Source organism: Miscanthus floridulus, unplaced genomic scaffold, assembly GCF_019320115.1.
Source record: "Miscanthus floridulus cultivar M001 unplaced genomic scaffold, ASM1932011v1 fs_196_1, whole genome shotgun sequence".
NCBI lineage: Eukaryota > Viridiplantae > Streptophyta > Magnoliopsida > Poales > Poaceae > Miscanthus > Miscanthus floridulus.
Window position 1 is genome coordinate 3,105 of NW_027096362.1, and position 71,819 is coordinate 74,923.

The 71,819-nt window shown below is 45.2% G+C and overlaps 3 protein-coding genes, 1 long non-coding RNA gene and 1 other non-coding gene across 5 annotated transcripts; 2 read left to right on the forward strand and 3 right to left on the reverse strand.

The window, feature by feature from the left end:
- Positions 1–12,560: 12,560 nt before the first annotated feature.
- Positions 12,561–12,699, reverse strand: LOC136530764 (small nucleolar RNA Z247). Its single transcript, XR_010777865.1, has one exon. It is a non-coding gene; the product is annotated as a small nucleolar RNA Z247 (small nucleolar RNA).
- Positions 12,700–17,723: 5,024 nt separating this feature from the next.
- LOC136530760 (uncharacterized) lies at positions 17,724–24,271 on the reverse strand. Its single transcript, XR_010777864.1, has 3 exons — positions 24,133–24,271; positions 23,734–24,008; positions 17,724–18,027 (listed from the first exon to the last, which is right to left on the reverse strand). It is a non-coding gene; the product is annotated as an uncharacterized lncRNA (long non-coding RNA).
- On the forward strand, positions 18,814–25,205 carry LOC136530758 (ABC transporter B family member 4-like). The gene is made up of 10 exons (XM_066523485.1): positions 18,814–19,422; positions 19,521–19,918; positions 19,988–20,226; positions 21,133–21,658; positions 21,785–22,058; positions 22,140–23,002; positions 23,101–23,367; positions 23,753–24,016; positions 24,142–24,435; positions 24,539–25,205. The coding sequence occupies exons 1-10, from the start codon at positions 19,050–19,052 to the stop codon at positions 24,890–24,892; spliced, it is 3,852 nt and encodes a 1,283-aa protein (XP_066379582.1). The 5' UTR covers positions 18,814–19,049; the 3' UTR covers positions 24,893–25,205.
- A 735-nt stretch (positions 25,206–25,940) lies between these two features.
- Positions 25,941–27,826, forward strand: LOC136530759 (diacylglycerol O-acyltransferase 3-like). The gene is made up of 2 exons (XM_066523486.1): positions 25,941–26,256; positions 26,676–27,826. Exons 1-2 carry the CDS (start codon positions 26,002–26,004, stop codon positions 27,648–27,650), a joined length of 1,230 nt encoding a protein of 409 aa, XP_066379583.1. The 5' UTR covers positions 25,941–26,001; the 3' UTR covers positions 27,651–27,826.
- A 1,698-nt stretch (positions 27,827–29,524) lies between these two features.
- LOC136530762 (protein AE7-like) lies at positions 29,525–55,834 on the reverse strand. The gene is made up of 5 exons (XM_066523487.1): positions 55,709–55,834; positions 54,373–54,479; positions 54,187–54,286; positions 29,705–29,750; positions 29,525–29,619 (listed from the first exon to the last, which is right to left on the reverse strand). The coding sequence occupies exons 1-5, from the start codon at positions 55,832–55,834 to the stop codon at positions 29,525–29,527; spliced, it is 474 nt and encodes a 157-aa protein (XP_066379584.1).
- Positions 55,835–71,819: the final 15,985 nt, after the last annotated feature.

Consider the following 71,819-nt stretch of genomic DNA (forward strand, 5'->3'; position numbering starts at 1 on the left):
CCCGGCTGTGTCATCGCCGTGCGCCGCTATGGCATCGGTTGCACACGTGGCCAGCCTAGCTCGGGCCGTCTCCGGCCGTACTGTCAATGCGAAGGTATCCGTGGGTAGTCCCTTGAGCTCTCTAGCTTAGTTGCTTGCTCTGTCTTCGTTGTCACTCACGGGGAATGCACCCACCATTGTAGGGAAGGGACCACCGCCGGGGAGGGGGCTCGGCACGGTTCCCCTGTTCACTGTGAAGCCTCTAGATGCTGCGCCTTGTCCCCAAGGTAATCATCGGCCCCTTAGTTAGGCCTTAGTGGCTCGGGTGATGCCGGTGTGGCCGCCCGGTGCCCGCGCCATCGCGCTAGTGCGCGCACGGGTGCCAGGGGATGTCGTCGCGGTAAAGAAGGAGAAAGGGGAGGGTGCAGCTGTAAAAGCGTAGACTAGCAAAATAGTGCCTTAGAGCTCACTATAAATGCGTAGTAGTTTGGGGGTGTCCTTGCATATTTGCGTCGCGCGCGGGCCTCTCCCGTCGTGGGCCGTTGGCCGGCTGGGCCACACGCGAGCGTGGGCCACACTACGCTGGTGCGCACATCGCGCCGTTGCGGGCCGAGCCAGTGCGAGTTGGGCTGAGGGGTAGGTTTCGGTTTTCTCAATTTCTAGAAGAATAGAAAAGTTTATTTATTTTAGTTATGAGTCAAACTTCGATAAATCGTAGTAAATTGTGTAGTTATCCAAAAATAGTGAGACTAATTTTGTTAGGTTCACAAAAATACCATCTACTTGATAGTGCAGTTGGATAGCAGTTAGCTATGACGAGTATTAGGTCATAAATTCAGAACTAGAGAGCTAATATTAGGTAGGTTAATACTTGTAGGAATATTTGTGGATAATTGATGATAGATATAGCCACAAACATTTTACAGTAGGTCCACTGGGTTGTCATGTACTTGCTGTAAATTTTGTAGTCTTAGAATGGGTTGTTAAATAAAATAGCTATACTCTTATTTTATTGTATCTAGATTAAATCGGCATTAGGAGTAAGAATAACCATAGTTGTTATAATAATAATGAATGTCATACCTCAAACTTATCGGTAACAATAGATGACTTATCACTGTGGTCGGTATCATTAGCTTAGGAGTTAAATCAATGTACTTTTACTTTAAGAATTTATGTTGCCGTATTATTAAACATTGCATCATCATTTCATGTAGATCACGAACTGGTAGAACTTCGTGCCCGTTGGCGAGCCAGAGTACGACGAGGTGATCGAGGAGTACAAGGAGGAGATCCTCATATAGGAGAAAGCCTAGGAACCGGTTGGTGCTGACCCAGCTGACCCGGCACCTGCCCAAGGCAAGCCCCGGAGCATAAACCCATATTTTTATGATCACTAAATATATATATATATGATGTGCATTTAAGTTACAGGAATTTTATGGAAACTACTTGCATAAATATATCTACCCATGAGTCCTACTAGTACAGGTCGAGTAGCTGCTATACTCAGGATATCGATAGCGTAAGTAACCTGCCGTTACTCGTAAATAGGTGATAAAATATGATCACTTATGATAAAATGATGGAAAGGAAAATGGTGACCGGGTAGGGATATGGTTTGGGTACTAGTGGGTGTAAGGGGTTGTGTCCTACGGCCAACGGGCATGACTTGGTTACACTTTTTCCCTGTCCGTGTCGATTAAGGACTGGTCGTGTGCAATGGACGCTAGGCAAGTCACAGATCTATTGTCCCGAGCGCATACTTGGATATAGGGGCAGGAAAGACTTGTTGCTCCCTTGTCATGGATCTGGCCTCTTTCCGGATTGACTGATTGGAGGCGGGGATGGTGGAGGTCCTTGCACCACAACGAGTCCAGGGACTCCGGAGTGGGGACTTGGAGTCCAAGTTTGGACGGGGACCTAGACACCCGGGACAGGAGAGTGATGGGTTAGTCCTGCTTGTGCCTAGGGTACAAGCGAGTCATGTGTTTCGGGGCACCTAGCTGGGCACATTGGTTCGTGAATCGCCGTCGAGTCGGTACGACTTGTCTTAACTCTAGCATCGTAGTAAGAACTGAAAGTTAAAAGAAGAAGACATGAAATTGATTACTCAACTCTTGCTTGAAAGTAGAACAGGTGCTTACATAGACTGGCTAGGTGATAATTTAATACGGCATATAATAAGACTTAAATAAGGACTCACTATTAGCGTTGCTTTCTGCTAAAGAAAACCAGCAAACCATAAAGCCTATCATATTCCTTGGAGTCAGGAAATTATTCCCACTAGTCGGATAAGTCTTGCGAGTACATTGTGTACTCAGGGTTTATTTACCCCTGTTGCAGGTGATGCTTGAAGAGTACCTTTGTGTGGAGGATCCTTCCGGTGAGCTCAGACGGAATCCTGGCCCTTATCGCTAGTTGTTATTTTAAAAAAATTCATTGTTTATTATTCCGCACTCTGGTATTTGGTATTGTAATAATGTAATTTTTAAGAAACTCAGATGTATGAAGTGAACTGGTATTATAACTCATTCTTATTATTGGATCCTTGGAAAAAATGTGGATCTTTCGGGTTCTCCCTCGGAGTGTGCCCGACGGACACCGTTCGTTGTAGCCTGCTTTCGGGGTGCTTAGTGTCTGATGGAAGACGAGCGCCTCCGTAAGTATGCTATTTCGGACGGTTCTGCCACACTTTTCTATCAAGGTTAACTGAAAATCTTGTGTTCATCATTATATGAAAACATGCTTTGAATGTAACTTCATTTATATTTACCATAGCCTTAGCGTGGAACCAGAAACTAAGAAAAAAGGCAAGCGTAGCGCTTCTGAATCTGCAGGATCAACAGGGTATGATTCTTATTTGTACAAATTTTTTGCTCAAATTTTCGATTACTAATATCTGAATGTGTAGGAGGAGCCAAAGCATTGAGCCTGCAGCTAAGAAAAAGTCCAAACAAGGCACGACTGAATATGCAGGATCAGCAAGGTACTACTACTAATTTCTATTGGTTTCCTGGCATAGCAGCTTTCTTTTCTCCACGGAGGTAGTAGGTAGAATGAATGCATGCAATTCAGGCTTACAATTTCAAAAACATTAATGGTCAGGTAGGTTTGATGCAGTGACATATGTCCAAGTTCTAGGCCCTGCAAAAGTCGATTGGCCACCTTACTGCTTGCCATATACATGATTTATTTAGCGATTAATTGCCGAGCCATATACATGATTTAGCGATTAATTGCCATGCTGGCTTGGTGCTTGTGGCATGACAATTTAGTGAACTACAGGCTACAGCATGCTAGAGATACATACCCCTTTGAAAACATCTGTAGCACATAGCAAGACTCACTTCAACAAGTCAATTGGCTAAGTAAGGATATGGCTGAAAAAGCACATATAGATGAATTATTACCTAATAAAATGCAAAACAAGTTGATCAAGTACACAGTAGAACCTAACAAGCCCAGCTGCCACTCCCAAGCCAACTTTTCTCCAGAAAGCGAAATGCAGTGAGCAGGCAAAAATGACAAACAACATGTTCTTGCTGATTTTCTAAGATGTCAATTTTGTACACAATGAGAACATGTTTCTTATCAAATGCATGGAAATTCACATAAAAAATGGCTTACGAGCATATTTGATTTTGTCATAGTTTTTAGAGATTAATCAATAAGCTGTTAGTTATATACAATATATCTCTCCAAGTTTAACTAAAATGAATGCTCCATTATATGCATTTTTTACAGGTCCAAAAAAGGCTCAAATCAACCTAAACCATCTACCGAGCTTACAAGTGGCGCAACACCAACATCTAAAACTGTGAAGGCCAAGGCTAAAACAAAGAGGAAGAGGAAGAATATAGCTAAAGACATTGTCATAAAGCCACTGATACTTGATTGCCCTGCGATGGGCACAAGAAGCAAATATGTAATCCTACTAGCCCTTGCAATGAGCACAAGAAGTAAAAGGTGGCTCAGTTTGTGACTTTCATGTGCCTGCAATGTCGCTTTTAATATGAACTTGATGTATGCATCAAACGATGTGTCGAACTAGTGCACTGTGAAACTGATGTGTGAAAATGATTGTATGTGTTGAACACTATGTTGAACTATGTGCTCTGTGTCCCTTTTGAATTTTTAGGATGATGAACTTGTTTAAATTGTGTGCTATGATCAAGTTGACATCATTTAGTATATTTTGATGGGGATCCCATTTTGATGTGATGCATTTATAACAGTAAGTATCGTCACTCTGATTATTTCAGAGCACAGCACTTACTGCAGTAGTCAGGGAATTTGCCAAGTTTTTGGTTTGTTCATGTGTATAAGCAATTCCAGCAGTTTTCAGCTAGTTGCAAAGTAGTTCTAATGTTTTCTATCCATATCCTGTTTCTACGCTGAGAAGGCTTTCCTCAAGCAACCTAAGGTTTTCCTCAGGTGAGTCCATGCTTTCTATTCTCCATGAGCGATATGCATTTTGTGATAGTAGATTTCTTCTTAATTTTATAGCTCAAAGAAATATGGCAAGGGTAAGAAGCTAGGCAAAGGAGGGCAACCGATTCTGGAAGAGCATTGGCCTTGGCCTTCAAGACTCCCAGGGAAGCAATTGACAGGTATAAATGGTTTTAGGGGCAGTTTGGTCATTTTATGTGCCACTTAACTGTGTCAAGAGGCAGGAGATGACGGTAAGGTCCATATTAGAAAACAAACTTCAAGTGAGGCTAAATAGGTAATAAATTTTATTTCATGGCTAAAAAAAGAAAGACAATTTTAAACTAGGGCCAAATAAAAAATTTCTCAAGTTATTATGGGAGAAACTCAAGGTCATTGGCGAGCATTGAAGAGGGAGATAAAAACTCAATGCAAGTACGGGTTAGTGTCAAGCTATCCAATCAATGCAACGACACGTTCGTTGCTGCGCTAGGGCTATATAATTGGCCGCTCCATCTGTTTCGGCTTTTGGCCCAAATGTCAATTTGTCTCCTAGCTTTGCGATCAAAGTGCTCAATCTAGCTTGCTTCTTGTTATCAATAAAATAAAAAATCAATCTTGCTTCCTTCACATTTTGTTTTCTGGGTTGCTTTTGTTTTTAAATTTCTTGATTGACTTCAGTGAAATGATGTGTTCGCTTCTCGGTTATGTGAAGAGTGAAGACCTCACAAAAGTTATTTGTGTAATGGAGTAGAAGTGTAAAAGTTTACGGACACAATTTCTGTCCCAAATTAAAAAGGAATACAACCGATCTGATGTTCGTGGTCATTAGATGTGTGTGACACTACACAACACACCAGCATTCCACTAGTACAGCACGTGGAATAAGAAAGAACCAAAGAGACGGTTAGATAGAGAGGTGATGAGCATTTGCACCCCGCCGGCGACACTACTACAAAAACAATATAATTCTCTTGGTTGAGTTTGGTAGATAGAGAGCTGATGAGCATTTGCATTTCATCGATTCGGGTTCCATTCCGTTTTTACATGGATATAATCCATGCATCGAGGCGACCTGTTTGGGACGACTGTCACTGTCCTCGATCTGACGCCGGCGTACATGGTTACATCATCGTCCCGGCCCATCGTCGATGGCGACGGCGGTGTGAAGAAGCCTGCATGCATGTACATGTATATATACATGCATGTGTGGTGTGTGGGACATGTATATATGTACATGTATATATACATGCATGCATGTATACATTATATCCGATATATATCCAGAGGTCGATCTCGGTGCAGCGATAGATCTGACAAGGCCGAGACGTATTATATACATGCATGTGTGGTGTGTGGACAATGACGGCAACAAATTCAGAGATTAGTCTTTAGTCTAGCAGCGGCCCGCAGGATGCATACTCTGCTACGTATGCGTGCAAGCAAAGCTCACTTTGTGCATCGTCTATATATCATATATATAGCTATCCCAACACTTCGGGACGGGACTCTTGAGTTGAGGTTCAGTCAGCTAAAAAGGTTAGCAAGCAACCACCGAATGAGACTGGCCTGCTTCCAGCGGTTTCTTCCTACAAATGATTGTCAAATGAGTTATCCTTATAAATAGATTTATAGGCACAACCGGTATTATCAGTCGTCCCTACAAATGACTCGATTTATAGAGACGGCTCTATATTCAGCCGCGCCTACAAATCGATTTGTAGGGACGGATTTGTAGGGCGGCTCAATATTGAACAGCCCCAACAAATAGACACTGAGTATTAAAAAGTTGTAGATCTCAAAAAGTTATAGATCTCAATATTGAACAGCCCCTAAATTTTTTGATTTGAAATCATCTTGTCAAGGAAAAATACGTTTGAATTTTCAAAAATTTAAAATTTTAATTTTTTTAAACGACCTCGGATAGATAAACAGTAAAATGAAAGTTGTAGATCTTACTAAAAAGTTATGAACTTTGTAGTTGATAACTTTCTCATTTGAAATCATCTTGTCACGCAAAAACTACATTCGAATTTTCTCAAATTTTGAAATTCAAATTTTATAAGTGACCTCGGATGGAGAAACTACCAAATGAAAGTTGTAGATCCCAAAAGTTATAAAACTTTATAGTTGACAACTTTTTTATTTGAATTAGTTTAGGACCTCAAATAATCAATTTATGCTCAGTTTTGTTATAATATTGGGGAACCAAAATAGATTGTAGACACAAGTGAAAGCTCTAGTTTGGTTTTGATTAATTGATGAAACCTTAAGTGCTAACCTAGTTTATCAAGATGATCATGAGATAGGTAGCACTACTTCAAGTGATGAAGCAATGACGAAGATCATGACGATGGTGATGGCATGATGATGATCAAATGCTTAAACTTGGAAAAGAAGAAAGAGAAAACAAAAGGTTAAAGGCAAAGGTAAAATTATAGGAGCCATTTTGTTTCGATGATCAAGACACTTAGCGAGTGTGATCACATTTAGGATAGATATCCGTACTATTAAGAGGAGTGAAACTCGTATCGAAATGCGGTTATCAAAGTGCCACTAGATGCTCTAATTCATTGCATATGCATTTAGGATCTAGTGGAGTGCGAACACCCTTAAAAATATTTGTAAAAATATGCTAACACATGTGCACAAGGTGATACAATTGGTGGTTGGCACACATGAGCAAGGGTGAAGAAGTTTGAAGTGAAATGGAGTTGGTCGCAAAGATGCTGGCGTCGGTCAACTGACCGGACGCTGGATCACCTAGCGACCAGATGCTGTAGGGCTACGTCCCGGTCGTGTTGTCGGATAGCACCGTGACTAGGGTTAAGCACCGGACGCTGGTCTGTATCCGGTCAAGCATGACCGGACGCGTCCGGTCGGCAAAAGATGGTTTTGGGAGCTTACTGGAAACAACCAGACACTGGGGTCTGAGTGTCCCGGTCACTTGTGCTGGAGCGTCCGGTCAGTTAATAGCCGTTGAGATCTGGCAGCTCAGGTTTAACTCAGAATGACACATGGCTTACATCAGGCGACTGGACGCTGGATTCAGCAATCCGGTCCACTGGAACCGGAGCGTCCGGTCACCCTGATCAGTACCCAGTGAAGGGGTACAACGGCTCTTTTTTATGGGGGCTTCTATTAAGCCCCATGGCCAGTTCTAGCCCACTCTCTTGCATATTTTCATTGACATAGCAACCTTGTGAGCTTAGCCAAAGCCCCTCCCACTCATCTCTATCATTGATTCATCATCATTGTGAGATTGGGAGAGAATCCAAGTGCATTGCTTAAGTGATTGCATCTAGTAGCACTTGGTATTCGTGTTGCGCTGCGGATTTTGCTTGTTACTCTTGGTGGTTGCCACCACCTAGATGACTTGGTGCAGTGGTGGAGGATCGGCATGAGTTGGTGATTGTTTGTGGCCGTCTTCGGTGATTGTGAGGGGAGTTATACCTTCCCCGACGGAGCGCCGAAAAGGTAACTCTAGTTAAATTGCTTGTGTCATTGAGTTACCTCACTTGTGGGTAGGTTTCTTGCGGTGTCCTATCATGTGGATGAGGTTTGTGAAACACCTCTTAACCACCGAACACCAAGTGTTGGTCGACACAACGGGGACGTAGCGTGTTGGCAAGCACGTGAACCTCGGGAGAAAATCGGTTGTCTCTTGCCCATTTGGTATTCTCCCGGTGATTGGTATATATTCACCTTGTGATTGGTTCATCCCTCTACATGTCAGTATAATCACCCTACTCACTCTCTTGCTTTCTTGCAAACTAGTTGTAGAGCAAGCTCTTTAGTGTAATTAGATTTGAGAGCTTGCTTTGCTATTTAAGTTTGCTTAGTGGAGTTCTTTAGAGTAGAAAGATTGAGAGCTCTTAGTGAGTAGTATCATAGAAAATTATTGTGTCTAGCTATCATTACAATTAGAATTGTTGGATAGGTAGCTTGCAACCCTTGTAAAGCTAGAGCAAGTTTTGCATTTCGCTTTTGTCATACTAATCAAATTGCTCTAGTTGATTTGTAGATTTTTTAAATAGGCTATTCACCCCCCCCCCCTCTAGGCCATATTAAGACCTTTCAACAAGTGATCGTGAGGTGCAGTGGTAGAGGAGTTTGTGCATGAGCAAGAGATTGCGGGTTCAAATCCCGGCCGGCTCAATATGGTCATCCCTACAAACCGATTTGTAGGGACTGAAAGAATATCAAAGGCCTTGAAGCGTGCACTTTGTCTCATGCCGCCTGCATGTTAATATAGGCTAGGAATAGCCCCTAGCGTGGCTTACGGAGAGAGAACGACGCATGCTAGGAAGGATCGCGAATCATCACGTCCTAGCGCAAATAACGGCGACGGCTCCTTCCAGGTTGCTATTGTGATCACAGATTACACGGTTCCTATCTTTGGCTATCCTAACTATGGCAACAACCTGAGGTCCACCATATACTTTACAAGTATAACAGATTTGTCTAATACTCCCCCTCAATCACAACTTCCCTAAGTCGAGATGGTACTTGAAATTTTCCAGCTTGCGTACACTTAGTGCCTTAGTAATCCATCTGCCACTTGATCCTCTGAAGGAACGAAGTCAATCTGCAGGAGCTTGTTATTTACCCTTTCTCTGACAAAATGAAAGTCACTTGAATATGCTTCGTTCTGGCATGGAACACAGGATTGGATGCAAGATACTTGGCGCCCATGTTATCACACCACAGTCGTGCAACAGGTGGACTTGCCACCTTCAATTCCTTTAGTAACGTTTGGATCCACATAACCTCAACAGTTGCATTTGCCAAAGCTTTATATTCAGATTCAGTGCTTGACCTTGATATTGTAGCTTGCTTCTTGGCATGCCATGACACAAGATTATTTTCGAATAAAACTGGAAATCCACCAGTTGATCTTCTATCATCAGGACAACCAGCCCAATCAGAAAAGGACCTTGATCTATTAATTCTTAGACCAAGTTTTGACACAAGATTTTAGATACCTTAATATCCTTTTTACTGCCGCCTAGTGAACAGTTGTTGGTGCATGAAGAAACTGACAAACCTTATTTACAGAGAAGGAAATATCTGGTCTTGTCAATGTAAGATACTGAAGGGCGCCCACTATACTTCTGTATCTCATCATATCTTCAGGACCTAGCGGAACTCCTTCATAGATCGAAAGCTTCTCACTAGTGGACAAGTGTGTACTTACAGGTTTGCAATCAGCCATATTTACTCTTCTCAATAAATCATTCACATATTTTTCTTGTGTAAGAATAATTCCATTCGAGGTTTCACTTACTTCAATACCAAAGAAAATAGTGTAAGTTGCCCAAGTCCTTTAAAGGAAATTCACTGTGAAGATCCTGAAGAAGAACTGTTACTGCTTCCGGTCTTGAACTTACCACAATTATGTCATCAACATAAATCAGCATAAACATAATGACATCTCCTTTAATGTAGTAGAATAGAGATGTATCTGTCTTAGAACCTTTAAAACCAAGATCACAAAGTTTCTTACTGAGCCATGAGAACCCAGCTCTTGGTGCCTGTTTCAATCCATACAGCACCTTGTCTAGCTTGCATACATAGTCTCGTCGAGTTGGATCTTCATACCTAGGAGGTTGTTTCATATACACCTCCTCTTCAAGTAGTCCATGCAAGAAAGCATTATGTACATCCAGTTGCCTGAGAGGTCCACCCCCTAGATACAGCAATAGAAAGACAACTCGAATGGTAGCAGCTTTAACAACAGGACTGAAAGTATCCTCATAATCAATGCCATATCTTTGCTTAAACCCCTTTGCAACAAGACAAGCTTTATACCTATCCAGCTGCCATCTTGTTTACGCTTAATTTTATATACCCATTTGCAGTCAATAATATTCTGCCCTTTCTGAGGAGGAACTAGGTGCCAAGTATTATTTTTCATGATAGCATTATATTCAGTATCCATTGCCTGTTTCTAGTTGCTATCTTCTAGAGCTTCCACTATGTTGCAAGGTTTCACCAGTAGAGGAGAGAGAGAAGAGAATATTTGACTGTACCATCAGTATAAAACCTTCTCCTTGCGAATGCCGCTTTGCAAAACAGGTCCTGGGACGCTGGATTCACTGAACTTCTCCCCCTACCGAGGGAGCCAATAGAAGCTCCGGACTCCCTGCGGCACATGATCCGAAGCGGATCCGGTCGGCACCTGCGCCGGGTCCCGTGCAGCAGATGAGCCCCGCGCGATGTCGTCCGCACGCGTGATGTAGGCGGTTGGCTGGGCCCAGAGTTCCGGGCGGATCCGCCTAACCCGCTTGACGCTGTGGAAGCGCCTGCCACGTCCGTTGCAGGTGCGGGAGGATCAGCCTCGAGGAGGGCACCCGAGGATGCTGCGCCATGTGCACCTTCATGTGTTGGCATGTCTTCCTGCATTTCTTCATCAACTGCACAGATATTGCTAGCAGGATTATTTGGAAAACCAGTCGCATGATCAGTCAAATTACTAGCCCCTGTATTAGTCATGAGAGGATTAAGCAAAAAAGATGGCAGGAGATTAATGTCTTCCTGAAAACGACGGCCGGCGTTAGGGCCAAGATTCTAGAAAGGAAAAAGGGACTCATCGAATGTGACGTCACGAGAGAGATATATACTTTGCCAGAATCTGGGTCAAGACACTTGAAACCCTTGTGAAAAGGACTATATCGGAGGAAGGTGCACTGTTTTGATCGAAACTGGAGTTTGTGATTATTATTTGGTCGTAGGTTGGGCCTCTAAAAGTACGAAAAAGTGAATAATCTGGCTGTTTTTGAAATAGGTGATTTAGAGGCGTGTCATAAGAGAGCACCTTGCTGGGGATGTGGTTAATTAAATATGTGGCTGAGATGAAAGCATCCCCCAGAATTTTAGTGGCATAAAGGCGTGTGCAAGGAGAGCGAGCCCAACCTCGACGATGTGGCGATGCTTACGCTCAGCTGCGCCATTCTGCTGATGCGTGTGAGGGCAGGAAATATGGTGTGTGATGCTGACTTGAGCAAAGAAAGGATGGAGTTTCTGATACTCGCCCCTCCAGTCTATCTGCATAGTGATGATTTTTCGGTTAAAGAGGTGCTCAACAAGGGATTGAAATTCTCGAAACTTTGAAAAAACTTCAGATTTAAACTTAAGGAGATATATCCAGGTGAACTTACTATAATCATCAATGAAACTCACATAATATTTGTGTCCACCAACAGAATTTAGCGTTGGGCCCCACACATCAGAGTAAACAAGTTCTAAAGGATGCTGTGAAACAGTACTAGAATTAGGAAAAGGCAACTGATGACTTTTAGCCTTCTGACATGCATCACACACCGAATGTTTATTTGAATCCAACAAAACAGGAAGATTAAATTGTCTAATGACTTTCTCCACGATCGGAGTAGCCGGATGACCTAAACGATGATGCCATCTATCAAAGGAGACTTTCACAGCACTATAGGCTTGCTTTATTTGGCGCCCAGCACGAAGAGGATAGAGCCCATGATCACACCGTCCTCTAAGCAGAAGTTTCTTCGTTGCCTGATCCTTAATAAAAAAGAAATCAGGGTGAAATTCTATAAAAGCTAAATTGTCAGAGGTGAGGCGATGAACAGAGACAAGATTTTTGTTGGCTTTAGGAACATAGAGGACATTTGTTAGATGAAGATCACGACTAGGGGTTGTAACAATAGAATGACCAATGCGACTAATTTCCATACCTGCCCCACTCGCCGTGTGGATCTGATCATGGCCCTTGTACCTATCATGAACTGACAGTTTCTCCAGGTTGCTAGTAATGATGTCTGTGGCGCCGGAGTCCATGTACTAGTTGGTGTCTACTCCATAGGATGTAGTTGCACCTACATATTTTTCATCTGGTACAAACTATTCATCAAATCTGTACCAACAAATGTCAGCCTCGTGGCCCTTCTTTTTGCAAACCTGACACCTTGGCCTGCTGTCCGGCCCACGTGTGTTGTTGTTGGCGCCATTAGGGGTGCCATGTTGTTGACGAGGTGGCCCGCTGGAGCGCCCACGCCCGTGACCAGAAGACCCGCCGCGCGAGCGCCCTCCACCACCGTGTCCTCGCGATGTGCCGCGCCCCCTGCTGGCCGAATTGATGGAGGAACGCTCGTCGGGTTGTAGCAGATCCATTCGCTGCTCGAATGCGAGCAGTTGGGAGTACGCCTCTCCCACGCTGAGTGGTTCGATCCTGACGGTGAGGGACATGACGGTCGGGTTGTAGTCGTAGTCGAGCCCGACGAGGATGTAGGAGACCAGTTCATCGTTGTCGATGGTCTTCCCAGTAGATGTGATCTCATCAGCGAGAGACCGCATCTTGCCGACATATTCAGCCATGGAGAGGTTGCCCTTCTTCATCGTGGCGAGCGCAATTCTGGTGTTGACGACGCGCGCTCGAGTCATCGAGGAGAACATCCCCTCGACGGCTCTCCATGTTTCAGCAGCAGTCTTGCAAGCGGTTAGCTGAGACTGAATAGAACTTGACATATTTGAAATTAAATACCCTAGGACATGTTGATCCGTAGCAACCCACTCTTCATAGGCGGGATTGGAGACCTCCACTTCTTTGCCATCCTTTGTCTCCTTGATCATGGTTGTGGGGGCCTTTGTTGCACCTATGAGGAAACCCTCCAGGCGCGCGCCCCTCACGGCTGCGAGAACTTGCATGCACCATAGCGCGAAGTTGGTCTTCGTCAACTTCTCGGAGACCCCTTGGCCGGCCAGGGGATTGATGGCGACGGTGGAATAGGATGTTGACATGGCGGGGGTTTGATTGGATTGGATCTAAGTGTAGGCTTTGATACCATGAAAGATTATCAGAGGGCTTGAAGCGTGCACTTTGTCTCGTGCCGCCTACATGTTAATATAGGCCAGGAATAACCCCTGGCGTGGCTTACAGAGAGGGAACGACGCATGCTAGGAAGGATCGCGAATCATCACGTCCTAGCGCAAATAACGGCGACGACTCCTTCTAGGTTGTTGTCGTGATCACAGATTACAAGGTTTCTATCTTTGGCTATCCTAACTATGGCAACAACCTGAGGCCCACCATATACTTTACAAGTATAACAGATTTGTCTAATAAGGACAGCTGATAACACCAATCGCCTCTACAAATCGAGACGGCCGAGGAACCTCCTCTATAAGTGCATGATTTATAGAGACGTTTGGGTAGGGAGGGCTATGCAAACCGCTCACAACGAGAATATAATTCTGCTGGTTGAGTTTGGTAGACAGAGAGCTGATGAGCATTTGCATTTCATCGATCGGGTTCCATTCCGTTTTTACATGGATATAATCCATGCATCGAGGCGACCTGCTTGGACGACTGTCACTGTCCTCGATCTGACGCCGGCGTACATGGTACATCATCGTCCCGGCCCATCGTCGATGGCGACGGCGGTGAAGAAGCCTGCATGCATGTACATGTATATATTTAATATTATATCCGATATATATCCAGAGGTCGATCTCGGTGCAGCGATAGAGCTGACAAGGCAGACGTATTATATACATGCATGTGTGGTGTGTGGACAATGACGGCAACAAATTCAGAGATTAATCTTTAGTCTAGCAGCGGCCTGCAGGATGCATACTCTGCTACGTATGCGTGCAAGCAAAGCTCACTTTGTGCATCGTATATATATCAGATATATATAGCTATCCCAACACTTTGGGACGGACTCTTGAGTTGAGGTTCAGTCAGCTAAAAAGTTAGCAAGCAACCACCGAGTGAAACTGGCCTGCTTTCAGCTTGTTTCTAAGGCTCCGTTCGCTTGGAGAAATCTGGATAAATCTGGAAAAATTTGTGAGAGAAAAACACGGTTCTAGATAAAAAAAGAAGTAGATCAAAACGGGTTTAAGAGCACACGAACGGGGGCTCTTGCACACCACCAGTAGCACTAGTCTACTAACTCTCGTCAGAAAGCGCCTAAAACCCTCTCTGAACTGAAAGCATCATCAGGAAACAGGCCATGCACTCCGACGACGACCTACATACCCACGCATGTAGCCAATTCAAAGCTAGCTAGCTCTCTCAATCAGCTATATATGACACTAGAGACAAGGCAAGTGGAGCAAGTAAGTTCCTAGCAATATATGGACGATGATGGTGCAGTGCAGTGGTTATATGCTACTTACTACGAGAAGCTAGCTAGAATCTAGATATAGCTGCAACAAATGTGCAGTGGTTATATGCTACTTACTACGAGAAGCTAGCTAGAATCTAGATATAGCTGCAACAAATGGTGACCGACGGCGACGACGACACAGCATTATGTTGCTGGAGAGCGCCGGTGAACGGTGATGACCGGTAAATAAGGCCTTATTTAGTTGGTCTCCTAAAAGTTCACTCTCTATTCCATCGAATGTTTAAATATATATATAGAGTATTAAATATAGATTAAAAAATAATTTTACATAGTTTGTGACTAATTTACGAGACGAATCTTTTAAGCCTAATTAGCCCATGATTTGACAACATGATGTTACAGTACATATATGCTAATAACAGATTGATTAAGCTTAATAAATTTATCTCATAAATTTCCAACAGATTCTATAATTTATTTTTTTATTAGTATCAGACCCCATACAACAACCCCAACATCTCCTGATTTAAACAAGCGTTGCTGGCGAAATTTTATACTGCTTTCCGAACCAGCTGACAGCACGTCTCAAAGGCGCCGAAAGCTACACTGCATGCGCAGATAGTTCCGAGTCCCGATGTACCCACTATCGTCTCTTTGAAGACCGTACCTAGTACGTACACGTAAACTGGTGTGTTCTTAACGCTGATACTACCTCCGGTCACAAATGCCCAAAACTCTTCTGAGCTGGCTGACTTCCGCTCCGGCCAACCGCCGGCGAGTCGAGGGCACGCGTGCGGCGACCGCGCGACACCAGCCAGTAGCCGACCCGACCGCCTTTACATTCTCAAAAATCCATCTCAATATACAGTACTGTACCTGTAGTCCTGTACTACTCCATAGCTTTGATTTGATCCCAAGATCTCGTTTAAATCTAGGACATAAAGTTTTGAGGTGTTACATTAGATGCCACGGGGGGTGTCGTATAGGGTGTAGCCTATTTGCTTGTTGGTTTCAGCTAGAACTTATCAGCCAATCAATAGTATTTTCCTCTCACAATAAACCAGCACCAGCCGGCCTTATCAGCTCAGAAATCAACCAGCGAATAGGCCGGCTAATAAAAAATCCGTCATTAATCCGTGAGACGAATTTATTAAGCCTAATTAATTCATCATTAGCACATGTGCTGCTTAGCACTGCATTGTTAAATCATAAACTAATTAGGCTTAAAAGATTCGTCTCGTAAATTAGTTATAAACTATGTATTTAGTTATTTTTTAAATATGTATTTAATATTCTAGGTATGCGTCTAAATATTCGATAGTATAGGAACTAATGGGGTGTTTGGTTACCTCTCCTAAATTTTAGTCGTTGTTTTATCGGATGTTTAGACATATGCATAAAATATTAAATATAGACTAATTACGAAACTAATTACATAGTTTGCGACTAATTTACGAGACAAATCTTTTGAGCCTAATTAGTTCATGATTTGACAATGTTTGCTACAGTAAACATGTGCTAATGACGAATTAGTTAGGTTTAAAAAATTCGTCTCGTAAAGTACTGACGAATGATGTAATTGATTTTTTTATTAGTATCCAAACACCCCATACAACATCCTTTAGATATGCCTTCTAAATTTTTAGTAGCAGGATACAAACACCTCTAAACCAGGGGTTTGTTTAGTTGACGAATTTTTTTGGAAAATAGTATCGTAACACTTTCATTGTTATTTGGTAATTAGTGTCCAATCATAGTTTAATTAGGCTTAAAAGATTCGTCTCGTGAATTTCGTCTAAACTGTGTAATTAGTTTTATTTTTTATTTATATTTAATACTTCATGCATGCGTTCAAAGATTCGATGTGAAAGAGATCCTTGAAAAATTTTGTAAAATTTTGAAAACTAAACGGGCATCTGGCCTTACGAAAATACAGTAGTTGAGGACAGGCATGGGAGCACGGCACTGCCAATTTGGCATGGTCCAGTCCAGTCCCCGTTGCAGCTGGCCCCAGTTATTGCAACGTGGACAGGCCGCCCGGATTGCAGGAATTGTTAGCTGACCGTCCCACAGATGCATTCATCCACGTCTGTCCTGCATCCAAGGGAGCTAGCACCACCAGCTCTCATTCAATGCGCTACTGTTTCAGTGAAAGACGGCAGCTGTAGCGCTCAAGCTGTGTGCGCATCGAACACTGTAGCACTGAAGAGAATGAAAGCTCATTGAGTTTAGGAATTAGTATTTGACACTGTAGCATTTTTGTTTGTATTTGATAATTATTGTCTAATTATGGTCTAACTAGGCTTAAAAGATTCGTCTCGTAATTTACAATCAGACTATGTAATCAGTTATTTTTTTATCTACATTTAATACTCCATACATATATCAAAGATTTGATATGATAAAGAGAGAGTGAAAAAACGTACAATCTAAACAAGGCCTCCCTAAACAAGCAGCATCTGAACTGAAAGCAGACCTACAAGCTGGAGTGCCCATCTATCTATCTATCGGTCAGCCTATTCGCTGGTTAGTTTGTGGGCTGGTTTAGATTAGCTGGTGCTGATTTATTATGAGAGAAAAATACTATTGACTGACTGGTTTGGATTAGCTGAAACCAACAAACGAATAAGATGAGTATGTATATATACCACTAAAGCAAACACAAAGCGTGCGTCTTTCCTGCTACCATCCAAGCGTACGTAGCAAAAGATGTAGCTAGCGTCGGAGAGTTGTATTTCTATTCGTCTACTAAAGTTGCTAGCAAAAGGATTGATGCAGACTTTGTCGAGTAACATCTGGAAAAAGGATCACCATGGCCGGCCTGCGTCTCACGTCGAAGGAGAAAAGGAAAAAAGTTTCAGAGTGCAGCATTGCAACTATATATGCATGCAAACACTAGATGAGATTGTTTAACGATTAGTATAGCCGCTATAAAAAAATGCTTCTCCTTTCGGCCCCGTTCGCTGGTCTTCAAATCCAACTTGTTCGGGGTTTTTTTAATTGAAATAGTATTTTTTTCTCATAATAATTCAGCCGGAACAGTACTTTGGCTTGTTTTTTCAACCAAATGAACGGGCCGATTCATCTTCTCGTTTCAATGGAACTTCGTATATTCGATCGCTGCAAGTGTAGGCCGTCAGTTGTTCGATTCTCCTCTCTGTCAAATTAAAACAAAGCCAAGAACATCTCTCGATCTCTTACGGTGGCCGATCGAATTAGTTTTAAGCGTAAAAAGGATATATATGAACTGTAAACGGAAGACGTTTTCAGCATGAGTGGCTTTGAAGTTGCCAGAGGTACATCAGATTGAGCTTTGAAGGGCTCGCTGGGGCAGACAGTACAAACAGACACCGTCGGAGAATAAAGCGCCGGCGGCGGTGGTTGAGGAACACTGGTGGTCCATACATAAAACGCGGCAAAGGAGCAGCTGCAGGAGCAGGACCATCCCATGCCATCCATGTCTCCAGATCTTTTTTGTGTGGCCGCCTCCATCATTCCCGGTCTCATGCGATGCCTGCACAACTCATGGCAGATTCATTTGTTAGTGGCCTGCATGCAGCTGCAAACGCAGGAAACTAAAAACCGACCATGCAGATTAAGCTGGGCTATACACTGAAGCTATCTGAATTAAGCTGGGCGGCTAATTCCTTGAGAACTTGACAAGTGCCCATCAGCAAAACATAATAGGTACGTACTCTACTTAGCTAGTACTGCACGAGGCACAGGACCGGTACACACAGTGACAGTGTATTAGTGTACGGAGTAGTATATACTCCTAGCAGGCAGCCAATGCAAAGCTGAAAAGATACAAACGGAGGAAAGCAGCACTCGAGGCAGCTTTGGTTGGGTCATTGACCCATCCATGGCTGTATGCGGAGGCGAAGTAAAGGCCGGTCAAGGACCGGAGAGAGAGAGAGAGCGAGAGACAACGGCAGGACGGGACGGGACGGAACGGAAGGCATGGGCGTGACCCTGACCCATGAGAGACGGACGAGAGGCACCCCGCTGCACCATCCTGATCCTGACAGGCAAGTGTGTGTGTGTGTGTGTGTCGCCGTCCGACAGAGACGCCCGTCCACACACCGACACGGCATCCGTCGCGTCGCGCTAGCTGCTGTACTGGCTGGGAGCTGGGATTAGGCTGCAGGTGAGCAGAGGAGACCAGAGCGCTGCTGTGCATGTCCTAATCGAGGGAGGTTAGCAACGGTGATCCCGAAACCGAGCATCGAGTGTGCAGGTTGCCCACGTTCAAAAAGTGTGCAGGTTGCCGGCAGATGCTGCCGTGCTGCTGGGATGGATGATGTGGTGCCCCGGGGACGCACACGACAGTCCAAAGGCGGACACGGGTCCACGGGTGCTTGACCCTTGGAGCAACAGTCCAAAGGCCAACCGGCCTCTCCTCACCTCTCTCATCCAGCACCCAGCAGCCAACAAACACCTGCCACTCCCTCCTCCAGCCTGCGGTACACAGCCAGAGAGGCATATGTCATCTCATCTGCCACCATTGTAAGGTGTACTAGGAGTCGCGGCGTGCCGATGTCCGAGTCCAGCAGGGCGTTCCACCTCGACGCCCCGTCGTCCTTGTCGGCCGCCGACGGCGACCAGCGCCATGGGAAGCCCGCCTCGGCGTCGGGGCGCCGCGGGGAGGCCGCGGGCGGCGGCGGCGGCAGCGTGCCGTTCCACAGGCTGTTCGCGTTCGCGGACGGCGCCGACGCCGCGCTCATGTCCCTGGGCACGCTCGGCGCGCTCGCCAACGGCGCCGCGATGCCGCTCATGACGGTCCTCTTCGCCCGCCTCATCGACGCCTTCGGCGGCGCCGCCGACACGCGGGGCGTCCTCGCGCGGGTCTCCGCCGTCTCGCTCCAGTTCCTCTACCTCGCCGCCGCATCCGCCGTCGCATCCTTCGTGCGTAAGTACAGTCCATACACACATACTCACTGCTCCGACTGCTGCTCCACGCCACCGACACTCTCTCACTGACGCACATCGATCCATCCATCCACACAGAGGTGGCGTGCTGGATGATCACCGGCGAGCGGCAGGCGGCGCGGATCCGGGGCCTGTACCTGCGGGCCATCCTGCGCCAGGAGGTGGCCTTCTTCGACCAGCGCGCCACCACGGGCGAGGTCGTGGGCCGGATGTCGGGGGACACCGTGCTCATCCAGGACGCCATGGGCGAGAAGGTCGGCAAGTGCATCCAGCTGCTCGTCGCCTTCGCGGGCGGCTTCGCCGTCGCCTTCGCGCAGGGCTGGCTCCTCGCGCTCGTCATGCTCGCCACCATCCCGCCGCTCGCGCTCGCCGGCGCACTCATGTCCAGCGTCGTCGCCAGGATGGCCTCCCTCGGCCAGGCCGCCTACGCTGACGCCGCCGGCGTCGTCGACCAGACCATCGGCTCCATCACAACAGTAAGCCGACACGGATCGATGCTCGTTCGTTCATGTCGGTCCGATTCGATGACACGCCCCCCACCACAGGTCGCGTCTTTCACCGGCGAGAGGCGGGCGGTGGCCAAGTACAGCAGCTCGCTCAAGAGGGCGTACAGCTCCGGCGTCTGGGAGGGGCTCGCCGCCGGCGTCGGCATGGGCATCGTCATGGTGCTCCTCTTCTGCGGCTACTCCCTGGGGATTTGGTACGGCGCCAAGCTCATCCTGGACAAGGGCTACACCGGAGCACAAGTCATGAATGTCATCTTCGCAGTGCTCACTGGCTCACTGTAAGTTTTTTTTTCCCATCTTCACTAACGCATGCATTTCCAACAGAATTTAGTTGCACCAGTAATCTCATCTCAATAAGTGTCAGTCAAGATCATGACAAGCGTGTGACCAAATAGTCTTTATCTGCAACTGCCAGAAACGATTGGGTGGTTTCAGGAACCAAAAGACTACGAAACAAATGTTCATGTTGCTTTCTCTGTATACCTACATGATAAATCTATCAGGATTCTGCCCCTGATTAAGACATGTCAGGCAGGCCACTCGGCAGTTTGACGGTGATAAAGCACTAGATGTTGTCAGCAAACAAATAAAGCTAGACCAACCCTGCACGTTTGGTTTATTCAGTTAGCGCTTAGCAGCAACAAACCAAATGCAGATCATGCCAACCTTGCCTTTTTGTGTTAACAGGTTCATACCATCCATACCCAGCAAGGTTGGCAGGAACCGAGCATTTGTGTGTGTGTTTTTGAAAAGGGCCACTTGACCCAACCTTCTTTGGGGGCCATTGTAGGAGCCAGGGAACCCTGGCTGGCCAGCTCCCATCCTTGGGGCTTTAACCGCTTGCTCTATGAGCAGTTCCTAAACCGAGCATTAGTGGTGTTAAATAACCATAATTGTCCAACCCAACCGAGTCGAATTCCCATGAAATTCACTTTTGTCTTTTGACAAACTTTTTCACTTTTGTCTTTTGCGCTGGCACAGTGTCATATCATGTACAGGAGATAATTTTCTATCTTTAGTTAGTGCTAAATGATGCATCTTTAGTTAGTGCTAAATGATGCATTCTCAGCATGCTTTCTTGTCACCGAATTCAAAGTACTGTTGATTGCACATGGAGTTCTTCCATCAGACCAACAGAACTGATTAATTTAGCAAGCTCACCCTCTTGCTATTGCAATCACCAGAGCTCTGGGCCAGGCATCTCCAAGCATGAAAGCGTTTGCTGGAGGGCAGGCTGCAGCATACAAGATGTTTGAAACAATCAACAGGGAGCCTGAGATTGACGCGTACAGCATGACAGGTAGGAAGCTGGACGACATTCAGGGAGACATTGAGTTCAGGGATGTTTACTTTTCATATCCAACAAGGCCTGATGAACAGATCTTCAGCGGTTTCTCCCTTGCCATACAGAGTGGCACAACTGTCGCACTGGTTGGGCAGAGTGGGAGTGGCAAGTCGACGGTTATCAGCTTGATTGAGCGGTTCTACGACCCTCAGCTCGGTCAAGTTCTGATAGATGGTGTTGATCTAAAGGAGTTCCAGTTGAGGTGGATCAGAAGTAAAATCGGTCTCGTGAGCCAGGAACCGGTCCTGTTCACTGCTAGCATAAGAGACAACATAGCTTATGGCAAGGACAACGCAACTGATGAGGAGATCAGAGCTGCAGCTGAGCTTGCTAATGCCTCCAAATTCATAGATAGAATGCCCCAGGTCATAATACTGCTTATCCTATGAATTTACAAATTTCATCACTGATGATGAATTTTAAAGAAAATATATGAGACAAGCTACCCTGCTATGTGTTTGAATTTCTTGATGTTTTTGACATTTACCCAGGGTTTTGCTACTTCAGTTGGTGAACATGGAACACAACTTTCAGGTGGGCAGAAGCAAAGAATAGCCATTGCCAGAGCGATTCTCAAAGATCCAAGAATCTTACTATTAGATGAAGCAACAAGCGCTCTAGACACTGAATCCGAAAGGATTGTACAGGAGGCTTTTGATAGGGTCATGACAAACCGGACAACTGTCATAGTTGCTCACCGTTTGAGCACTGTCAGGAATGCTGACACCATTGCTGTGATTCATCGAGGATCAGTAGTCGAAAAAGGTATTTCCTTTTTACTGAAATCATAACATGCCTTTTCTGCTATCAATTGCTTGACTCCTTAAAAATCTCACACTTCATCAGGTTCACACCATGATCTTGTAAGGGATCCAGAGGGAGCTTACAGTCAACTGATACAACTACAGGAAGCGAGCCATGCTTCTGAGGGTGCAAACTACCAGAACAAGTCAAGCAGGAAGGGTGATTCTGGGATTCACTTAGGCAAACAAATGTCGACAAATCAGTCACCAAGCCGAAGGTCACCACAGAACAGCAGCAGCAACCACTCGTTCTCAGTATCACATGGTGTGCCTCTAGAAATTGACGTCCAGAACAGTTCATCAAAGAATATAGATGAAGAAATTCAGCACGAAGTGCCTCTCAGTCGCCTCGCCTCACTTAACAAACCCGAAATCCCAGTGCTTATCCTTGGTTCTATTGCTTCGGCTGTCAGCGGAATGATCTTCCCGATCTTTGCTATACTCCTATCGAATGTGATCAAAGCATTTTATGAGCCACCACGCATTCTGAGGAAGGATGCTGAGTTTTGGTCATCTATGTTCTTGGTATTCGGTGCAGTGTACTTCTTGTCACTTCCTCTTGGCTCATACCTTTTCTCAGTGGCTGGGTGCAAGTTGATAAGAAGGATCAGACTGATGACATTTGAAAAGGTGGTCAATATGGAGATCGAATGGTTCGATTACCCAGAGAATTCAAGTGGAGCAATAGGCGCAAGGCTATCGGCGGATGCAGCAAAAGTTCGGGGGCTTGTGGGTGATGCATTGCAACTGGTGGTGCAGAACTTGGCTACTTTAGTTGCCGGTCTGGTAATTGCTTTTGTATCAAACTGGGAGCTCTCTCTTATTATACTGGCTCTGATACCGCTTATTGGCCTCAATGGATGGATCCAGATGAAGTTTATTCAGGGATTCAGTGCAGATGCAAAGGTATGACAAGAAGCCATAACAAATGTTGCTGTTTCTTCAGTTGGTTGATCATATTATTCACATTTCATCAATTCACTGATTCCGCGTTATGATTTCAGTTGATGTATGAGGAGGCAAGTCAAGTAGCAAATGATGCAGTGAGCAGCATAAGGACTGTGGCGTCATTTTCAGCTGAAGAAAAAGTGATGGATTTGTACAAGAAAAAATGTGAAGGACCTTTAAGAGCAGGGATCAGGACAGGAATAACAAACGGTATTGGCTTTGGGGTTTCCTTCTTCTTGCTGTTTGGAGTCTATGCAGCCAGCTTCTATGCTGGTGCACGGCTTGTAGAGAACGAGAAAACAACTTTTCCCAAAGTTTTCAGGGTATGTATCATGTTAAATATGATATGTTTACATTATAAAAAAGTGAATTTTAATGGTATAAAACATTTGTAAATGATATATGTTTTTACCGTGGCACTGACATATAAACCTGGACATTGCAATGATCTTTGACTTTGATATCTAGTTAATATTATTGCAGACCAAAAGATTATCCTATCATGGACATTTGAATGCAACTTTATGAAGAAACGATTCTGACTTCAAATAAACTTTCAAAAAGATATTTACTGATGGATTTCAATTTTACAAAGCTTTTATAAATGATATACTTTTGCATTGAAAAGATGGTTCAATGATATGATGGCTAGCTAAATATAGTAATTGCAGAGGAAAACATTATCCTACCTTTGGCATCTGAATGCAGGTATTTCTTGCTCTCAGTATGGCAGCAATCGGGGTGTCACATACGAGTACCCTCACATCAGATTCTTCCAAAGCAAAATCAGCCGTATCTTCTATATTTGCCATCATGGATCGAAAATCAAGGATAGATCCAAGCGATGATGCTGGGGTAACCCTGGAGCCACTAAGTGGCAACATCGAATTTTGGCATGTGAGATTCAGATATCCAACACGGCCCAATGTTCAGATTTTCCAAGACCTATGCCTGACAATTCAATCTGGAAAGGTACAAAACATCTTAATTTCTCAGGATCACAGTGTTATTTGATTTCAACCAATCATCATATAGCGTACAAGTTTATGAAACTGAACCTAGCTAACTGTTTGCGTTTTGTGTCTTACCTCTGCCAGACTGTTGCACTTGTTGGAGAGAGTGGTAGTGGCAAATCAACAGCGATAGCGTTGCTGCAGAGATTCTATAATCCCAACGCAGGCCATATACTCCTAGATGGAGTGGACATACAGAAGTTCCAGCTGAGATGGCTAAGGCAACAGATGGGGCTGGTGAGTCAAGAACCATCGCTGTTCAACGACACGATACGGGCAAACGTTGCCTATGGAAAGGACGGGCGAGCAACAGAATCAGATATCGTGGCTGCCGCACGGTTGGCAAATGCTCACAAGTTCATCAGTTCACTGCATCAGGTAACAATGCCTCAAATGTACTACTGCTTACTGCCTACTCTGAACTAGATGAGATGTTAAAAATGTCACCTTACAGAGATCAGCTGTTACCTGAAAAATGCAGGGATATGACACCATGGTCGGTGAGCGTGGGGCTCAGCTATCAGGAGGGCAGAAGCAGCGCGTCGCCATTGCCCGCGCCATCATTAAGGATCCCAAGATCCTTCTGCTCGACGAAGCGACAAGCGCGCTCGATGCAGAGTCTGAACGGACAGTGCAGGACGCGCTGGACCGGGTGATGGTGAACAGAACAACAGTGATCGTGGCGCACCGGCTGTCCACAATACAGGGCGCGGATGTGATCGTGGTGGTCAAGGATGGCATGATCGTCGAGAAGGGGAGGCATGACGCCTTGATCAGGATCGAGGGTGGCACGTACGCGTCCCTCGTCGCGCTCCATTCAGCAGCGCCGTCATAGCACGTGGCAAGGTCCAGGCAGAAGCGATAGTCTGAATTTGTGATAGGCGAGCAAGCAAGACTGGCGGCTTAACAAAGTTGAGGCGTTGGTTTTTCTTGTCCAGCTCCTGGTGAAATAGATACAAGGCAAAAAAATAAATGAACTCTGCAGCATAGCTAAGCAGGAAAGAAGATTACACAAATAGCAATGTAGCAATCCTGTCTAAGTCACTACTAATATGAATACAGATATTCAGTGTAACAAGCATATACTGAATGCAGTATATATATATATTATATAATAACAACAAAGATGTAGATGATGGTGGCATCTCCTTACCTTTGCCTTGAGTTCATCCCAGTTTGAGGAAAAGCTTAGCCTTCACTCCTTCAGGTGTGTCGTCACTCGGAGGAGCAGACCATGTGGCGACAGATCAAGTGTGGAGAAGCAACCTATCACAATTCCGTCACCATAAAACTGTAAATGATTTCAGAAGATGCTGAATTCGAGAAAATCCGCCGGTGAATCCTCCTGCAAGCAACAAGACGCTAAACTAAGAAACCAATAAACCCTAGAGAAGATGAGCAGCATCTAAGCCTGCAGAAAACATTTTGGTTCTCTGTCAGAATCATCAGAGAAAAAAGGGGCACGGCAAGTTCACAGGTAGCAATCCAGCCCGCCATCATCAGGATCAACCAATTCGATCTGCGCCTCCCTCGCTCTCGCTCTTGAGTCTTGAATTGGAATCGGCCCGACGACCCCAGCTCTTCTGAAATTTCTATCTCGCTTGTCGCTTCAGTCTATCCTCTACCGTAGGCAGGATCCACGCGGCCGTCCATTCCCCGCCAGCCAGACCACGTCTTCGCTGACGTGTCACGCATCGCCGCCGTCCATTACCCGCACCCCAGCGGCCGACCGCCAGGATCTTCGAACGGCACGAGCGAGGCAGCGGCCGTCGCCGGCCACTCAGCGCGCGCCACGTACGCCACCAAGGGGCATAACGGTAAAATCCCAAACCAAAGCAGCGTGACGCAGGAGCTGTTTTCTATAATAAACCTGTAGGGGGAAAAAAAAGGAAAAAAACGGACAAACTTGTGGCGTCGGCAGCCGGGCAAGGTCTCGCCGTCGCCATGGAGCTCACCGGCGCCGCGCTCCGGCGATCCGCGCTGCCGTCGGCGTCCCCGGTGGCCGCGAGGGTGGGGAGGAGGAGGCGCCCGGCCAGGGTGGCCTGCGTCGGGGGCGGGGGTTTCGCGGAGGAGGGGCACCTCAGGTACTACGAGGCGGCCCCGCGGAGGAAGGCGGTGGAGGCGGTGGCGAGGGACCTGGGCAAGCTCCGGGCCATGGGGCTCGTCGCGGGGGACGCGGCCAAGGAGAAGGTCCTCTCGGTGAGCCCTCTGTTTCTCCCCCCCTCTTCCTTGTAGTCTTGTTTGTGTTTCGATTTGGGAAATGGATGCAGGATCTGAGTAAGATTAGTAGCCTGGCCTTGTGGTGGCGCCTGCTGCAATTAATTGCTTCCTGTGGATGAATTCGGGCGCGCTGTGAGGATAATCATGATGATGATTTAAGTAATATGGTCGATTTGGTATACGAATGGTAAAAATTGCTACGTTTTATTACCAACTAATTTCAGGTCCTGCTGGTAACCCAACGGTTTTTAAAAGAAATTACCAGCGCATAATACTTGGACTGAACATGTGTATTATCAAGTGTTGGTAATTGGTTTACTTGATAGTTTTGTGTTCTCGATGTGTGTTGATTGAAGCACTCAAGTTGAGTTCTCATTTCTTTGCACCTGTACACGCAGGAAGCCACAGATCTGCTGCTGCAGGAGCTGAGCCAGATGAAGGATGAGGAATACAAGATAAACACGGTAGAGAAAGAAGAGAAGGCTGCTATGGAAGCACTGAAGAAGGAGAAGGACGCGAAGAAGACTGCCACTGCGATGATTAAGTGTGAAGAAGATGAGTCCTCCTCTGAGTCAAGTGAGAGCGATTGCGAGGACGAGGCAACCATGAACGTTGAGCCGGGCATGATGATGTCAACAGCGATTCCCGAAGTTGTTGCATCAAGCATCGCAGCTGTCTCCGCGATGGAGTGTGATAAGGCCGCAATGAAGGCCATGAAGAAAATGGAGAAGGAACAAATGAAGGCCATGAAGAAGATGGAGAAGGAACAGAAGAAGGCCACGAAAAAGGCCATGAAGATGGAGAAGGAAGCAATGAAGATGGCAATGGCTACGCTGAATGGCTGCAGGGATGAAGACGATTCCTCATGCTCATCAGAGTCCAGCGAAAGCGAATGCGAGGGGCAACTTGTCAGGATGAGCCGCTGCGCTACAATCACCGCACCAGAAATGCCATCTCCAAGCACAGGTCTCCCCATCATAGTTCCTCAAATTCCAGCACCTTTGGCACCGGAGCCATCTCAACCTTCAGAGCCAGCAACCGCGGTGCAAGCCACCAGGGTCAGCAACGTTGCAGTAGCTGAGACATCCACAGCTAGCAGAATTGAGGTCTGCATGGGCGGCAAATGCAAGAAGTCAGGCGCGCTTGCTCTTCTGCAGGAGTTCGAGAAGACTGTGGGTACTGGAGGTGCGGTCGTCGGCTGCAAGTGCCTGGGGAAGTGCGGCCTAGGTCCCAACGTGCGGCTGAGGAGTGACGTCTCTGCAGACAGTTCTGCAAAGGGGGATCCACTCTGCATCGGTGTAGGTTTTGAAGATGTTGGCACCATAGTGGCAGGTCTCTTCGGGGACGCTGATCTGGGCATGACACCCACCTAGACCTGGTTGTACTACCTAGACCTAATCGCAGTTCAAGAGAAGCTTGTATTCACAGATGTTGCACTGAACAAATGTATAGTGCAGATCAGCTACGGCCTTGCTAGGCTGCTAGTGCTAAGTTTATGTACTATACGTCTATATAGAACATGTATGGTAATCAATGTTTCTTATCTGTATATATTTGACTGCGATTGTTTACATGGTTTTCAGATTTGAGCATCTGGGACTGGGACTACATAGGGATGTATAGGGATGGTTAATGTTAATTTTCTCCACTGTCTGGACGAAGAAATAACTGGAACTAGACAACTAGTGTCTCAGGTTATTAGATTCATACAAGTTTTCAATGATAAGCTCTTGCCCGTCTTCATTACTTAATTTATCTTCTGCCCCAGCTAAGAAAAGTTACCCGTTCTTACTTGATTTCTCTTTTATTGACTCTGGACTGTTTGTCCTGTGTTGTTTTTTCTCCATTTGTACACTATATGGCCAGATCTGTTGTTGGACCTGTCTACTACTACTGCTTGTGGCTTTCGACAAGCTATGCTCAAACTTTTGAAAAGTATCAATAACATTTGAAATAATTAGTTCCGAGACATGAGAAGTGCGTCGATTGTTTTATAATTTTATGAGCTTATTTATGTCTTGGATCATTTAAATATATACTCTAGTAAAATATAGTGGTCAAAGTTGCGTAAAAAAATAGTGGTCAAAGTTACACATAGGGTATCTGTTTTCTTGATATTCTTCAAATAAAACAGCAGACATGTGTCAACAATAGGACACATTGATGCATCACTACCAATTGTTTCTCTTAATGTTAATTATTATTACTCCCTCTGTTCCAGATTATAATACGTTTTGGTTTTTCTAGATACATTATTTTTGTTATGTACCTAGACATAGTGTATATCTAAGTGCATAGCAAAAACTATATATCTAGAAAACAAAAACGTCTTATAGTTTGGAACGGAGGGAGTAATAGGTAGGCATGTTTCGTTGTCTGCTAAATTCATGGCCTTTTGATGTTTTTGCGTGCGTGCGTGCGTGAATTGATTCAGATCTGCATATGTAAATTCAAATTCAAAAGTCTTGGAAATGCTTTCTCAGCTCCCATGCAATTTGGTCTATATGTCCTGGTGCCTTACATATCGTGGTGACACTGAACCTGTGGTTGCCGCGGTCACATTTTGGTTACTGGCCTGTGTGACTGGCAGATTGAGATGAACTATCTCATTCTCATTGGAGAGAGCTTCCAGAGTTGGCGAAATCTGAAGTGGTATGCCTCCTGGAGGGCTAAAGACATTGTTTCTAACGTTTATTGATAAGACACTGGAGAGGTCTTAGGGCATTCGTAACATGTATGGCCAGCCACAACCTTAAGCTGAGACCCACATCCACCTCAGATAAGGTCTCTCATTCTTAAGTTCGAGGTCTAAAACTTTTCAATGCAACAATTATATGCTTAAATTGTTGGTAGGAACCCGAGAGGCTGCCAACAACAGAATGCCGGTAATGCCCAACACCATCAGTATCATCTCGAGTAGTTGGGTCCATTCTCAAAGAGAGAATGTCTAACATCTGGAGTGCACAGCTATCTCGTAGAGGATGAATCTCACAAGTCTCTGCATTTCACATTTGGTAATCTTGCCAGAACACTGAAATAGCCATCTGAGAGTAGTACTGCAAATTATTGACAAAAGATCAGCACCATCAAAATTTAATATTTTTTTTCTTGAACAATGCAGGAGAGCCATGTGTCATTTCACTAAGTTAGAAGAAAGATAAGGGAGAGGGCACATAACCTACTCCCAGAAAGACATGAGTGAACTCCACTGGGAATAAGCTTGGCACCCAGATATAATATTCAAGCCTCAACATTCAAATGTTGGTGATAAGCTCATGTCCAGTAGGTTTGAGTTTTCCAATGCAGCAGCAACACGTTCTTTGTCGTTCAGTTGCTCATTCACTGCAACAAAGAATTACTTTATACGCTGAAAAATTCAACCAATCGATATATATGGTAACTATTGCAGAAGCTGTAGAACATATACCAGCAGCTTCAGTTGCAAGTGATCCAGGGGCAACCCTTATGTCCACCTACAAAAGTTAAGATTCAGATGACTGCCTAAATTTTCTCAGGAGATAAGAAGCAATACACACACATACACACACAGATAGAGAGCTCACACACAACAGACGACGAAACAATTTCCCTAACATGTTGATGATTAAAAAAGAAAAGGAAAGATTTGAGATCTGCCTTTTTAGATTGTATTCCCACCAATAAAAATCAAATATTTTCTTGAAATGTACAACAGACATGTACATGGGATACTAATTCTCTCAACCATTTCGGTGACCAAATTTTATGTGCAACAAAGGTATAATTCTTTTTATAATTCAATCTGACAGACAAACATTTCATGCCCACATACCACCTCTGAAGAAGTGGTTAGCAACAATACTGTCGGGTTCATAAACCCGGGGTCCCTCGGGGACCGGCTTCCACGCCAAGGCTCGGCCCGAGCAGACAACGCATAACTCATGGGCCGGCCCAAGAGTCTAAAACGACAGACCGGACGGGCGGCCCAGTCACCGACCGGAAGGTCTGGCCGAAGAGGAACAGCGCCCTCTCGCCGGCTACTTCGGCCCACCTCTCTGACCGGAGTGTTCGCTTCGACTCCAGCCGCCACCGGACGGCCTCTCCGATCGGAAGGCCTGGCCCAAAACACTACTTCCGGCTCCGACCCCGCGTCTCCGACCGGGGATCGCAGGAACCCTGCTCATCGCTCTTCTCCGACCGGTGCACTCAGAGCCGACTGGAGCCATCCGATCGGGGACGCCCGCTCGGTAGGAACCAGAAGACGCGCGGAGAAAGGCAAGGCAAGGCTCACAAGTCAAAACCACTGTACCAGGGACCATACCCTGCACGGAATAGTACTCTGCAGCCACCCTGACACAAACAGTATTGTAGACGCCGACATCTCCCTCTACAGTATTGTAGGGGCCGCTAAAAGTCCCATACGGTAAGGCCCCCCACGTGCCTCTGGGCATCGATAGCGGTATGGGCGCCAGGATTTACCGTACCGGGTGAACATAGCGAGACTCCTCACATGCCTCTAGGCATCAAACAGTATTTGCAGGTACCGACGTCCACCATCCTTGAATTAGGCAGCACGACCTCCCGTGTGCATCTGACATTCTACAGTGACAGCAACAGTGTTGTAGGCGCCTACCACTATCTTGTACCCGCCGGTGTGGTCAACAAGGCTCGGTAGGCGTGGGCAACAAGGCTCGGCAGCATACGTACCCTCACCCTCTCACTTGTAAAGCCATCCCCTTCATCTATAAAAGGGGGTGTGCTTCCTCCAACAAAGAGGGCCATTCTTGAGGACAACAAGCACCGATCAAGTTCACACGCTTGAACACTTAGCTCATAGCGTAGCTCCTGTCGCTCTTGGGCCTTCCGACCGGAGCCGATCGGACCTATTGTACACCCCTTCTTTCTCCTTCTTGTTTGTAACCCCACTGCAAACTTCGAGCACCTGGGCTCAGGAATAAAGTCACCGACCGACCCTGACTGGACGTAGAACACGTTGCCTGAACCAGTATAAATCCTGTGTCATTGAGTGCTAGGCCACCTCCGATCACAACGTACAACAAAACTACAAATATTCACTAATTGATCACTTTCTGCACCGACAGTTGGCGCCGTCCATGGGGAAGACGTTGTACGTTCGACACTTTTTGGTCATCGGATGGCCCACTTTTCCGCCACCCTTGCCGTGGCGGGCTCGGGCGATACGATTCGCTTCGGCTCGCTGGAGTTTCCCGCACTCTCACCCGCTGGGATGCGGGTTTCGTCCGTCTTCGAGCCATCACAGGCCTTCCTCTTCGGAAGCCTAAACTTCATCGCCGACCGGCTCGGCGTGCTACATCTCCGCAAGGAGGCTCACGTCCCGGCACCCGTCGAAGGAGCGCCCTCCATCAACTCCGGGACGCGTGGCTTCGACAACGTGGCATCTACGCTTCTTTTCGAGCAAACTCTCTGCTCAAACCCCGCTGTGAGTAATATACATATTGTGATTTACTTACTATTCTTTATCTTCCACCGATTATCCGGCGGAACCCCGTTGTCCCCAATGCAACCGCCGTACGACTGGTTCCCCTACGGCCTCGCGTCTTCCGCGGATGCATATGCCTGGGGGCTCCGAAGGATGCCTACACCGCCCCCTCTCGCATCCGAATTTGTGGGAATGGTGAGCTATGCTCCCACCTGTTTCCTCGACCTCATGGATGACGATGACGAGAGTGATGGCTCTAGCATCGGCGATGTGGCACCTAGCCACCGTCCGTCCCGAGAGTGCGCCGTGGCAGACCCTCTGGGACACCCACCGGTGGAAGCGGAGTCCTCACGGACTCACACCTCTCCGAACCCTCACGCGGAGACCCCCGAGCTCACACTTGAGCACGGGGAGGAACTACAACAACGGTGGCTACATCAGCAACCAACTGCGCCGGCATGCCCGGCACACCACACTGTGCCCCGCGTGCATAGACCGGCGAGCGGCGTCCGGGGGCGCACCCGTCAGGTCCAGCACAACACCATGGACAGGGGGAACAATCCCCCCCCCACTTCGCTCAGGCAAACCAGAACATTGCCGCCGCGGCAAAGCTTCTGCATGGCCTGTCCGAGCCAAATGACCCTCATGAACAGGCGATCCACCGGAACCTCCGGGCTCTAGTGGAGACCGCCGCTATTCAACAAGCGGAGTGCTCCATATCGCGACGCCGATACACGTCCTCGCTCTCCGCCAGGGGAACGAGAACACAGCAGATGGGTCGCTCCACCCGATCGCCGCTACAATCGCCGAGTGCGGCACAAGAAGCCGCACCGGCACCTCGTCTTGACCCAGCGACCGCTCCGCACCGACCGCCTATATTCGTACGGCTCGGACCGAACCGAGTCACACACAGCAGCGACCGGAGTCCCAGCCCTGATGGCCCGGGACCGCAGACCTTTGTCCAAAACCCCCAACAAACACCGCTCCCGCCACACTCCGATAGAGGCCAGGGCAAGGGCAAGGCCAAGCGCCAGGATCAGGACAAAGGCCCCTCCATGCAGAGGGGGAAAAAGAACAGAAAGAATCACCGCCAATCGGCCAACTCCGCGTTGGTCGCCATGGCTGATCATGCGGGCACGTAGCCCCAGCAGGGCCCTTCCAGCCACTTCCATGAGCTCATGGAGAGCCCATGCACTAACCACAACTACCCCGTAAAACACCTCTACAAGGACTGCCAACTCCTCAAGCACCTTCTACGGCAGGTCGGTAGGTCGAAGGAAGAAAAAGGCAAGGAAGCAGCAACCAAGAAAGGGGGCGTAGCGGGCTAGGATCCAGACGACTAAAGGACGAAGTGATCTGACCGGACACGTACCGACCGAAGGACAACAACGACGCCCTTCTCTCTGAATGCCTAGAACGGCTATGTCAGTTTTTCCCTAAGCTTCAATCTTACCATTTGTTTACTTAGTATATGCTCCTGTAAGAGCACCCCGACCCAAACACTTTTTGGCCCGGGGCACTCGGGGGCTCCACTAGGATACACTGCTATCATTATGCTTAATGACTACCTCCCTGTTTTGTTTACATATGGTGGAATTCCTTCCTACCCAACCAATGGGATAGTTTGTTCCTTAGTTTTGCTTTACGTAGTTTTGCTTTAAAAACATTCCAACTGATCGCACCCCGCCTTTCCCTATGGTTACGAGCAGACGAGCCTCGCGAGCCACGCCCCGGGCTCCCAAGGTCGCGGCCTATCGAACAAACGGGCAGGTACGAGAAAGAAAGAATAAAAAGCAAAATTATGCTAAGGAACAAAAGGGAACAGACTCCGCCGAACGGAGCAATTCCATCACAGAAAACAAAACCGACGGTAGTCATTAAGCACACAGTAACATTTACACGGGGGCTCCCCCACAAACTTAAACTTTCTACCTTCACTAAACTACTTATATTTTGCAAGCTATTGGACTGGCCCAACGGCATCTGCTGTTGGAGCGACCGACGGAGGCGCAGGCTGCTCACTCCCCGGCGGCTCTACGCCTCCGACCTAGGCTCTACGCCATCTATAGACTGGGCAACGTCTTCTCCGCGCATGCTTCTGGCCATGTCTTCACGGTGGATGTTCATCACCCACTGGGCAGAGACTTGCTCCGCCACCGACCTTGTGTGCGGCAGCAAGCCCTCCCCGATCGACTGGATGTCCTCCATGCTCAAGCCTTCAGCATACCCATTGTAGATGGCAGTGAAGTCTAGGTTCGGATGGTGCGTCGCCACTGATGTCAGCACCCCCGACGCCCCATAGAACAACATGCTCCTGATAAGGTCCCAAACCGCATCAGGGACCTCCGCCAGCTGGACCACAGGTGCGCTAGTGCTGGGCGCCGACCCGAAGACGTTCGAGACGACAAGCTGGGCAACGTTGTGGATCTGGTCAAGATCCTCCTCGAGAGCACATCGCTCTTCATGGGACCTGGCCAATTCCTCTGCATTCCGGCTGAGGGTCGCCTTGATCGTTTCCAGGTCCTGCTCCAGCGTCTTCACCTTTCCACCTAGCTCTGAGAGAAGAGCGACAAGCTCAGAAACAGGATGAAGGAAAAAACCAACAACAAAGAACAGAAAAACACGTACCGACATGGAAGTTCTCAAGGATGGAGAGATCCTCCGCCTGTCGGGCCGCCTGCTCGTGCAGTCGGGCACTCACATCCTCCATCCCCATCACCCGGCCCCGAAACACGAGCACCTCCTAGTCCGCCTTCGATCGGGCCCTCCACTCCACCTCCAGGGCCTTCTGTGCCAACTCCAGGGTGGCCCACTCCGACGCCAAAGCACTCCGCTCTGGCTCATGGGCCGCCAAGGCCTCCTAAAGTGCCGCCTCGGTGTTTGCCGGGTGAAAGGGTCAAGATGGCGACTAGAGGGGGTTGAATAGTCCTTTTTAAAATAAATCACGTCGGCTAACCGAAACAAGTATGGAATTATAACTATCGGTCTAGCCAAGACTACACCTCTCTATCTATATTTTCTAGCACCTTCCAAAGATACTAATTAAGCAATAAGGTGCCGGGCTAGCTAAAGCTCACCTAACCAATTTTAGGAGCAAGGTCACACAAACCTATGCCACTAGTATTTTAAGCGACAAGAGAGCTCCTACACATGCTAGTAAGCAAAAGCAGAAAGCCACCTAATGCTCACTAACAATGCTCAATAACAAGGCAACCAATGCCAAATTAGATAGCGCAATTACTTAGCTACACAAACTAAGCAATATGACTAACAAGGTTACACAAACCAAATTAGCCACGCAAGGGAGCTACTTCTATGCTACACAAGCAAGAAGGTAACTAGCAAGCTACACAAGTTAACTAATTACAAAAGCAACAACACAAGCTCAATGTATATGAAAGTAATTACAAGCTTGTGTAACGGGGATGCAAACCAATGGGAAGAACAAGGTTGACACGATGATTTTTCTCCCGAGGTTCACGTGTTTGCCAACATGCTAGTCCCCGTTGTGTCAACCGCTCACTTGATGGTTCGGTGACTAATTGGCATCACCCTCCAAGCCCGCACATCAGGTGCCGCAAGAACCTACCCCGGAAGTGAGGGTAGCTCAATGACATGCTTTACTAAAGTTGCTCTTCGCGGCTCCCACAGGGCAAGCACAATGCCCCTCATAAAGCACTTCTCTGGAGTGCCGCACAAGCTTCTTGCGGGCTTCGACAGAGACCACCACCAAGCCATCTAGGAGGTGGCAACCTCCAAGAGTAACAAGTACCACTGGCTTGCAACTCGATCACCTAGTGCCACTCGATGCAACCTCACGATGCAATCGCACTAGAATCGCTCACTCACACAATCAAATGATCACTATCAAGTATGTGTGAGATAGAGGGCTCCTAAGCACTCTCAAGCATGGACACAAAGTCCCCCGAGGTGCTCAGTACCAGCCATGGTCGAAGGCCACTTCTATTTATAGCCCCAAGGGCTAACTAGCCATTACCCCTTCACTGGGCGTTTTTTGGGTCGACCGGACACAGCACCGGACGTTGCACCGGACGCGAATATTGGACATGTCCGGTCGCTATACCAGACGTGTCCGGTAGCTGTCTAACCGCCATGTGTCCGACCGTTGCCTCCAACGGCTCTCTGACATGACGACCGGATGCTCAGCACGAAACGACCGGACGCTCAGCTGCTGAGTCCGATCAAGTCCAGTAAGCCTCCAGGGCCGACCGGACGCATCTGTTAGAAATTGACCGGACGCTGAGCCTCAGCGTCCGATCGAGTACAGTAAGCACCCATGGACGACCGGACGCGTTCGGTCACACCGGACCGGACGCTGCTAGTGTCCGATCAACTGTACTGTCGAACACCATGTTTTCTGATTCACACCTGACGTGTCCGGTGTGGCGACCAAACGCGTCCGATCGCTGAGTATGTCGCCAAATACCGGACGTGTCCGGTCACCATACCGGACGCGTCCGGTCACTCTATAACTAGCGCGACTAACTCCTTTTCGACTCTATCTCTTTCACCCTTGCTCAAATGTGCCAACCACCAAGTGTATCACCCTGTGCACATGTGTTAGCATATTTTCACAAACATTTTCAAGGGTGTTAGCCACTCAACTTGCCACGCCACTCAATCCTAGCGACGATGCAAAGTTAGATCACTCAAGTGGCACTAGATGACCGATATGCCAACAAGTTTGCCCCTCTTAATAGTACGACCATCTATCCTAAACTCGGTCATTAACTTCTCTACACACCTATGACCGGTGAAATAAAATGCCCTAGGTTATACCATTACCTTACGCATTCCATTCCATCTCCTCCAATGTTGATGCAACACATGCACCAACATGATCAACAATGATATGATCCACTTCATATCATCACATGATCATATTGGTTCATCGATCTTGACTTCACTTGCTCTTCACCGTTGCCATCGTCCATCAGCGCCAAGTCTTGCTCAAGCTTCACCGCCATGCGGTCCATCACTCCAAAGCCTTCGACTTGCCCTTCACGCTTGCAACCGGTCCATCAAGCCAAGTCTTGTCTTGATCTTCTCCACCTTGATCATATCACTCAATGCCATGTCTCATGTGCAATAAGCTCCTTCATCATCACATGTGTAAGCTTTGCAACATCTCCAAGCCATTTTCACCTTCATGGCATATGTTGCTCACACATATGTACCTGTGGACTAATCACCTGTGTATCTCACATAAACACAATTAGTCCACCTAAGTTGTCACTCAATTACCAAAACCAAACAAGGACCCTTCAATCTCCCCCTTTTTGGTAATTGATGACAACTCTACAAAGATATGGAAATTAAGATCTTTTGGATTCATGTTGCTTGCCCAAGCAATTTTTCCATGTGAAAATGATTTTGAACAAGTACCACAAACCCGAGATGGTAGTATTAGCTCCCCCTACATATGTGCTAGAGTGTTTGATTTGAAGCTCGCACATATGCATAAATTAAAATTGTGGGAGAGTAATTACTACCGAATGATGCTAAGGTGTATAGAGTAAACCTTTGAAGCATGTACCAATCGGAGTTGCACCTTTAAGTTCATCCTTAGCACCATGGTTAGTTATATATCACTTGGAAATAAAAGCACTAGATACCTTGTGAGATCAACATTAAAAGCAAGGTACTAGCATTACTTGAAAAGTATACCAAGTGTCTAGCTATCATCCTATGCATACTAGTTATCAAATCATCATTCAAGTTCTATAACTAGCATACACCACATAAGCATGCATATAGAATTTGAAGGCTTATGCAATGCAAGCAAGCATATGAATATGCACATATCAAATGCAATCAATCAAAGTTCATGAGCTTGCTCCCCTTACTTGTGTGCTTCTCTTGTCCAAGAATTTTGATCCATCTCTTGCTCCCTCTTTGTCCATATTCATGTCCAACCTCTTAAGCTTTCATATCTTATCTCTCCCCTTACACAATTTATCTCTCCCCCTTATATAAGCTTTCATATCTTTGTACACTCTCTCCCCTTTGTCATCAATTTCCATAAAAGGTGTGTTTCTCATTGATGCAAGAGTATACATTTTGGGGTAGATGGTTGAGGCTTGAGTCTTGTATTTTTTATGGACATCACTTGATTGTTGGAATGACCCCACTTGTAGATACCAATTTGATACCAATTGAAAGTTGTACCACTTGAATCTTGTGTAGGGCTTCTTGAGATACCACACATAAGATCTTTGATCTTGATATCAATTAGTGTGACACCTCCCCTTATGTGATAGCATGGGTCATCCATTTAATACACTTGAGCTTTTGTGGATGAGGGATGCATTCTTCATTTGATGATCACTTAAAGTTGAGGATCACTTGTGGAACCATCGTCTTTCATGGTTGATATCATATATAGATGTAATACCACTTGTATGAAGTAGATACCACTTGAAAGAATCTTTTAGTTTGGAACCACTTGTTGGATTTATCAATAAAGACCATTTCTTGAACATTTGCTATCTTCATGAGTACCACTTATAGGATATCACTTGTAAATTGATCTAGACATCACTTATGAAATCTTGATAAAATACTTAAGTCTAGATACCATTTGAAACAAATAAACTAGATATCCATTTACATTGTTGTCTTATGCTTGTACTCTTATCACTATCATGAGCTTCTATGATTGACTTGAACTAAATTGATTTGCCTAAGCTTCCAAGTCCGGTTTGAACCAATGACAAGCTTCTTTACACCTCTTGCAAGGGTTATCTTGCCAATGTTGTACTTGTCACTTGTTAGCAATCCAAATTGAGTCAAGTACTTGGGTTCACTAGCTCATGAACAAACTCATATACTGACCACTAGATCAAGTAATCATTCAAACAATAGTGGTAGGCTATGAATTTAAACATTTCATTTGTTATGCATGATCCTATAAAGCATGAACTATATGCACTAACCGTATACTAGTAAGGGATGAAATGATCATGCACATTACAATAATACCTTTGCTATGTTGGAGTAGAGGATAGTCACATAGATTCCAATTCATTACTCCAATAGCAATGTGAAGTCCAATTATAAGCTTAGTGAAGATCAATAGATACCATTTTGAATTCCATTCTTCACCCATATGAAATGAATACCACTTATGATCAAGTGCACTTTCTTGTTATGGTTGGCTTGCTTTATCTTTTGATTTTTGCTTGCATGAGAGCATCAATTTGAGAATACCACTTGAAATATCATGACTAGCTCTCTTTTGGGTGTTGCTTGCTTTTCTTGATCAACCCTTTTGATTGCTTCAACTAAGCATCTTAAATGTTTCTCGGATCACCACTTCCATGTTAGCCTTCTAAGTACCACATTTGGTTCATCTACACATAGGCGGCAAGCCCCTACACTAGGGAGAAGTGACATCTCTCCAAGAATCATTCTTGATACTCACTTGAAATGACTTGATTGATTGATCCAAGTGATGGACTTAACTTGGTGAGTAACCTTGATTCCTTTTTTAAGTCCTTTTCCTTCTTCTTGTTTAAGTCCTTTTCTTTCTATCAAATGATTTCTAATAGTCACTAGAACTTAAACTTCAACTTCATCTTGAGTTTGATCTTGATCTTTCAATTTGAGTACCGAATGTGTGCAAAGTACACTCCACAATCAAATAGCCTTGTACTCTTTTCTTGTAATGCTTCTAGATCGTCTCAAAATCAAACTTAGGTACCTCAAACACTTGTAAACATATTTCCAACTTGAGGACCTTTCAATCAAAGTGACTCTAGATCAATCCAATATTTGTCACTTTTCTGACAAATTTTGTACCCTTCACAGAAATAAGCATATCTTCTAAAGTACAAATCTAAATACCACTAAATTTGGTGGAGGTGTGCAATGCTAAGTTACCTAGCAGTTGTAAAAATTTTAGCTTCATTTGACTTCTAGATTTCTATAATATTTTAATTCTTCCATCACTGCTACATGCTGAAAACAGCTGCACTATAGCTAACAAGATCCACACCAAAACCAAAGCATTTCTTATCCAATTCTAATGAAAATTGTACATCATCTTATACCATAAGTCTAGAGCCTGTACACCAATTTTTATGCTAATCCAATAAGTGTTGATTACTCAAACATGGCTAAGATCACAGCTCACTCTGATTTTCAATATAGGACAGATTTCAATCACTTGAGCTATACTTCATCAAATATGAATCAAACTTGAAACTAACTCGTTTGAATACTTCCACAAGACATAAATCCATTCAATACACTTACTAAATGTCATCTCATGAATTTATCCAACACAAATCAATCCAAACTTGATTACTAAGCAACTATCCATTCAATCAACTTATAGCAAGCAACTTTGCATATTTATCCAATTCAATCAACTCATATGCACCCAAATGAAATGATCAACAAGAGATATACCTTGGTTAGCTCATGATCATCCAACTAGCAAGCTTCAACTCAATTATTTGCAAGTCATCAAATATATCCAATAAATTACCAACAACTTGAATTATAGCACTTGTATGTTGATAGCACTTGGACTTCACTCATTTTTCTCTTGGCATTGGGTTTGGATGTGCACTAAGCTTCATAACTTGATTCAACATATGATGAACAATGTGAGATTAATTCAATCAAGTCTCCAATACCAATGGTACCTATAAATAATCATCCACTTTTTGATGGTACCCAAACAAGTTTGGGTCCTCTCAAGTTAGAAGCAACATACTTAGGCGATGCTTAGTATGAGTAGCAGGATGTTTTGTAATAGCAACCATAGAGGTACCATTACTATCCTTTCTAAGCATATTATTATCAACAATTGAAATAGGCTTAGAAATATCACCTAGGGGACATGAATGTGCCATGTGTCCCCTTTCCCGGCATGAGTAGCACTTTCTTTTTACTTGAGCCTTCTCTTCTTTGCTCATGTGATGCTTCTCATTGCCTTGCCTCTCATAGATTGCTTGAGCCTTCTTCTCAAGCTTGGTAGGACACTTAGAGGTAAAGTGTCCCATACTTTCACACTTGAAGCACTTGATGTGAGCATAATCTTTCTTCTCATCTTCATTCTTGCTCATCATCTTGGAATCTTGAGTTTGCATTGGATGCCTTGCCTTTCCACCCCTTCTCGTTTTCTTCTTCTTTATCATCAAATCACCACCATCTTCATGGTTGATCTTGATTTGCTCTTGGGGTGTCTTCTCTTGCTCAACTTGTGGCTTTGGTTGAGGCTCTTTTAGTTGCTTCATCAATTGCTTGGTTGGGCACATTGAGGTAAGGTGACCTCAAGTGCGGCACTTGAAGCACTTCACATGTCTTAGCCTCTCTTCTTCTTTCTTCAACTTGAGCATTTCTTCATTGGGGCAACCATTTGCAAGATGTCCCACTTCATGGCACTTGAAGCACATGAAATAAGATAGCTTCTCTTGTTCTTGCTTCTTCATTTCTCTTTCATATCTTCTCTTGCCCCATCTTTTGCCCTTGATCTTACTCTTGTTGAAGCCAATGCCACTTATGTCATTGCGGCTTTCTTGATGATTGACTTTGCTAGTCTTGAAGCCGACTCCACTCTTGTCATCAAAGTTTCTTTGAGTCTTCAACATATGCTCAAAGGTGACTTGAGAGTTGTAGCACCTCTCTAACTTGTTGCTCAATTTCTTCACTTCACTTTTGAGCTCAATATTCTCCTTCAAAATGTTAGTCTCACAAGACATGGAAGTTGAACAAGCATCTATATGTGAAGAGCATGGCATATCTAATAAATCATTACAAGAGGTGGATACATGCTTCTTGCCTACATCACAAGGGTTAGCAACATTTTGCAATTTATCATTTGATCCATGTGATGAGCTCTCATTATTTTTAAGTTTCTTTGTAAACACTTTAATGAGAGAAGCATGTTGTTCTAATAATTTATCATGAGATGCAAGTAGTGTCTCATGATTCAATTTTAGCTCATCAAGTGAAGATTTATAAGCATCAAGTAATTTCTTATGTTCTTCACAAGAGTTCTTTAGAAATGAGTTTTCATTTTCTAAGTTCAATGTTTTAGCTTTCTCATTTTCTAAAGATATGGTCATGCTAGCAAGTCTACTAACAAGCTCATCATATGAATCAACATGATCAACCACATTATCATTTGATACCTTGGTGTCACCTTGTGACATGAGACAATGTGGTGTGGTTGGAGAGCTTGTAGTAGCATCATCATCATTGCTTGAGCATGAACCAACATCACCATCAAGTGTGTAATGGGTAGCATCATCACTTGCAACACTTGTGGCATCATCATTAACCTTGTCAAGTGAACTTGTAGTGGATCGATCCTCATCATCATCACTTGACCATGAGGTGGAGCAATCTTCTACAATCACCAAATTGTGGTTGTGCTCAACACACTCATGTGCCTCCTCCTTGGGCTCATCATCATCATCGGAGACCGTCCCATATTTCTCATTGAGATAACTCCAAATCTCATGGGCGGTCTTCATGTCCATGATCTCTCCAAATATGCAATCATGCAAAGATCTATACATGATGTTAGTAGCATGCATGTCGAGATCTAGGCATTTCTCTTGTGCTTGAGTTAGATTATCTTCATCCAACACATGATAAAAGCCTACATCTACCATCCACCATATTTGAGGGCATACATACTTAAAATCATCTATCATCCAATTTTTCCATCGTGTAAAGTGTGTGCCATCAAAAATATGTGGACAATCAACATCTAGCCCATAAGCCGCCATCCTCTCGGGTCGGTGAAGACCACAAATGAGAGACCTAGCTCTGATACCAATTGAAAGGGTCGAGATGGCGACTAGAGGGGGGGGTGAATAGTCCTTTTTAAAATAAATCGCGTCGGCTAACCGAAACAAGTGCGGAATTATAACTATCGGTCTAGCCAAGATTACACCCCTCTATCTTTGTTTTCTAGCACCTTCCAAAGATACTAATTAAGCAACAAGGTGCCGGGCTAGCTAAAGCTCACCTAACCAATTCTAGGAGCAAGGTCACACAAACCTATGCCACTAGTACTTTAAGCGACTAGGGAGCTCCTACACATGCTAGTAAGCAAAAGCACAAAGCCACCTAATGCTCCCTAACAATGCTCAATAATAAGGCAACCAATGCCAAATTAGAGAGCGCAATTACTTAGCTACACAAACTAAGCAATGTGACTAACAAGGTTACACAAACCAAATTAGCCATGCAAGGGAGCTACTTCTATGCTACACAAGCAAGAAGGTAACTAGCAAGCTACACAAGCTAACTAATTACAAAAGCAACAACACAAGCTCAATGTATATGAAAGTAATTGCAAACTTGTGTAACGGGGATGCAAACCAACAGGAAGAACAAGGTTGACACGATGATTTTTCTCCTGAGGTTCATGTGTTTGCCAACATGCTAGTCTCCGTTGTGTCGACCGCTCACTTGGTAGTTCGGCGGCTAATTGGCATCACTCGCCAAGCCCGCACGTCGGGCGCCGCAAGAACCTACCCTAGAAGTAAGGGTAGCTCAATGACATGCTTTACTAAAGTTGCTCTTCGCGGCTCCCGCGGGGCGAGCACAATGCCCCTCACAAAGCACTTCTCTAGAGCGCCGCACAAGCTTCTTGCGGGCTTCGACGGAGACCACCACCAAGCCATCTAGGAGGTGGAAACCTCCACGAGTAACAAGTACCACTGGCTTGCAACTCAATCATCTAGTGCCACTCGATGCAACCTCATGATGCAATCGCACTAGAATCGCTAACTCACACAATCGAATGATCACTATCAAGTATGTGTGAGATAGAGGGCTCCTAAGCACTCTCAAGCATGGACACAAAGTCTCCTGAGGTGCTCAGCACCAGCCATGGCCGAAGGCCACTTCTATTTATAGCCCCAAGGGCTAAACTAGCCGGTACCCCTTCACTGGGCGTTTTTTGGGTCGACCGGACGCAGCACCGGACGTTGCACCGGACACACCGGATGCGAATACCAGACATGTCTGGTCGCTATACCGGACGTGTTCGGTAGCTGTCTGACCGCCACGTGTTCGACCATTGCCTCCAATGGCTCTCTGACACGATGACCGGACGCTCAGCACAAAACGACCGGATGCTCAGTCGCTGAGTCTGATCGAGTCCAGTAAGCCTCCAGGGCCGACCGGACGCGTCCGTTAGAAACTGACTAGACGCTGAGCCTTAGCGTCCGATCGAGTATAGTAAGCACCCACAGATGACCAGACGCGTCCGGTCACACCGGACCGGATGCTGCCAGCATCCAATCGACTATACTACCAAACACCATGTTTTCTGATTCACACCGGACGCGTCCGGTGTAGCGACCGGACACGTCCAATCGCTGAGTACGTCACCAAATACCAGACGTGTCCGGTCACCATACCGGACGCGTTCGGTCACTCTATAACCAGCGCGACTAACTCATTTTTGACTCTATCTCTTTCACCCTTGCTCAAATGTGCCAACCACCAAGTGTATCACCTTGTGCACATGTGTTAGCATATTTTCATAAACATTTTCAAGGGTGTTAGCCACTCAACTTGCCATGCCACTCGATCCTAGCGATGATGCAAAGTTAGATCACTCGAGTGGCACTAGATGATCGATATGCAAACAAGTTTGCCCCTCTTGATAGTACAGCCATCTATCCTAAACTTGGTCATTAACTTCTCTACACACCTATGACCGGTGAAATGAATTGCCCTAGGTTATACCTTTGCCTTGCGCATTCCATTCCATCTTCTCCAATGTTGATGCAACACATGCACCAACATGATCAACAATGATATGATCCACTTCATATCATCACGTGATCATATTGGTTCATCGATCTTGACTTCACTTGCTCTTCACCGTTGCCATCGTCCATCGGCGTCAAGTCTTGCTCAAGCTTCACCACCATGCAGTCCATCACTCCAAAGCATTTGACTTGCCCTTCACGCTTGCAACTGGTCCATCAAGCCAAGTCTTGTCTTGATCTTCTCCACCTTGATCACATGACTCAACTCATTGTGGCGGAGAATGACACATCGATCCGGCTTCAGATCGAAAGATCAAACCCTACAATCTTAGCACCACAGCTCCTTTGGTTATTAACCGAGTCTCGGACCAGGTTGACCTCGCTAAGAAGGCTAATCCCTACCGGTGCAACAAAGAACACAAGCAAGAATAAGAAAGAACACAACCAAATTATAGATGATTGAATAATCTCATGAAGTTGGGGTCTCGCAAACCGATGAATGGTGAAACTGTTTTTGACAGAATAATCTAAGCAAAACCCTAAAACCTAATGATGGTGGCTGATGAGGACATAACCTCCATACATATGACCATGCTTGGAGAACCATATGGAGACCAATGAGATCAACAAGGGTGTCTAAGTCAAGAAGGAGGTCCAAGGCTAATTCGGTTTGAGTCCCCAAGGTGGAGGCCCAAAGCAACTCAAGTTTGAGTCTGTCTCGGGTTCCAGGATCAGTCTGCCTTAAATTGGTCACCCAGGACGCATCTGGACTCCGTTTTCGATGATCCACATATGGATGGAAAGCTAATTAGATAAGAAAGCCAACCCAATTGGTTTCATGTCTAAAGACCTTCGGAATCAACAGAAATCGTCGAAACAAGTTAGCGTCCGGAATCTGCTAGGGTGCTGCGACACCATCTTTTGGTCTGTTGGACCGTGTATCGTGTTTGGGCCCATTAGGGGGCACGTCTAGGGGGGTGACGCCTAAGACTCTATAAATAGCAGCCGTCACTCTCCTTAGGGTTTGGATTTTGTTTAGTTCTTGATTTCCTCATGAAACAGACGTCGTTTTGCTGCAACTATCGCCGCCAAGGCCGCTTCCTGTGAACCAGGGCGCCCAGTTCTTGATCTTGTTCGCCTGTGGCGATTAGTCCTTTCGAATAAAGACTTGAACTCCTTCTTATCTTCATAAGCCTCATATTTATTTGCAATTTTAGATTGTGTTTATCTCGTTCTTGCTTATGTTCTCGATTCGCTTGCAGGAAAGCCTTCTCGGCGAGGTCAATCGCGTTCGCATGGTTGATAACCAACGGAGCAGTGGTGTAACGGTTATGGGGGTCTGAATCAGTCTTGGTTCAAAGCCTAGATTGTGAACGTCGAGTCTCCACCAATCGACGCTATCATACCTTTCGGAAGATCAGGCCTTGTCTACATCAAGTGGTATCAGAGACCTTGTTGCCCATTAGGTATGACTTTGTTTTCCCCTTTAGATTGCTACTATTTTTGTTTTACCAATAGTCCATAAAAAGCCCAAAAAAATATACATTATCATATATCTCTAGTCCTATAGCCCCGCTGTGCCTTTGCAATTTTTTTAATTTCAGTTTGCTTTATTGAACTGTCGTCCCTCGCCGCGTCTTAGTGTTCGTTGTGTTCTGATCTTGTTCTTGGTCTAGTGTCAAGTCTTGTTTCCTAGTGTGGCTTGCATCAGATTGATCTCTAGTTTTTCTTTGGATCTGAAATAGTCACGGAGTGGGTTGCGTGATTGAGTTTGGTTTGGCTACCAATTCCTTCTACGGCTTCCTCGGTTAAGTATTTTTCTTCCACGGTGGAAATATCTAAAGTCTAATATCTTATGTGCGGCACTTTTGTGAGATAAAAAACATAAAACAAAGAAAAAGGCAAAGAGGTGCAAAAACCAAAAGAAGGAGAAAAAAGCCGCACCTAAAAAAAGAGAGAAAAAATAAAGAAGGAAAAAAAGTTCAGAAGTGCTTGCATCCTTTTGAGTCCTTGTGCTGAGTTGTATTGTATTGCTTGCTTGAACTAGGTTCAGAACGAGTTTAGGCTAGCGACATAGACTAGCTTGGGACTACTTTTCAATCTTGCAATTTCTGAATTAAATTATTGCAATTCCTTGCTACTATATTGTGTCTGTCCAAGCTCTACTTTCTTCTAATCAAGTACAAGTTCTCCTTGTAACTGTTACACTCAAGCTACAACGGTATCATAGTCACCGACCGATTGCACTGCCTATTGCTTTGGTAAGAACACTTGTAAGACCGTGGTAAGACGCTTGAGAGTTGAGTGCCTTGTTTTTTCTTGTCCACATCCTATAGTAGTTCATAGGAAAATACATACTTGTGTGTTTTCTTATTTGATTCTAACAATGACAGGTTGTTCATATCCACCGACTTATGATGGTATAGGTGCTGATGAGTACATAGAGTAGGAAATTGCCATCGATAACATATTTGCTACTCGCTTTATGTGTCTAAGGAGGAAGGTAAAAAATGCAGTAAATATTTTGCGACATTCTGCTTTATCTTGGTGGGAGTCTTTAGATCCTTTTGATAAGCCTCAAACTTGGACTGATATGAAACTTCTTATGCGAGAAACCTTTATTAATCCACCTCCTGTTTTGACATCATATGATGAGGTGCACCATTTAGAGGAAGAGTCTGTTGTTATTCCTCCTGCTATGCCTAACCTTTTGCAGGACAATGTAGAAAAGAGCGAGGATGACGTGACAGAAAATGAGAAGCTCACAGCCTCATGTGAAAATTCAGAACTATCAACTATTACCCTTATTGAACATGAGAGCAAAGGTAATGCCCATGATGCTAAACTCACAGAAGGTGAGAGTTCTCTTGATGTGCTGAATTTTTTCACCAATCATGCTATGATAGAGTAAATTTTAGTGGAGCCTTCGCTTGATTTACCTTTGTCACAAGATGATTTGCTTGATGTTTCTTGTGATGAAGATGACTTGCATGATGATATTTATGTTATACCTATGCAATCATTGAAGAATGATCATGATATATGTGTGCTGAAATCGAGCACTTGTGCTGAAAATAGACTTGTTATTCATAATGCTAGTGAAGTTGATGAACTGAAATTATTGTCTTCTTTAAATACTTTGGGTTACATTGAATTTGATGTTTCATGTAATCTTAGTTCTTTAGAGGAGAAACTTTATGCATATGCTGATTTGCCATGGTTCTCTAGACATACATATCATGTTTTTGGTAAATATAACAACCAAGAGCAATATTTGATACAACGAGTTTATATTTGTACAAATCCGAATTCTCCCTTTGTTGTACAAATTAATGATCAACTAGAGGACAGTAAAATCAACACTGTTGTTATGCCATATTCCTCTAGTTTTGCTTTTCGAACACAAGTGGAATCTAGAGAAAGGGAGCATATATTTCTTGTTAGTACTAATCGTTTGCAGGATAGTATTGGCAAAGATTGTGTGTATTTCAATCGAGCAGACTACATGTCTATAGGACAAGATATGCTACAAACATGGACATATGGTCATATTCTTTCTCACAACATTGTCCATTCCTATTATTTTGGAAACCTCGTTTGTCCTCATGTTGTGCAGGATCGACTTCAAGCAAAATCAACGCTGTGGACGGCTTTTCATCAATAAAGGGAGGATGATGAGGACATGACCTCCATACATATGACCATGCTTGGAGAACCATATGGATACCAAGGAGATCAGCGAGGGTGTCCAAGTCAAGAAGGAGGTCCGAGGCTAATTCGGTTCGAGTCCCCAAGGTGGAGGCCCAAAGCAACTCAAGTTCGAGTCTGTCTCGGGTTCCAGGACCAGTCTGCCTTAAATTGGTCACCCATAACGCATCTGGACTCCGTTTTCAATGATCCACATATGGATGGAAAGATAATTGGATAAGGAATCCAACTCAATTAGTTTCATATCAAAAGACCTTTGGAATCAATGGGAATCATCGAAACAAGTCAGCGTCCAGAATCTGCCAGGTGCTGCGACACCGTCTTTTGGTCCGTTGGACCGTGTATAGTGTTTAGGCCCATTAGAGGGCATGTCTAGGGGGGGTGATGCCCAAGACTCTATAAATAGCAGCCGTCACTCTCCTTAGGGTTTGAGTTTTGTTTAGTTCTTGATTTCCTCGTGAAACAGACGTTATTTTGCTGCAACTGTCGCCGCTAAGGCCGCTTGCTGTGAACCAGGGCCCCAGTTCTTGATCTTGTTCGCCTGTGGCGATTAGTCCTTTCGAATAAAGACTTGAACTCCTTCTTATCTTCATAAGCCTCATATTTATTTGCAATTTCAGATTGCGTTTATCTCGTTCTTGCTTGTGTTCTCGATTCACTTGCAGGAAAGCCTTCTCGGTGAGGTCAATCGCGTTCGCGTGGTTGATAACCAACAGAGCAGTGGTGTAACGGTTGTGGGGATCCGAATTAGTCTTGGTTCAAAGCCTAGATCATAAACATCGAGTCTCCACCAATCGACGCTATCATACCTTTCGGAAGATCGGGCCTTGTCTACATCAAGTGGTATCAGAGACCTTATTGCCCGTTAGGTATAACTTTGGTTTGTCTAGCAATTCCTTCTACAGCTTCCTTGGTTAAGTATTTTTCTTCCACGGTGGAAATATCTAAAGTCTAATATCTTATGTGCGGCACTTTTGTGAGATAAAAAACATAAAACAAAGAAAAATGCAAAGAGGTGCAAAAACCAAAAGAAGGAATAAAAAGCCGCACCTAAAAAAAGAGAGAAAAAATAAAGAAGGAAAAAAAATTCAGAGTGCTTGCATCCTTTTGAGTCCTTGTGCTGAGTTGTATTGTATTGCTTGCTTAAACTAGGTTCAGGACGAGTTTAGGCTAGCGACATAGACTAGCTTGGGACTACTTTTCAATCTTGCAATTTCTGAATTAAATTATTGCTATTCCTTGCTACTATATTGTGTCTGTCCAAGCTCCACTTTCTTCTAATCAAGTATAAGTTCACCTTGCAACTGTTACACTCAAGCTACAACAGTATCACAGTCACCGACCGATTGCACCGCCTATTGCTTTGGTAAGAACACTTGTAAGACCGTGGTAAGACGCTTGAGAGTTGAGTGCCTTGTTTTTTCTTGTCCACATCCTATAGTAGTTCATAGGAAAATACATACTTGTGTGTTTTCTTGTTTGATTCTAACAATGACAGGTTGTTCATATCCACCGACTTATGATGGTATAGGTGCTGATGAGTATATAGAGTGGGAAATTGCCATTGATAACATATTTGCTACTCGCTTTATGTGTCCAAGGAGGAAGGTAAAAAATGCAGTTAGTGTTTTGCGACATTCTGCTTTATCTTGGTGGGAGTCTTTAGATCCTTCTGATAAGCCTCAAACTTGGAATGATATGAAACTTCTTATGCGAGAAACCTTTGTTAATCCACCTCCTGTTTTGACTTCATATGATGAGGTGCACCATTTAGAGGAAGAGTCTGTTGTTATTCCTCCTGCTATGCCTAATCTTTTGCAGGACAATGTAGAAAAGAGCGAGGATGATGTGACAGAAAATAAGAAGCTCACAGCCTCATGTGAAAATTCAGAACTATCAACTATTACCCCTGTTGAACATGAGAGCAAAGGTAATGCCCATGATGCTAAACTCATAGAAGATGAGAGTTCTCTTGATGTGCTGAATTTTTTCACCAATCATGCTATGATAGAGTAAATTTTAGTGGAGCCTTCACTTGATTTATCTTTGTCACAAGATGATTTGCTTGATGTTTCTTGTAATGAAGATGACTTGCATGATGATATTTATGTTATACCTATGCAATCATTGAAGAATGATCATGATATATGTGTGCTGAAATCGAGCACTTATGCTGAAAATAGACTTGTTATTCATAATGCTAGTGAAGTTGATGAACTAAAATTGGTGTCTTCTTTAAATACTTTGGGTTACATTGATTTTGATGTTTCGTGTAATCTTAGTTCTTTAGAGGAGAAACTTTATGCATATGCTGATTTGCCATGGTTCTCTAGACATACATATCATGTTTTTGGTAAATATAACAACCAAGGGCAATATTTGATACAACGAGTTTACATTTGTACAAATCCGAATTCTCCCTTTGTTGTACAAATTAATGATCAACTAGAGGACAGTAAAATCAACACTGTTGTTATGCCATATTCCTCTAGTTTTGCTTTTCGAACACAAGTGGAATCCAGAGAAAGGGATCATATATTTCTTGTTAGTACTAATCATTTGCAGGATAGTATTGACAAAGATTGTGTATTTCAATCGAGCAGACTACATGTCTATAGGACAAGACATGCTACAAACCTGGATATATGGTCATATTCTTTCTCACAACATTGTCCATTCCTATTATTTTGGAAACCTCGTTTGTCCTCATGTTGTGCAGGATCGACTTCAAGCAAAATCGACGCCGAGGACGGCTTTTCGTCAAAAAAGGGAGGATGATGAGGACATGACCTCTATACATATGACCATGCTTGGAGAACCATGTGGAGACCAAGGAGATCAGCGAGGGTGTCCAAGTCAAGAAGGAGGTCCGAGGCTAATTCGGTTCGAGTCCCCAAGGTGGAGGCCCAAAGTAACTCAAGTTCGAGTCTGTCTCGGATTCTAGGACCAGTCTGCCTTAAATTGGTCACCCAGGACGCATCCGAACTCCGTTTTCGATGATCCGCATATGGATGGAAAGCTAATTGGATAAGGAAGCCAACCCAATTAGTTTCACGTCAAAAGACCTTCGGAATCAATGGAGATCGTTGAAACAAGTCAGCGTCCAGAATCTACCAGGGTGCTGCGACACCGTCTTTTGGTCCGTTGGACCGTGTATCGTGTTTGGGCCCATTAGGGGACACATCTAGGGGGTGATGCCCAAGACTCTATAAATAGCAGCCGTTACTCTTTTTAGGGTTTGGGTTTTGTTTAGTTCTTGATTTCCTCATGAAACAGACATCGTTTTGCTACAACTGTCGCCGCCAAGGCCGCTTGCTGTGAACCAGGGCCCTAGTTATTGATCTTGTTCGCCTGTGGCGATTAGTCCTTTCGAATAAAGACTTGATGAACTCCTTCTTATCTTCATAAGCCTCATATTTATTTGTAATTTCAGATTGCGTTTATCTCATTCTTGCTTGTGTTCTCAATTCACTTGTAGGAAAGCCTTCTCGGCGAGGTCAATCGCGTTCGCGTGGTTGATAACCAACGGAGCAGTGGTGTAATGGTTGTGGGGGTCTGAATCAGTCTTGGTTCAAAGCCTAGATCGTGAACGTCGAGTCTCCACCAATCGACGCTATCATACCTTTCGGAAGATCAGGCCTTGTCTACATCAGTGGCGGCGTATGATTATAAAGGTCATAGGGTCGTCGCCTACCCTGGACACGCCTCCTAATGGGCCCAAACACGATACATGGTCCAACGGAGCAAAAGAAGGTATCGCAGCACCCTGGTAGATTCTGGATGCAGACTTGTTTCGATGATTCCCGTTGATTCCGAAGAGCTTTTGACGTGAAACCACTTGGATTGGCTTCCGTATCAAATTAGCTTTCCATCCATATATGGATCATCGAAAATGGAGTCCGGATGCATCATGGGTGACCAGTTTAAGGCAGACTAGTCCTAGATTCCGAGGTAGACTCGAACTTGAGTTGCTTTGGGCCTCCACCTCGGGGACTCGAACCGAATTAGCCTCGGGCCTCCTTCTTGACTTGGATACCCTTGCTGGCCTCCTTCCCCTCCAACCAATGTGTCAAACATGGTCATATACATGGGTGTCATGTCCTCATCACCCACGGCATGCATCGACGCCAGAATCAGTGAGCTCTGTCTCGTCCAAAACTAACTGCCTCATCCAATCCCACGGCGCGCATCGGTGTCAGGATCAGTGAAACTCTGTCTCATCTAACACCCTTAACTGACTCCCTCGCTCGATCCACGGCGCGCACCGACGCCAGGATCCACAAGCTCCCTCTCACCCAATCTCTCAGAACAACTAAGAACCGCCTCGCCAGCACAATGACGCCTTGGATGACAAAACTCCGTCTCAAAATAAAAACTCCCCCATTGATAACGCAGGAAACCCCCCAGACGGTTCTGCCTAAACTGCCCGGGGGCTCGGGGGCTACACCCGCGGGTGCGCTCACGCGCACCCGCCAGCAAGACAAAAATCCCCTGAACGATTCTGCCCGAATCACCCAGAGGCTCGGGGGCTCCTGTTGGGTTCATAAACCCGGGGTCCCTCGGGGACCGGCTTCCACACCAAGGCTCGGTCCGAGCAGACAGCGCGTAACTCTTGGGCTGGCCCAAGAGTCTAAAACGATAGATTAGATGGACGACCCAGTCATCGACCGGAAGGTCTGGCCAAAGAGGAACAACGCCCTCTCGTCGGCTGCTTCGGCCCACCTCTCCGACCAGAGCGTTCGCTTCGACTCCAGCCGCCACCGGACAGCCTCTTCGATCGAAAGGCCTGGCCCAAAACACTACTTCTGGCTCCGACGCCGCGTCTCTGACCGGGGATCACAGGAACCCTGCTCACCGCTCTTCTCCGACCGGCGCACTCAGAGCCGACTGGAGCCATCCGACCGAGGACGCCCGCTCAGTAGGAACCAAAACACGTGCGGAGAAAGGCAAGGCAAGGCTCATAAGTCAAAACCACTGTACCAGAGACCATACTCTGCACGGAACAGTGCTCTGCAGCCACCCTGACATAAACAGTATTGTAGGCACCGACATCTCCCTCAACAGTATTGTAGGGGCCGCTAAAACTCCCATACGGTAAGGCCCCCCACGTGCCTCTGGGCATCGATAGCGGTATGGGCGTCAGGATTTACCATACCGGATGAACATATCGAGACTCCTCACATGCCTCTAGGCATCAAACAGTATTTGCAAGTACCGACGTCCACCATCCCTGAAAAAGGCAGCACGACCTCCCGTGTGCATCTGACATTCTACAGTGTCAGCAACAGTGTTGTAGGCGCCTACCACTATCTTGTACCCGTCGGTGTGGGCAACAAGGCTTGGTAGGTGTGGGCAACAAGGCTCGATAGCATACGTACCCTCATCCTCTCACTTGTAAAGCCGTCATCTTCATCTATAAAAGGAGGTGCGCTTCCTCCAACAAAGAGAGCCCTTCTTGAGGACAACAAGCACCGATCAAGTTCACTAGCTCACAACCACAGAATCGTCGGGTTCGTACCCCAAGCACACGCTTGAACACTTTGCTCATAGCGTAGCTCCTGTCGCTCTTGGCCCTTCCGACCGGAGCCAACCGGACCTCTTGTACACCCCTTCTTTCTACTTCTCGTTTGTAACCCCACTGCAAACTTCGAGCATCTGGACTCAGGAATAATGTCACCGACCGACCCCGACTAGACGTAGGGCACGTTGTCTGAACCAGTATAAATCCTGTGTTATTGAGTGTTAGGCCACCTCCGATCACAACGTACAACAAAACTACAAATATTTACTGGTTGGTCACTTTCTGCACCAACAAATACAATCCCTAATGACAGCAGTATGCTGACATAAATGACATGCCTATCACTGATTTCAAGAACTTGCTAAACTGGGCATGATGGTAACATATCAAACCCTGATTGCTCTAGAAAATAATATTGATAGTGTAAACCGTAACATGAGTACTTTGTCTCAAGCTCTACAACGTCAACAAACCTTGTAACGAGGAGGGAGACTTCGTACAAGTTTGACACGTATGCAAAGGCCAATAATAGTTGCCATGCTGCAGTGTTCCACTGTTGGGGTGAAATTAGCCCTGATGCAAAGCAAAATGAATCCCACGAGGCCACCAGTGAACTTCAGTAACGATCCTGAATTGTACATCCAAACAAAGGAACTTACCTGACATGATTGCTTTCATCATTGAGTGCGATTGAGTCTTCAGTTACCACATTCAGCTGTTCCAGTGAGTATGGGTGCTCTGGGTCCTTTATATCTCTAATGTGATGTAAGAACATCAAGGACCACAACCAAATGGCTAGGAAAGAGAACTCACAGATAAATGGAAGAGAAAAAAAAAGCTTCACTGCATTTATATAAGAGAAATCATTAAGAAGGATATCAAATACTCGACCGCCCAAGATTTAGCTGCTGTTTTTTGATGTACGATCTCCTCCTTCCCTCAGACTTATCTGGGCCTCCCCCTTTCGCCCACCAAGCTGTCTGTCGCTGACTGCACGCCGCTCATCTCCTCCTGTGATAGATACCTTTCAGGTTGGCGGGCTTCTCTGCTTAATCGGGCGGGGCGCCTCACCCTGACTACTTCGGTCCCTAAGACTGTCATCAAAGCTATTGATCGCCGTCGTCGTGCTTTCTTCTGGACTGGGGGAAGATGTTTGTCATGGTTCCAAATGTCTCGTGGCCTGGGAAGACGTATGTGTCAGTAAAGACGGTGGAGGCCTCGGTATTAAGGATCTCGAACAGCAAAACCGGTGTCTGCTCATGAAATTTGTTGACAAGCTCTTCTCTAATGATCTTGCTCCTTGGAAAAACTGGATTCTCCGAGATGCTGCATCCTCACCCCACTAATGGATCCCAATCCTATTTGTGGAAAATTATTAGCGATGAACTTGATACTTACCGATCTATCACTTATGCGAATGTTCACAACGGTGCTTCTACCTCTTTCTGGTTCGACCACTGGTTGCCTGGTGGTCCTCTTAACATCACCCACGCTGCTCTCTTCTCCCACACTACCCGGCCTAATGTATCGGTTCAGCGTGTTTTCCAGTCTAGGTTTGATTTGTGCCTTCGCCCAAGGTTAACCAACTTTGCTAGTGTTCAGCTAGCAGCTCTGCTTTCTTGCCTGCAGGATGTTGTTCTCACCGAGGAGCCAGATGACCGGCGACTGAAGCTCACAGGCAGACATTATACATCCAAAGATGCATATACTGCCCTCGATTCCAGTCAAGACTCAACAGACCTTGTGGGGCAGCGAATCTGGAGAACACGGGTGCCAAATAAAGTTAAAATTTTTGCCTGGTTGTTTTTCAGGGACAGATTAAGTACGCGGTGCAATCTGTTCGCTAAGCATGTCCTGGAAGATGATATATGCCGTCGGTGCTCTCTCCATCCAGAGGACCGGGGACATCTGTTCTTCTCTTGCTCATCTAGCTTGGAGGCTGCTTCTGAATGAAGTTTGGTGGGGAAGCTCTCCCCCCCGTTTTCGTTTCAAAAAAAAAACTTCTAGCTGGTCTATGGTCTCTGCCGCAATTTCATCTTTGGTCTCTGGTGCCTGTCGGACTATGCGCCTCTCTTTCTTCTCATGGATTATAGGATTAGTATTAATCAACCCCATAGCCATTCCTACGGAATGCAATGCAGTAGCCCAGCGCTGCGGCAGCTGACCGACGAAACACGCGTCCGGCCCATATACAACAGCATCCTATGCGTGCAGCTGCAGCCCGGAAAAGAAGACGGAGTCAAGGCCCAAGCAACGGCGACAGAAGCATAGATACGGGGAAAAGTCCATCGAACCTCCTTCAACTCTTTCTTAATTAGAAAATTAGATTTTCAGACTCCCGTAAATCATTTTAAAAACAGTCTTGGCTAACATGGCGCCACATTAGCGACGAGCGAGGTAAACTGAACTTTCACGATAATTCAAGAGGCAAATTAGACTCTAAAAAAATATAAGTAATTTTTGAAAATTTTCAAATGCTTTTAGGATAAATAAACATTTTAAAATACTAAAATATGATTTAAAATTAAAAATTCCTAAAAATTTTCCTTTAACTGATAAAAAACAAAACTAAATAATGGTCTACACTCTACACCATGAAAAGTTTAGGTTTGCCTCGTACCATCGGGTCCATCCCTCTCACCAAACATATCCTAAGGGCACCTGCAGTGGGTGACTTATAAGCTAGCTCTTAGTATTTTTTCATATTTTAATAGAAGAGAGAGAAAAGTTAGCTCTTAATTAAAAGCTAGGCCCATATACACGTTCTAAGATCATGTGAGATAAATTTCGAATCCTCAAACGACTGTCATGCGTGACTAGATGATAGACAATTGAGTGAAAACACTAGGGCTGCTGGAAGCACACTGTACTTGAGAGGGATTTGACTTCCCTCCAGCACTTTTGTAAAAAACAGTGCATTGTGAGAACTGAGCGGTGGCTCAGATGGCTGGGATCGCTGGTGTGCGTCCTGCCCGTCCGCGTTCGAAGCCTGGCTTCGACGTCGGTGTCTCATCAGGAACAGTAGTTCCCTAAATAATTTTGGTTGTCTCTCGTGCAGATGTGCTACAATGGTCAAGTGACGTGCCCGTCACACTCGGAGTCTAGTGATCTTCGAGTATCTCTCAGCTGCGTTCGGTGTCTAGGTATAGTTGTAGGTTTGTTCGTATACCATGTGTGTATGAGGTGTGCGTGTGTATAGTGATGTGTGTCTGTATCCGAACAGATTCTACGGCTGTACTTAAGATGAGGAAAAAAAACAGTGCATTGTTGTTTGTAGGAGTATGAGGGTTCTCTTGTGTGCGGGCATGGTGCAGACAGCTCTATTTATAGCTGCGTGACGTGCTGGGCATGGGAAAATCTACGGAGGCACAGTAGTAAATATCTACAGCAACGAAGAAGGTACAAGTTTATCTTTTTCAGCATATAATTTTAGTTTTTTTCACCGTGGGTTCTTAGGGCAACTCCAACTAACTCCTCAAAATTTAGTCCCTACGAGGATCCCTCATCCAGATTCCAACCCTCATTTCGCACTGCTTTTCAACCGAACTCTTATTCTAGACTCTTTATTTTCTCTCACCTATATTTTATACATAACTTGTAACTACCAAGTCCAGCATTTTATATCTAAATTGCGTTAGTATTATTAGAATGGATATTTCTTAATGACAGTTTTGTATGGCTAAATATTGAAGGAATTATTTTTTCAAATAATTTAGAACTATATTTTTTTTATTTGTTAGTCTTAGAACAGCTATATATTTGAACGAATATTCTTCCAACAGCTATAAATCAAATGGTCGCTCTTCCGATGGCTATAAATCAAACGGTCGCTTTTCCAACGGCTATAAATCAAATGGTCGCTCTATCTGCAACGGTTATATTTTTCCGTCTACATATATGTATGGCCATTCCCTTTCCTGAACCAATTCCAACATTGCGCTGCTTCTTGTCCATTGAAAATGAGTCGTCTCTCTCGACTAGATTCATCTTCTTCATCCGATGATGGTGATGATGCTCTTGAGGAAATCCTTATTGCGTTACACCAAGCACACACTCAATATCATGCTCTCCGTGCTCCACGATGGGGTGGTTCTGTATCTGGGCGTCAATACATTCATCGGGACAGAGAAAGTGGGCATTGGAGGTTGTACAATGATTATTTCTCCAAAAATCCAACCTACGGGCCACCTTTCTTCCGTCGTAGGTTCGCTAATAGCCTGCTAATTATTGTGTACCTTCTTTATCCACATTCCTATGTCCATGTTTGCTTAGTTTGGATTTGTCCCTTAGGTTTAGGATGTCTCGTACGCTATACCTTCGCATAGTGCAAGTTGTAGAGCAACATGATAATTACTTTGAGTAGAAAAGAGATAGAGTTGGGCGTCTCGGGTTATCATCTTTGCAAAAGATTACTGCAGCTTTTTTATGCTTAGTTATGGAGTACCAGCTGATTTCATGGATCAATACATTCGTATTGGTGAAAGTACTATCATAGAAAGCCTTAGAAGATTTGTAACAGCAGTTGTTGACGTGTTTGGAGAGGAGTATATGATATCCCCTAATGAGAATGACACAAGTAGATTACTTGCAATCGGGCAGCAGAGGGGCTTTCCTGCAATGCTTGGGAGTTTGGATTGCATGCATTGGAGGTGGAAGAATTGTCCTAACCCATGACGCGGGCAATATACTGGGCATGAGCACGAGCCTACAATAATACTCGAAGCTGTTGTATCGCATGATCTTTGGATTTGGCATGCTTTTTTTAGTTTACCAGGGTCACACAATGATATCAATGTTCTTCATCGTTCCCATCTATTTGCATGGCTAGCCGAAGGAGATGCCCCAGAAGTTAATTTTACCATTAACGGTAATAATTATACAATGGGGTACTACCTTGTAGATGGCATCTATCCTCAATGGGTGACATTTGTGAAGACCATAACAAATCCCCAAGGGAACAAGAAGAAATACTTTGCCAAGGCACAAGATGTAACACCCTCGGTGTTACATTGTACTGTTCTTGCTAAAACATCGCATGAGCATCATATTTATGTGCATATGTGTACAACATGAATTATAAATCAATGTTAGGCACTTGAAACATTTATGCAAAACATGAAACAATGTTACGTGTCATGTCACTTGATTGAATTTTTGTCAAACAAAAATGTTATAAAACGTTTTTGCGAATGGCGTTGAAACATGTGTGGTCGAGGGCAAGGATAGCTAGTTAGTCCATCAAGGTGGTCGGATTTGGGATTCGACGTGAAACCATTCGAAGTTAAGTCGTTCCGCGTAGGTTTGAATGAAGGTCGACGAAGCCACCTTTGGCAATAATTATAGAGCGATCGGCTTAGGAAGTGGTACGATATCTTGACTCCAATTGACAGCCCAACGTACCCTCTTGTGCATCAAACAGTTGGTTTGGCCTTTGGAGCATCGTGTACAAGTTTTCAAGCTGCTTTAAAAAGCGTGCACGGCACATGACTTAGCTCTGGGCGCGGTCACCACTTGGCCTGGCACCGCTGCTGGCTTGCCAGCGCACTACCGCGCCGGCCATGTCCCGCTACCACGCTGGCTATGTCCCACAACTGCGCCTGTGCATGTGCATGGCCTTGCGCTACGTGCCAAGGCCGTCTGCCACTACGCGCTGACGGCGGCCATCACCGCTGCTGGCTCGCCCAAACGCGCCGATGCGCCGGCCACATCCACACTGCCACCGTGAAGGCACACGCGTGTAGGGTCTTGGTGTGGATGCCTTGTCCGCCTGCTGCCACTCATTGGCGCGCGGGTCACAGCACCGTGGCAGACGTGCTGCGTCTGGGCCGCCGACCAAGCTCTGTCGTGCCATGCCCTGCCCTGCTTTGGCCAGAGGCACGCCGGGTCCTACGCTACGCGTTGCCAGCGGCCACTCCCGGTACTGCTCCGTTGACTCGCCTTGGCTACTCGCGTGATGGACGACAGCCTGCTCCACCATCACCTTCGTGTCACTTGCACTGTGTTTTTCTTGTCTGGCGCTACCCGTTGCGACGCTGTGCCAGGTCTTGTCGGCTTGCAGCCGTGGCTGTGCGGACAGTCGCCTAGAGCACGTCCTGCTGTCCCCCTTTGTGGTGCGTGCTTGTTTGTTGTGTTGACGACTGCGGCTGTGCCAAGCCATACCATGCTAGAGGCCTCGCTGTAGCCATGATCGGCGGGACCTCCTTCATTCAATTTGCCGTGACCATAGCAATCTAATCAAATTCGTCGTAGCCTCGGCTCCGTTGGGTAACTGGCTGCGCAACCGTCCCCACCTCACTACCTGTGTCTCAGTGCTATGCCCCAATTTCGAAACGCCGTGCCTTCAGGTCCATAAGACCGGGGTGGTCTATGCCGTCGGCTAACCTCGCAACCAAGGCACCCCATGGCAATTCAGTGCACCACCAGCCCCACTTTACCCTCCTGAGCATCCTATGCACCTCGGTCGTAGTGTTGCAGCAATCCACCCTTACCTGACGCGGTCGTGTCATCATCGTGCGTCGCTATGGCGTCGGTGCGCACGTAGCTAGCTCGACTCAGGCCATCTCCAGCCGTACCGTCAACGTGAAAGTATCCGTGGGTAGTCCCTTGAGCTCTCTAGCTTAGTTGCTTGCTCCGTCTTCGCTGTCACTCACGGGAACGCACCCGCCATCGCATGGAAGGGACCACCACCGGGGAGGGGGCTCGGCACAGCACCCTTGTTCGTCGTGAAGCCTCCAGTCGCTGCACTTTGTCCCCAAGGTAATCATCGGCCCCTTAGTTAGGTAGTAGAGGCTCGGATGACGCCGATGTGGCAGCCCGGTGCCCGCGCCGTCGCGCCAATGCGCGCACGGGTGCCGGGAGACTTCGCCGCGGTAAAGGAGAAAGGAGAGGATGCAGCTGTAAAACCTTAGACTGGTGGAATAGTGTCTTAGAGCTCGCTGTGAATACATAGTAGTTCGGGGGTGTATGTGCTTAATTGCCATCACGCACGGGTCTTCCCTCATCGCCGGCTGTTGGCTGGCTGGGCCACGCGCGTGCGTGGGCCTCGCTGCACTGGCGTGCGCGTCGCGCCGTGGCGGGCCGAGCCACGTGTGTGGGCCGAGTGTAGGATTCAATTTTCTTAATTTCTAGAAGAATAGAAATGTTTATTTATTTTAGTTATGAGTCGAACTTTGATAAATCGTAATAAATTGCGTAGTTGTCCAAAAATAGTGAGACTAATTTTGTTAGGTTCGCAAAAATACCATCTACTTGATAGTACAGTTGGATTACAGTTAGTTGTGGCGAGTATTGGGTCATACATTAAAAACTAGAGAACTAATATTAGGTAGGTTAATACTTGTAGGAATATTTGTGGATAATTGGTGATAGATAAAGCCATAAAAATTTTACAGTAGGTCCACTAGGTTGTCATGTACTTGCTGTAAATTTTGTAGCCTTAGCATGGGGTGTTAAATAAAATAGCTATTACTCTTGTTTTATCGTCTTTAACGTAAATCGACATTAGGAGTAAGAATAACCGTAGTTGTTATAATAATAATGAATGTCATACCTCAAATTTATCGGTAACAATAGATGACTTATCACCGTGGTCGGTATCATTAGCTTAGGAGTTAAATCGAGGTACTTTTACTTTAAGAATTTCTGTTGTCGTATTATTAAACATTGCATCATCATTTCATGTAGATCATGAACTGGTAGACTTCGTGCCCGTCAGCGAGTCAGAGTACGACGAGGTGATCGAGGAGTACGAGGAGGAGATCCTCGTGCAGGAGGGAGCCTAGGAGCCTGTTGATGCTGACCCGGCACCTGCCCAAGGCAAGCCCCGGAGCATAACCCATATTTTTATGATCACTAAATATATATATATGATGTGCATTTAAGTTATAGGCATTTTATGGAAACTATCTGCATAAATATATCTACCTATGAGTCCTACTAGTACAGGTCGAGTAGCTACTATGCTCAGGATATCGGTAGCGTGAGTAACCTGCTGTTACTCGCAAATATGTGATAAAATATGATCACTCATGATAAAATGGTGGAAAGGAAAATGGTGACCGGGTAGGGATATGGTTTGGGTACTGGTGGGTGTAAGGAGTTGTGTCCTGTGGCCAACGGGGCATGACTTGGTTACATTTTTCCCTGTCCGTGTCGATTAAGGACTTGTCGTTGCAATGGACGCTAGGCAAGTCACAGATCTATTGTCCCGAGCGCATACTTGGGTATGGGCATAGGGAAGACTTGTTGCTCTCTTGTTGTGGATCCGACTCTTTCTGGACTGACTGATTGGAGGTGGAGATGGTGGAGGTCCTTGCACCACACTGAGTCCGAGTTTAGACGGGGACCTGGACACCCGAGATAGGAGAGTGATGGGTTAGTCCTGCTTGTGCCTGGGGTACAAGCGGGGCGTGTGTTTTCGGGGCACCCAGCTGGGCACATTGGTTTGCGAATCGCCGTCGAGTCGGTACAACTTGTCTTAACTCTAGCATCGTAGTAAGAACTGAAAGTTGAAAGAAGAAGACATGGAACTGATTGCTCAACTCTTGCTTGAAAGTAGAACAGGTGCTTATATAGACTGGCTAGATGATAATTTAATACGGCTAATAATAAGACATAAATAAGGACTCACTATTAGCGTTGCTTTTGCTAACAAAAACCAGCAAACCATAAAGCCTATCATATTTTTTGGAGTCGAGAAGTTATTCCCACTAGTCGGGTAAGTCTTGCGAGTATATTGTGTACTCAGGGTTTATTTACCCCTGTTGCAGGTGATGCTTGAAGAGTACCTTTGTGTGGAGGATCCTTCTGGTGGGCTCAGACGGAATCCTCGCCCTTATCGCTATTTGTTATTTTTAAAAATTCCGCTGTTTATTATTTCACACTCTGGTATTTGGTATTGTAATAATGTACTTTTTAAGAAACTCGGATGTATGAAATGAACTGGTATTGTAACTTGTTCTCATTATTGGATCCTTGGGAAAAATATGGATCTTTCGGGTTCTCCCTCAGGGTGTGCCCGACAGACACCGCTCGCTGTAGTCTGTTTTCGGGGTGCTTAGTGTCTGGTGGAAGACGAACGCCTCCGTAAGTATGCTATTTCAGGCGGTTCTGCCACACAAGAAGCGGTTAGAAAGGATGTGGAAAGGGCTTTTGGGGTTCTACAAGCTCAATTTGCCATTGTTCGCGGACCAGCTCATATGTGGGATAAAACGACACTTAGACAAATAATGACAGCTTGTGTCATCATGCACAACATGATCGTTGAAGACGAGCGAAGTGAAGATGAAGACGAAGACGTCCACTACGAGGGTGTCAGACAACTTGTGAGACCTACTCCACCTGAAGTTCGTAATCGTACATGGGAGTTCCATGAATTCCTACAAGCTCATCACAATATCACAAACAGGCAAATCCACGCCCAACTTCAGCAAGATCTTATCGAGCACCTTTGGCAGCATCACTTGGACATGTATCAGTACTGAACCTTCATATCCTTGTAGTCTTATACCATCTATTTTTACCAGTAGAGTACCTTCTATTTTATCAGTCATGTACCCTTCAATCATGTATCAGTCAAATAAACATCCATTTTGATTCCAAGAAAACAAAAAAAATTATTCTACCACTTGTATTTGGCATCACAGGCATAAATTTACACACATTCTAAATCCAAATTGCACATTACACATTACATTTCAAACTGGTTCACAAGTCCAAATTCACCACATTGCTCGAGAGTCTGACTTCAGCAAGTCTTACATGCTAAGTAAGTTTGTTCAAGAGGCAAAACTTCACCAAGTCTAGCTGCTTACATGTCAACTAAATAACAGTTCAAAGAGGCAAGACTTCAGCAAGTCTAGCTGCTTACATGACAACTAAATAACAGAGAGGCCTTTTCATAGTGCACACACAAAAGACAAATAAACACGATGCTTCTAGTTGCCACCACCACAACGTTGAGCAATGATCTCATTCTGCAATGTCTTATAAAATATCTTTTATCCCTCACTCATACGATTAAGGTCCATGTTCATAACTGAAGGGGACCGTGACGCCTAAGAGGGGGGTGAATTAGGCAACTTAAAATTCTAACTCTAAACTATGGCTTCTTTTTCAACCTCTAGCAAATCCTATGCAAAAGATAATCTATCTAGATGTACAACTACGGTTTTGCTAGTGTGTTGCTATCTCTACTGCAAATGATAATAATATGATCAATGTAAATGCGGAAGCTTAAAGAGCAAGGTAGAGATATGCAAACTCCCGTCGACAACTCTGGTATTTTTATCGAGGTATCGAGAAGCACGTAAGCTTCCCCCTAGTCCTCGTTGGAGCCCCTCGCAAGGAATCCCTTGCAAGGGCCAAGCTCTCGGTTGGGTAACTCCGTGGATAGCCTCGGGCCTTCCCCACGCGCAAGTGGGTCTCCGACATGCCTTCCGGCAAGCCTCTCCCGGATGCTCCCCACCGTCTTCATTATCATGCTTCCGGCCGAAACACCGTAGGCCTTGTTCCCTCCGGTACACGGTGGCGGCCACACCACAAATACGGTTGGTGTGTTCTCGCAAGACTTCAAGCCCCTCTGTTGTACAACACTTATGCTCGCAAGCACGGGGTGGCAAGAGGTATGCAAACCTCACTAAACACTAGGCCTAAACCTAAAGCAAGCGCATAAGCGGTGGTCTAATCAACCTAAGCACTTCGCAAAACACCTACGCTAATCACCTGATGAAACACTAAGCACTATGCAAGTGGAGATCACTAAAATGGTGTATCAACACCCTTGGTATGTTTTCTCAGCTCCACTCTTATCAAATGGCCGGTTGGGGGTTGTATTTATAAGCCCCACTGAGAAAGTAGCCGTTGGGGTCGAACTCCCGTAAATCTGCTACTGACCGAACGCTGAATCGTCCTGACCAGACATGTTCGGTCATCCCGACCGTTGCAGCCGTGAACCACCGATCGGACGCTGCCAGCGTCCGGTCGCCTGCCACCGGACGCGTCCGGTCGCAGTTTCGCGCGCCTAGAACCTCTCTGTACTCGATCGAATGCTGCGTTTCTGCATTCGGTCGATTGCCGCCAGCGTTCAGTCCTCGCGTTCGGTCACCTGTCTGCCGAGCCACCGGTCCAGCGTCCGGTCCAGCGTCCGGTCGCCTCTGCGAGCTCGTTTCTTCGCGATCTTGCGTACGGCTTGGTTCCTATCTTTATGCTTGGACTTTGCTTGATATCTTGGGTCTTTTCCTATGCTCTTAAGGTCTTTCTTAAGGTGTTGATCATCGAATCATCACGTCGCCTTCGTCCAAGTCATGTCTTGCACCCTATTGAACTACAAAATAAACACTTGCAAATTCATTAGTCTAATTTGGTTGTGTTGGTCATCAAACACCAAAATCCAAAGTAAATGGACCAAGGGTCCATTTTTCTTACAATCTCCCCCTTTTTGGTGATTGATGCCAACACGACCAAAGCAAGCAAATAAAATAGAATTTGGAAGTTAAAAACTACCTACTTGCTAGGTTGCAATGCAAAGGGCAAGGTTATATGATACTAATTGATAGATACCAATTAAAACTTTACTTAAAAGCATGTCTTGCCCTTGCAAATGTCCCCATGTGATATTATGGATTAAAGCCTCTCTTTCTAAAAAAATTCTCCCATTACTTAGACTAATCCATAATTCACTTTTCTCCATTTCTCGGACCATTACCACTTGTATACATCAACTTGATGCTTGCCTTTGGTCCTTCAAATTCTCCCCCTTTGGCATCAAATACCGAAAAGGAAGACATAAGTAGCACATGGGAGGGTCAAATTTCGTGATCCTTTGTATAAGAAGTGAAGTGGATCACAAAAATTTGACTCTCATATTATATAGACTAAGCTCCCCCCTAAAAATATGCATGCATATGGTAGAAAGCAAATCATATGCATAATTAGCAATTTATTATACAGGAGAGTTTAATCTATATAACGCATGGAGAAAGCATATAAATATGAAATGAAATCAACATGATTATGCCAATTGAAGAATGATGCTTAACTCCGGGGACTCCAATTTCCTTACAATGAGACTACTACACATGTGATAGGTTTAAAAAATTGATACCATTTAAACAAGTGATAGTCTCAAAGCATCCAAGTTGTAGAATTACTCCCCCTAAATATGTGCACACAAGTGTTGAATACTTGTACCATTTGTGCACATTGATTTAAGAATCAAAATACCACTTGAAGGAAGATATTTGGGAGAGATTATCTACAATTTGAACTTTAGCACATATTAGATGAACAATAGTAAGACAAGCTATGTGCCGTGCTTCTAAGCAATTTCAAACCATGTAGGTTTGCTCCAAGGGTTAAAAAAAGAGACCGAACAAGCCTACCATAAGATATACCTAGTGTATGCATGATAAAAGATATGAGCATGCAAATGCAAACCTAGGCATGAAGAGTAACTAGATGCTTTAAAGATACCAATTGTAGGAAAAACTAATTGCAAGATGTACCAATTGAGAAGTAATAACATCTAGTTACCTAACATGGGAAGAAGAATTTGGGTCCATAGTATTCACTAACCCTCTTGGCATTGACTATGTCCATCAAGATGCACCCTATGAAATGCACCCATACTTTGCTAAGTCTCCAAATTCCTCGTAGTCCGATGGACTTCTCACTTCCCTTTCGGGATCCAAACCTTCTTGGTGCTCTTCATGTTTGAAATGATTTCCTTTGGCACCCAAAAGCGTTTGACCCCATTGTTGGCTTGCTTGTTCACCTTGATGGCCACCACCTTATCATTTTTCTTCTTCTTTAAGAGATAAGGTGTGGAGGCCTTCTTGTCCACCTTGTTGGTGTAGGTGTTGGAGAGCTTGCTTGTTTGATTTTTCTCCTTCTTCTTTGCTCCTCCCCCATTCTTCACCTTGCACTCATAGGACTTGTGGCCTTCTTTATGTCACACGTAGCAAACCACGGTTTGTCCTTCATCAAGCTTCTTCACTCCCTTGATGGTGTTATCTTGATGAAGTTGGGTTTGCTTCGCCTTGCCTTTCACTTGAGTCAAGTCCTTGGTGAGGCGAGCTACTTCTTGCTTGAGTTGCTCATTCTCTTTTGCAACCTCTTATGTGCATGTATCTACAATCACTTTCTCAACACAAGCTTGGTTGCACAAAGGTGAGTCTAAACATAAATTATTGCAAGAGGTAGATGCATCCTTTTTAATTATGTCATTTCTTTTAGATGCCTTGGTGGGGGTATTTTTGACGGCCTCAAGATTAGCAACTTTATTTGTTAGCTCATCACAATGTTTGCACATGATTTCCATTTTAGCAAGCAAACTTTGATAATTATTTTGTGAGCTAGCTAACTTTTCTTTTAATTTTTCATTTTTTTTTCAAGTTGCTTATCATTAATTGTGCATGCACTTATTGTTGCACTAGCCTCAAGTTGCTCAATGTTAGTAGATAGTTCAACATTGAGATTTGCAAAGTTTTCATATTATTCAAGCAAATTCTTGTATGCTTCTTGTAAACTACCTAGCTCTTTTTTTTAAAGTTTTGAGCTTCTTTTGTTGACTAGTGCAAACTTTAGCATATTTAAGATTTTATTGCACAATTGTATTATAAGAAGGCAAATCATCATCACTATCGCTCTCACTAGAGGATGAGCTTTCATTACCTCGTGCCATAAGGCACACATGAGAAGAGCTTGATGATGAGTGCTTGCGCCCTTGCCTCTTGTGATGATCTTCTTCACTTGAAGAATCATCCTATGACCTTATTGATGTGAGGGCTTTGTTCTTGCACGCTTTCTTCTTTGCCTTGGGTGTGGGCTTATTTGGATAAACTTCCACAAAGTACCCTATCTCACCGCATCCGTAGCATCCTCTCTTTCTTTGCTCATTTCTTTGATTGGTAAAAATGAGATCTTGAATTTGGATGGGCACACCCTTGACATTGAGACTTTGGATCATCTTCTCCACCTTGTTGATTAATTTGATTGATTCTTCATCAAGGTTGGAGGTGGAGGAGGAAGATTGATCATCATCACTTGAATCTTCATCATCATCCTCATCCTCATCTTCTTCTTCACTTGAGGAACTTGAGCTTGAGCTTGACTCAACTTTCTTGCTCTTTATCTTTTTCTTCTCACTACAAGCGAGAGCTTTGCCTTTGCTTGATGAAGATGCTTCTCCTTGACCCATCTTACGTGACATTTTAAATGCCACTAGCTTTCCAATGACAATGCCCGGGGTCATGGTGCTCAAGTTCTCCATGTTGTGAAGGATGGTGATGATGTTTGTATATTTCTTTTGTGGTAGAACGGAGATGATCTTCCTCATGATGCCCGCATCATCTAGCTTTAATAATCCTATTGAATGGAGCTCATTGATGATTAGATTCAATTGAGAATACATATCACGAACAAGCTCATCATCATTCATAGTAAAGGAATCATAATTTTGCTTGGCTAGACAATGTTTTTGCTCACAGACATTACTTGAGCCGTCATGGAGCTCTTGGAGTTTTAACCAAATTTCATGTGTCGTATTTAAGATGAACACTTGGTTAAACACATCTATGCTAAAAGATTCAAACAAGTAATTCTTAGCTCTAGCATTGAAATGCATTTCTTTTTCGTCACTCTTTATGGGTTTTTCGGGATTTTTGATGGGTTTCATCCCGTCATGAGTGACTCCATACACCCAAATCAACCGCCTCAAGGTGGCAAGCCATTCTAGCTTTATAGTATGGGAAGTTAGTGCTGTCAAATTGTGGAGGCCTAGCGGTATCCATCACAACCACTCTACAATAGCGTCGGCTCAATGGCGGTTAAGCCAAAAGTCCAAATTGAGCCAACCTGGCTCTGATACCAATTGAAGGGGACCGTGATGCCTAAGAGCTGAATTAGGTAACTTAAAATTCTAACTCTAAACTATGGCTTCTTTTTCAACCTCTAGCAAATCCTATGCAAAAGATAATCTATCTAGATATGCAACTACGGTTTTACTAGTGTGTTGCTATCTCTACCGCAAATGATAATAATATGATCAATGTAAATGCGGAAGCTTAAAGAGCAAGGTAGAGATATGCAAACTCCCGTCGACGACTCCAGTATTTTTACCGAGGTATCGAGAAGCGCGCAAGCTTTCCCCTAGTTCTCATTGGAGCCCCTTGCAAGGAATCCCTCGTAAGGGCCAAGCTCCTGGTCAGGTAACTTCATGGATAGCCTTGGGCCTTCCCCACGCGCAAGTGGGTCTCCGACGTGCCTTCCGGCAAGCCTCTCCTGGATGCTCCCCGCTGTCTTCACTATCAAGCTTCCGGCCGAAACGCCGCAGGCCTTGTTCCCTCTGGTACATGGTGGTGGCCACACCACAAACGCGGTTGGTGTAATCTCGCAAGACTTCAAGCCCCTCCATTGTACAACACTTGTACTCACAAGCACGGGGTGGCAAGAGGTATGCAAACCTCACTAAACACTAGGCCTAAACCTAGAGCAAGCGTATAAGCGGTGGTCTAATCAACCTAAGCACTTCGCAAAGCACCTACGCTAATCACCTAATGAAACACTAAGCACTATACAAGTGGAGATCACTAAAATGGTGTATCAACACCCTTGGTATGTTTCCTCAGCTCCACTCTTATCAAATGGCCGGTTGGGAGTTGTATTTATAAGCCCCACTAAGAAAGTAGCCGTTGGGGTCGAACTCCCGTAAATCTGCTACTGACCGGACGCTGAATCATCCTGACTGGATGCGTTCGGTCGTCCTAACTGTTGCAGCCGTGAACCACCGATCGGACGCTGCCAGTGTTCTGTCGCCTGCCATCGGATGCGTCCGGTCATAGTTTCGCGCACCTGGAACCTCTCTGTACTCGATCAAACGCTGTGTTTCTGCGTCTGGTCGATTGCCGCCAGCGTCCAGTCCTTGCGTCTGGTCGCCTGTCTGCCGAGCCACCGGTCCAGCGTCCGGTCGCCTATACGAGCTCATTTCTTCGCGATCTTGCGTACGGCTTGGTTCCTATCTTCATGCTTGGACTTTGCTTGATATCTTGGGTCTTTTCCTGTGCTCCTAAGGTCTTTCTTAAGGTGTTGATCATCGAATCATCATGTCGCCTTTGTCCAAGTCATGTCTTGCACCCTATTGAACTACAAAATAAACACTTGCAAATTCATTAGTCCAATTTGGTTGTGTTGGTTATCAAACACCAAAATCCAAAGTAAATGGGCCAAGGGTCCATTTTCCTTACAATAACTTTCTCATCATCTTCTCTCTATTTCAACTCTATTTCTTGTTGCATTAAATCCAGCTTCCTATACACTACTTGTTGCTTGATTTCAAGCCTTCTAGTCTCTACCATAAGCCTCTCATCATTACATTCTTTTTTCTAATCTCCCTCATCTGTTCAGCCTTTTCTCTCTTTGCCCACAATTTTTCTATTGCCTCCATGTAAAGGCCTTCTCCTTGAGAGTTAGGATTTTTACCTCTACGTGCTTTCTCCTTCTTTTACCATCTGGCCTTCCTTTCCTTGGTGATGTATGACTTGGTTCGTCCTCTTCATCAGCATACTTACTTTCATGAGTTCTAGGTGTACATGACCCTGGACTTGTGGTTGAGGAAGTCTTTTATTTTTTCTGAGAGCTTTGAGAGGTCTCACGACTTAGATCAACCCACTTCTGCTCATGCTGCAACTTATTCTAGTAGTGCATGAAAATAAATGGTTTCCCCTCTGGATCTTTTTCGTGGTACAATTCCTTTGCCCGTAATATCTGTACAAAAACATGTGTTGGCTACCATGCACAAAAGATATACATTTCCAATCAATTAGCAAAATTAAACAACTTACCTTATCTTGCTCTGTCAGCCCACTTTCTCTTCTGTTTTGAACTTGAGTATACCATCCACAAAATCTATTAACACTTTTATGGACGATACCCCAACGGTGAGAGAGAGAACTGATATTACGCTCGGACTCAAAAGTCTTGTGCTCATGATAATAATCATGAATTCGCTTCCAATAAGTACTACGAGTTTGATCAGTGCCTATAACTGGATCCAAGCTAATTTCTAGCCATACTTTCACCAACATAGTGTCTTCCTGGGGAATGAAATTTCTAGTCCTCTTCTTACTTGGTTTCAGGGGGGAGTACAATGTTCAGCAACTTGTTCAACATGTGTTTCAACTTGAAAGTCATCAAAACACAGATCATTGTTATCCCCATTGCCTAAGAGCAAATCAACCCAACTCTCCATTTGTTCTTCCTGGATATAGGAATTGACTATATTAACAAATTAACCACAACCTTTTCATTTAAAAAAATAATCAAGCACAAGCCAAAATTGATTAAATAATGCCGGTCTTTACTTCTCACCACACTCTAAATCTTTTGTTCACAGCACTCAAAGCTGATAAGAAAGAAATCTAGCGAAAGCTAACTGTCAGCTATAAATAAATGTTTTTGCTTTCTATCCAACAGCTGATGCTTTTTATGTAGTAAAGAAGGAAATTATTGGAGTTAGCATGATACTGAGGTCTCTGGAGCGAGTGACGGATTATCTCTTTTGGAACATTTTTGGTTGTGCTCTCTCTGTCTTCACTTTGCAGCTCTCTCTCTCTCTCTCTCTCTCTCTCTCTCTCTCTCTCTCTCTCTCTCTCTCTCTCTCTCTCTCTCTCTCTCTACTCTGCAACCCACGACACCAACGCACGGCGGGGGCACAGCAGGGCCGCACGACAACGCACGACAACAGCGGCACAGCAGGGCTACACAGCAGTGGCGCCCAGCACATGACAGCGCACGACAGCAGCCGCACAACGCAAGCAGGGCCACGAGCAGCGCACAGCAGCACGGGCGGCCGGCAAGCGGTGGTGGCCACGCCGCCCAGATCTACGAGGTATATTTCGTATCCCCGTCTCCCATCCATCTAGAAGCCGAGAAAGCAGCCATGGATGCCACAATAACGAGAAGAGGGGAACATGGATGTACCAGCTCGGAGATCTCCGCGACGGCACGTGAAGACGGCAGTTGGCCCGCTCGGTGGATGAGGCTCGGGATGAGAGTCACTCAGATGTGGGGGGACGAGGAGAGAGGAACAAGGGATCCTCGTCCGTCGGGG

What these genes read in the sequence shown, in the direction of transcription:
- LOC136530758 (XM_066523485.1), top strand. Translation starts at nt 19,050, where the DNA reads ATGTCCGAGTCCAGCAGGGCGTTCCACCTCGACGCCCCGTCGTCCTTG. An exon ending in AGGATCAGTAGTCGAAAAAG is followed by an intron (nt 22,059 to 22,139) that starts GTATTTCCTTTT and finishes ACACTTCATCAG; the next exon opens with GTTCACACCATGATCTTGTA. An exon ending in TGACAATTCAATCTGGAAAG is followed by an intron (nt 24,017 to 24,141) that starts GTACAAAACATC and finishes TACCTCTGCCAG; the next exon opens with ACTGTTGCACTTGTTGGAGA.
- LOC136530759 (XM_066523486.1), top strand. Translation starts at nt 26,002, where the DNA reads ATGGAGCTCACCGGCGCCGCGCTCCGGCGATCCGCGCTGCCGTCGGCG. An exon ending in CCAAGGAGAAGGTCCTCTCG is followed by an intron (nt 26,257 to 26,675) that starts GTGAGCCCTCTG and finishes CTGTACACGCAG; the next exon opens with GAAGCCACAGATCTGCTGCT.
- LOC136530762 (XM_066523487.1), bottom strand. Translation starts at nt 55,834, where the DNA reads ATGGCTATGGGGTTGATTAATACTAATCCTATAATCCATGAGAAGAAA. An exon ending in GATGAAAGCAATCATGTCAG is followed by an intron (nt 54,287 to 54,372) that starts GTAAGTTCCTTT and finishes GCTTTGCATCAG; the next exon opens with GGCTAATTTCACCCCAACAG. An exon ending in ACTTGCAACTGAAGCTGCTG is followed by an intron (nt 29,620 to 29,704) that starts GTATATGTTCTA and finishes TCTTTGTTGCAG; the next exon opens with TGAATGAGCAACTGAACGAC.